Raw genomic sequence first — 68,947 nt, 5'->3', positions numbered from 1 at the left:
TATGTGTATATACATACACAGATAAACACACACACACATACACAAAGGACTTTAGTTATATAGGACTCTTGAAGCTTTTTATTTCTTTTTGAGTTCTAGTGAGTTATATTTTCCTAGGAGGTTTTCTCTTTCATCCAAATGTTCAAAATTGTTGATCTATGATAATTGTTAATACTTTCTTAATATCGTTTTAATCTTTATAATTATGATCCCTTTTCATTTACAATATTGTTTCTTCAAGTTTTCTTTCTGCTTTCTTTGGGGTTCTGTTGTTCTTTTCTAATTTCTTAAGATGAATACTTAACTGTTTTCTCTCTTAATATAAATATTTAAGCCTATAAATTTCCCTCAAAGCACAACTTTTACTTTGTACCCTACAAATTTTAATATATATTATTCCATTATTGCAGAAATTCTCAAAAATGTGATCCAGACCCTGAGGATCTCCAAGACCTTTCAGAGGTCTGCAAAGGAAAATCTGCTTTGATAATAATAGCATGTTATTTGCTTTTTTCACTCTCACCCTCTCACAGTTATACAGTGGGGTGTTCCAGAGGCTGCATGATACCATAAAAGATCGAATGCTGAAGACACGAGAATCCCACTGTTTTCTATGAGGCCAGACGTTGAGGAGATTTGTAAACATATACAAACATGGCCACTTCTTACTAATTTTTCGTGTAACTGTAGTTATTTTCACAAATGTATGTTATGATAACATGCACTTGTTTTTAAATTATTTTTAAATGGCATACTTAAAATTAACATTTTTCAAATTTCTCAGTTTCAATTTCTGTACAGTAAATATTAATAGATATAATGCACATAACAAAAGTTTTTTGGGGTTCTTCAATAATTTTTGAGAATAGGATTCTCAGAAGGGATTTTGAGGCCAAAAGTTTGAGAACCACAGCATTATCATTCAATTCTAGGTTTTTCAAGTCTTTTTTGTTATAAATGCCCAACTAACAACACTGAGGTCAAAATCACACCTTCTGTGATACTTCCTCTTTTGATACTTATTCTGTAAAATATGTTGGTGATCTGGTACTTGATTGTTCACCATGTCCTTGAGAAAAATGTGTGTTCTCTAAATATTTGCAGAACTCTAAATCTCTCTTAGGTCACACTTGCTAATTATGTTGTTTGAATCTTCCTGCTGAATTTTTTTCTACTTAACCTACTCGTAATTGAGAATTGTGTATTGAAATCTCAAAATATGATGAAAAACTGATCAATTTTTATCAATTTTTGCTTCATACATTTTGATATTATTAAATATGTACATATTTTTTATTTCTATGTGTTCATTAGGAATCAAATCTTTATTTTTAAATTGAAGTTTAATTGACATGACATCATTAGTTTCTAGTTTACAGCATAACGTGCAAAATGATCACCACAGTTAAGTCTGGTTAACATCGTTACCACACAGGTAGAAATTTTTTTTCTTGCAAAGAGAACTTTTAAGAACTGCTCTCTTAAAAACTTTCAAATATACAATATGGTGTTATTAACTATAGTCACCATGCTGCACATTACATCCCAGGACTTATTTATTTTATAACCGGAAGTTTGTACCTTTTGACTACTTCATCCATTTTGCCCTCTGGCAACCACCAAATCTGTTCTCTTTATCTAAGAGTTCAGTCTTTTTGTTGTTTGTTTGTTTGTTTATTTGTTTGTTTGGGGGGGTTAAGATTCCACGTATATGTCAGATCATAAAGCATTTTTTTTTCGTCTATTTCAGTCAGCAAAATGCCCTCAAGGGATGAGAGCATGTTGTCACAAATGGCAGTGTTCTGGGGTGCACATGCGTGTGTGCATGTGTGTGTGTGCATGTGTGCGTGTGCATACACTACAATTTCTTTATCCATTTACCCATCAACAGACACTTAGGTTCCTCCTGTCTTGGCTATTGTAAACAGTACTGCAGTGAACGTGGGTTGCAGACATCTCTTTGAGATAGTGTTATCATTTCCTTCACATAAATACCCAGAAGTGAAATTGCTGGGTCATAGGGTGGTTCTAGTTTTCCATAGTGGCTGCACCAATCTACAATCCCACCAACTTGGCATGAGGGTTCCTTTTTTCCACATCTCGCCAACAATTGTTATCTCTTGTCTTTTGGTGCTGGTCATCCTAACAGGTGTGAGGTGATATCTCATTGTGGTTTTAATTTGCATTTCCCTGATGATTAGTGATGTTGAGCATTTTGTCATATGTCTATTGGCCATCTGTATGTCTTCTTTGGAAAAATGTCTATTCAGATCCTCTGCCTGTTTTTTAATCATACCGTATGTTTTTTGCTATTGAGTTGTATGAATTCTTTATGTATTTTGGACATTATGTCTTTATCAAATATATGATTTGCAAATATTTTCTTCTGTTTAGTCGATTGCCTTTTCATTTTGTTGTTGGTTTCCTTTGCTGTGCAGAAGCGTTTAGTTTGATGTAGTCCCACTTGTTTGTTTTTGTTGTTGTTGCCTTTGCTTTTGGTATCAAATCCAAAAAATTATTGACAAAACCAATGTCAGAGAGCTTACCACCTATATTTTCACCTACGAGTTTTATGGTTTCAGGTCTTATGTTCAAATGTTTATTTTAAGTTAATTTTGCTGTATGGTGTAAAATAGTGATTCGGTTTCATTCTTTAGCATGTGACTGTCGAGTTTTCCAGGAATTGAATCTTTTATCATATGGAATGATCTTTTCCATTACTAATAATGATTTTGATCTTAAATTTTACTTTATCTGATATTATAAAGCTACTCCAGCTTTCTTTCGGTTATCATTTACCTAACATATACTTTTCTACCCTCCTACTTTCAGCCTTCGTGTGTGCTCATGCTTTAGGTGTTTCTTTTAACCCTTATATATCTAGAATTTGGCTTTTTGTCCAAACCTATTAAAATTTGATTTTAAAATGACTTTAGACAATTTAAATTTAACATAACTTGATAAAGTTAGGCTTATAAACAAAAACATATTAATTTATAATTTCGGTTCAACATATTTTTCTCTTTTAACCTTTCCTATTTTATTTAAGTATCTGTATTAGAAGTATTTCATACCAAATTATTTTCAATGCAAGACTTTATATTGCAAACCTTTTGACGTCTTGTGTGCCTAAGAATATTTTTATCAAGCCCACATGTTTAAATATTTTAGCTAAATATAAAATCAAGGTCCTAGTTATTTTCCTTAAGTACTTTAAAAAATATTTTCCATTTTTACCTTGCATGCAGTGTTGCTGTTGAAAAAGCTGAAGTCACTGATTCTTTTTTAGTTTGGATATAATTCACATACTATAAAATTTACTCTTTCAGATACAAATTCAATTTCAAATTAAGTACAATTCAGGGATTTTTAGTATACTCCCCAAATTGTGCAACCATCACTACTATCTTAATTCCAGAATATTTTTATCACCCCATACCCATTAGCAGTCACTCTCCATTGCCTTCTCTCTATGAATCCTGACTCCCTAACCTTCTTTCTGTCTTTATGGATTGGCCTCTTTTTGACATTTCATATAAATGGAATTACACAACATGTGACCCTTTGTATCTGGCTTCTGTCATGTGCCACAATGTTTTCAAGGTTTATCTATGTTACTGCATGAATCAGTGCTTCATTCCTTTTTATGGATGAATAGTATCCCATTGTGTCTCTGCCACATTTCATGTATCCATTCTTCAGTTATTGAGCATTTGGATTGTTGCCCTGTCTTGGCTGTTATGAATAATGCTGCAGTGAACATTCACCTACAGGTTTTTGTATAGACATATGTTTTCAGTTCTGTTGAGTGTATACCTATGAGTGGGATTGCTGAGTCATATTACAACTCTAGGATTAACTTTTTGAGGAATAACACTTTCCCAAGCAGCTGTAGCAGTTTACTTGCCCACCAGCAATGTATGAGTTTCTCCATATCCTCACCATCATTTGTTACTTTCTGTTTTATTATCGCTATCCTCGTGAGTGTTAAGTGGTATCTCACTATGATTTGCATTTCCTCTATGGCTAGTGATGTCAAGTATCTTTTCATATCTTTTCATATGGTTATTGACCATATATTTATATATACTGTTTGTAAAAGGTCTAGTCACATCCTGTGCTCATTTTTTAATTGGGTTGTTTTTTTCTGTTGTGTTATAAGAGTTCTTGATATATCCTAGATACTAGATCCTTATCAGATATGATTTGTAAATATTTTCTCCCATTATCTGAGTTGTCTTTCACATTCATGGGTAGAAGCATAGAAGTTTTTAATTTTGGTTAAGTCCAATTTATTTTCTTTTTGGTTGCTTGTGCTTTGAAGTCATTTCTAACAAACTATTGCCTAATCAAAGGTCTTAAGACTTAACCTTTGTTTTCTTCTAAGAGTCTTGTCGTTTTAGTTCTTACCTTTAGGTCTTTGGTAAATTTTGAGCTAATTTTTTGCATATGGCAGGAGGTAGTAGGTAACTTGACTCTTGCATGTAAATACCCAGTTGTCCCAACACCATTTGCTGAAAAGACTATTCTTATTCATTGAATAGTCTTGGCACCCTTGACAAGAATCAATTGACCATAAATGTATGGGTTTTATAGGTTTATTTCTGGACTCTTAGTTCTACTCCATTGATCGAATATCTATCCTTCTGATAGTTGCACACTGTCTAGACTATTATACTTTGTAGTATGTTTTGAAATTAGGAAATATGTGAACATTATTTTGGCTATTCTGGGTCCTCTGCATTTCAATATGAATTTTCAAGATCAACTTGTCAGTTTTTACAAAATGGTAGCTTGGATTTTGATAGGAACTGCATCAAATCCATAGATCAACATGGTATCGCCATCTTAACAATATTAAGCCTTCTAATCCATGAGCATAGCATCTGTCCATTTACGTAGGTCTTTTATTTGATTCAGTGATATTTTATGATTTTCATTGTAAGTCTGGAACTACTTGTGTTAAATTTATTCCTATTTTACCGTTTTTCATGCTTTTGTAAATGGAATTTGCTTAATTTCATTTTCAGATTCTTCATTGCTAGTGTAGAGAAATACAATTGATTTTTGGACATTGGTCTTGCATTGTGCAACCTCACTGAATGCATTTATTATAATAGTTTTTTATGGATTTTTTATAATTTTCTGTGTACAAAATCATACCATCTGTGAATAAAGATAATTTACTTTTTCCTTGCCATTCTGAATGCCTTTTCTTTCTTTTTCTTGACTAATTGGCCTAGAACTTCCAACACAACATCTTGTCATGTTCCTGATCTTAGAGAAAAACATTCAGTCTTTCACTGTTAAATATATTATTATTTGTGAGTTTTCTTTCGTAGATGTGTTTTCTCAGGTTGAACCATATTTTAGTTTTCCAGTGTTCTTTGTTACTTATTTCTGGTTTCATTGATATGGTAGAAGATACTTTGTGATTTCAAGCTTGTTAATACATTAACACTTTTTTTATGGCCTAATGTATACATATATACATGCACTTGAGAAGAGTATTTATTCTGGTGGGATTGTTTAGATTTGGGGATTTTTGTGGGTTTTTTTTTTTAAGTATTCTGTATATGTTAGGTCTAGTTGATTTATAGTGTTGTTCAAAGTCTTCTATTTTCTTGTTGATTTTCTAATTGTTCTCTTATTTAAAATGAGAATGAACTCTCCAACTATTGTTGAATCTTGTATATCTCCTTTCTGTTCTATCAATTTTTGTTTTATATATGTTGGTACTTTGTTAAATGCATACATGTTTGTAACAGTTATATCCTTTTGATAGGTTGACTCTTTTATCATTATAAAATGTTTATGTTGCTAATAATAATTTTAATCTTCAAGTCTTATGTGTCATTAGTACAGCCACACCAGCTCTCTTGATTACTGTTTGCATGGTATTTCTCCACCCTTTGCTTTCAACCTACTTGTCTTTACCAGTGTTCCTTTATTTCTTCATTCATTTCAGCCTAAATAGCATTATTATTTCATGTAAAGTAGATCTGCTAGTGACAGTTTTTCTCACTGCCCTTGGGATTTGAGGGCAGCTCTGCTGGGCATCTGACATGCCCCCTGTCTTCTGGCTCAGTTTGGGGGCAACCCGGTGTCCTGTGCCGTGGGGCTGGCCGTCCTGGATGTCTTGGAGAAGGAGCAGCTGCAGGCCCACGCCGCCCATGTGGGCAGCTTCCTGATGGAGCTCCTGGGGCAGCAGAAAGCCAAACATCCCATCATCGGGGACATCAGGTGAGTCTCAGGGCAGCAGTCACTACCCACTAACCAAGCACCTGCCAGGGGCCTGGCATCGTTTATCTCCTAACCAGCTAGAATAGTGGGGTTTTTCTCCTCCACTCATGAGGGAAGAACTGAAGCACTGGGCAATGGCACTTCTAGAGAGGGAAAGCCAGGGTTAAATTGCTCTGACCCCTAACCTTTCCTCTGCCCACACCAGGGACCCTCCCTTCGCAGTTATTTCTCAGACCTGTTTCACCCCCTCTAAGGGTCCCTGCAGCCCTTGGCCTCCCCAGGCAGAGGTTCAAGCCCTGGTGGAATTTTCGATGGGATTTGCAGAGGCCCAGGCACAGAACACGTGCCAGGCCCTTAGTCCCTCAGTGCTGGCCTCCTGAGATGTCACTTCCTGCTGCAGGGGTTTCGGGCTCTTCATTGGTGTGGATCTGATCAAAGATGAGGCCACGAGGACACCAGCAACCGAAGAGGCTGCCTACTTGGTGTCCAGGTACTTTTTCTTGAAACAAGTTGCCTTTGCCCTGTGTGGAGGGCCCAGATGGGGCAAGCACCCCGCTCTTGCTTCTCCTGTTCTCTCAGGCACTCTGGGCCCACAGAGGGTGGACTAAAGGTGGCATCAGGCTTCTGAGGTGGGAAGGGGTGGCCAGTCTGATCCATGCATCCCCTTGACTGAGGTCCACAGAGGAAGAAAGTGCCTGGCAGCAAAGGTTTCAGCCTGAGCAAGAACACCAGAGCTCCGGGGGCCTCAGACCCTGGCTGCCCAAAGGAAGTGACCTCTCCGGGGCTACACCAAGGACTGTGGCATAACTAGACTCTGGGCTCCCAGACAACAGGTTGGGGGATGGACAGGACCCCTGCTCCTCATTGGGTGAGGTGTGTCTGGACGGATCGGCATCTCAGGAATCCCAGTCCCAAATCACGTTCTTTCATTTGAACCCAGGCAGGGCCTAAGCCTAGGACCCTTCCCCTTCCTGTTTATTCTCTCTCTCCATTCCCCACTCCTGCCCTCTTACCCCACCTCAGAAAACCCTTCTAGTGTTTGATGTGTGTCCTTATTCAGATTGCGAAGTGTGCGCCGTTTAGAATTCACATAAACAGTCCGTAGTGATGTAAATCTTTCTCTCCATGAGGTTTTTTGAGACTGACTCCTCCTAAGTAGCTGTGCAATCCCTGCCTTTTCTCTGCTGGTCAGGTACTCTGCCAACTCACCCACCCCTTTCCCTAGGGAGCCTCCCCGGACTCAGGAACCCAGCATGGTCTTTGGGGAAGGAGTCAGAAACTAGGGGCGGGTAGTCACCCTGCTAGGTGGCAGAGCTGGATTTGAAGTCTTGATCTGTTCTTTCTAGTCATACCAGGAAGAACAGGATGGGAGCCAGAAGGCAGACTGAGGACACCCAGGCTCCTGGCGAGACTTCGAAATAACAAATAACAAAATGAATAGAAAAGAATGGGAGTTGGGAGTCAGAGTATAAATACAATCACACCAGACCCTCTCTCTGTGTCCAAAAATACCTTCCTAGGTTGTGTAAATGTGGAATAGTAAGTGATTCTTAGGTACAGATGAGAATATCGAGAATAGTCATCTTCCTAAAAAGAACTGGAAGTTAAAACCAATACCCTGTCTAGGACTGGAAGGTTACCTGTGTACAGGGAGCAGGGAAGTGACTGAAGCTTAGGTCACCGTGCTGTGTAATGTTTGACATTGACCATATGTATAGAAAAATAAACCACACACATCACACAAATCATACTTAAAATAGAACTGCAGGAACGGGTGATACAAACCCCCTGCTCTGGGAGGCAGCAAGCTCAGGGCCAGGTGCAGGGCACCCAGACAGGGGCCATTGATGCCAGGCCACAAAGGATGAGCAGTTTAGCAGGCGGGGAGCCAGTCCTGTGTTCTGGTGGGATGGCCTGTGGCGGGCTCCAAGAGCAGTTTAGCTGGAGCCCTGGCCACAAGGTGGAGGCAGGCCTCAAAGGCTGGGGGGCAGCAGGGCCCTGTGATGCTTGTCCTCCTATTCTACAGGCTGAAGGACAACTATGTTCTGCTGAGCACTGACGGCCCCGGGAGGAACGTCCTCAAGTTTAAGCCCCCTATGTGCTTCAGCTTGGACAACGCACAACAGGTGGTGGGAAAGCTGGATGCCATCCTGACAGGTGAGCTTGAAGCCCAAAGGACAACTGACCATATCCCTAGAGTCCAATATGGAGCAAGGAGCTGAAGGAGAGGGGTCCTATTGGCCCAGGGCTCCCCATTCCTGCCTGTGCCGGTGAGAGCTGAGCCTCCACCCCCCAGCCTGGGCAGACAGCACCAAGGGGTGCGGGGCAAGGGAGCAGGGCCAGCCCAAAGGCCACTGTGAAATGATCGCAGCTTTGTGCTTGAGGCTAAGGTCACCAAAAGCTGCTGAGCAGCTGAAATGAGATTTACACCCAGGTCTGACAAGAACACAAAATGAAATTCCTCTGCACATTCCCAATCACCCAGGACCATCAAAGCCAGCCCAGGGTCTCCCCTCAACCCACTACTAGAAATCTGTAATTACTGAATTGGATGCTGAATGCAGGATATGCTGTGCCATCAAAAGCTCAGTGGGGTCCCAAAGTAGGCAAAGTCCTATCTTCTGGTAGAAATCAGAGCAGCCCTTCTCTGTCCTCACCTGAGCTTTTTCACTGCTGGCTCCAGGGCTCTGAAGCTGAGGGCCAACCCCTACTGGACATAACTGGAGGTGACACAGGACCTGAGGAGGCAGGGAGGCTGACTGAGCCCAGAACTCCAGTTGAGCCTGAGTCTTGGGAAACCTGAGGGTTGGCTTTGTCCTTTGGGGTAATTGTTACTGCCCCTGTGGCTAGTGATCCATATACATGGGTAAAAGGTGGTAGTAGGGGCCTTCAGCCTTCACCTGAGGTTAACTAATCTCTGGTTTTTTCCCAGACATGGAAGAAAAAGTAAGAAGCTGTGAGACTCTGAGGCCCCAGCCCTGAGGCAGTACTTTCCTTCCCCCCAGGTGAGTGGGCCACAACTATGTTCCTTAATGTTAGCAGTGGCTCCTTCACTCCAGCAACCCAAACCTTTTTGATAAATATGTTGTTCCAATCCAAGTGATGTTCCCTTCTCATAGGTTAGTTTCAACCCTGGGAGGCAGCTCTGGCTGCCCTGGGCCCTCTCCACCCACCAGAGAAAATCTCCAAAATACTTAAGTGTTTGATGCTTGGGGCAAGAGGGCAGAAGCAGGTTTCCTTTTAGAGGGCAGGGAACAAACTCCCATTACCAGACTTTGGTTCACTTAGCACCCCAGCCAGCTGCTGCCATCGGACTTGAGGTGCCCCAATCCAACAGCAAATAGGCGCTGTCAGAGCAGGGTGTTACATGCCAGCCAGGAGGGGTTACCCTTGTCTGTAGGACAGTCTCATTTCCACCGGTATTCCAGAGTACCCACAGAATCCCACTACCCAGTGTACCACCTTCATCCCAATGAACAGCTGCCTTAATCTCTGGGCCATGTCCTTCCTTTAAAGAGGCTCAAGTCCCAATTCATTAAAGGAAACTAAGAGGGTGATGCGGCAACAGGCCACAAGCTCAGAAAGCTCTGGAGCACATGGCCCCACCCCTCTCAGCATATCCCACACACCCAGGCTTGGGGGTTTTTACATTTTTATTTCAAAAGCTTGGATAGCTTCAATATCCAGGTCGTGGCAAAATCAGGACACGTGTAAAATACCTTACAATACATTAGATTCCCAAAAGGTACCAAAAAGTACAGTAAAATTAACACTTCCATTACAGGAAATGTATGACACAAATAATATAAAATTAAAAGGTGAAAAAAGGTGACACTGGTTTTCCTAAGATAGACCTCTTTACAACCAGGGTCCACAGGTCCAGGCTGCAGGGCAGCAGTGGGAAGCAGACCCTCCCATCTGGTTCTGGTCTGACCAGGAATAAAATCAGCCCACAGTGCCGTTCTGGCCTGAGACACCACACGCTGCCTAAAACAACTAGAGCTCTGGAAATAGTAAACAGGAGAGTGATTTCCAGGGGGGAAATTTTAAATAAGATGCACATGGGACAGGCCATAGAAAGGATGCCAAGTTAAATTTGGTACATAATTGTGTTCACTCGATATCCAAACAAAGCGTGTGCAGTTGGTCGGGCACTCCTGCCGAAGCCTCAGTATGGCTTGTAGTTATTCTGATGGCCGCCACGTCGCTGGCTCTTCCCGTAATTCGTACTACCCTGACCTAGGGACAAGAATAACAATGATAGCAGCTGGGCTTACTGAGCACTTACTTACCCCTGTGCCAGGCGCTTGACTCCTCACCAGAGCAAACTCCCCTGGGGCAGGCCACAAAGCCTAGCCCGTCCGACTCCAAAGCCCCTGCTGCCAGTGGCCCCTGCACTGTCTGTCCTGCCTCCCAGGTGGGTGAGTGGATGGGCCTCCCTCTCTCCTACTTACTGTAGTCGTAGCCGGGGCCGTAGCCGTAATAGCCATAGGGCGAGTAGTCGTAGCCGCCATAGCCGGGCCCGTAGCCCTGCTGGTAGCCGTAGCCCTGGTTCCAGTAGTTGCCGTAGCCCTGATTCCAACTCTGACTCTGACCTGTGGGGGGAGCAGGGCACAGGGGCCCATGGACCATTTAGCACACGCAGGAGCTAGGATGGAGGAAATCCTGCCCTTTGGGTGGCGGGGTTACTATGGCAACTCAGAGGTAGAAGCCAAGGGGCTGCTGTCCTAGTACACGGGGCCCTGGGCCCGGCACCTGAGACCCAAGCTGCAGAGCTTAAGACCGGACAGAATGGAACACTAACTTCACTTAGGGCCACAGAGGCAGGAACTCACTCTCACTCTAATCGCCCCCTCCTTCCCTGGCAGCTTGGCCTTAAGAGAGTTCAGGCTTTGGAGTCAGAGGGGCCTGGGATGGAAAGAGCGCGCCTGGCACAGCCCTGCCCTACGTTCTGCCCACCCACCCATGACTTAGGACTCGGACTCAGGACAGCCAGAGCCCAGCAGGCCCCCCGCACCCCTCAGAGTGGGATGTAAATGCCCTGCTGCCCTGGGGCCCCAAGCCGCATGGGAAATAGGGGTGGGGCTCTTCCACTCCAAGCAGCAGCAGCAGCAGCAGCAGCAGCGGCGGCGGCGGCGCCTGGACCCAGGAAAGTCATTCCTGTTCCTGCCCACATTGCCACATCAGAGGCCAGAGTGAGCCCTGGAGACAGGCACCAAAGCTCCATGCAGGCAGGGAAGCCAGACCCATCTTCATCCGGGGTCCACTCACCTCCACTTCCACCACCACCACCGCTGCCTCGGTTCCCTCGGTTTCGGTTTCCGCGGCCCCCAGAACCATACTGCTGCTGTTGATAGACCTCTTTGGGCTGGGCCACCTTGATTTCACACTGAAAACCAAGAAGACAGGAGTCAGGCCACTGAGACAAGTTCTGGGCAGGGACTATGCACAAAGACCACTAACAAACATTCAAATGGCAGATCTCGTCCATCTGCTCAAAAACAAACTACGCTGTGGTGAGAAACCACACGGGGACTAGCAACTCTCAAACCATAACCAAAACAGACAGACCAAAACTTATACTAGGGCCCTGCTGGCTCAAACCTTTCCCCAGAGAAGGTACTGGGGATGGATAGAACCCCAGGTCTGCTGGTGGCCACCCTGGGGCAGCTCCATGTCAAACCAGGAGAGGGACAGCTGAGCCGATGCCAGTCCAGTGAAGCAAAACACACCAGGTGTCAGGCCTGGTGCCACCTTGGTCCTACTGGGCAAGGGGATCAGAGGCTTCCCAAATTTAAGGCCTTAGAATAAAACTTTGACTTTATTTTATTTTACAGAAGAAATGAAGCATCCCACTCAAATTTGTAGTGATGACTCTACCTCCAACTTACAGAGGAAGAAAGCCACTGAGGCTGAAAGCCACATTTCCAGGAGGCCATACTGCTTCCCCTACTCCCCCAATCATTGGTCTGTTGTTGGGACAAGCGAAGCCTATGTCCCCTCAGAGCCAGGACCGAGTCACTTTCCCCTTTGCTCAAAAACCTGCCCACTGTGGGCGGGGGTAGGGTCAGGGACCTGCCACTGCTCCCACTTAAATCGTAAGTGTATTTTTTAAAGAAAAGTCCCCTAACACATACTCTGCCCCCATTAAGAACAGTAAAAAAAAAAATGTTTCATGTAAGATGTCCCCATATAAGCACACTCCCATAAACTGGGAAATGACCCCTACACCAAGTGATGCAATCTGTTTTCTACTCTACTGAAATAATGCTGAATACAACTAAATACACTATTTCAAGACCTACTACCAAGTTTGACTAAATGATGCCCTAACCAATTCTTCCTGCCCACTTCCCATTATAGCACACAGGGAAGGCCTCTCTGTCACTGTCCTCTGGGCTAAGGGATGTCTTACTCAAGGGCCCCTAGGAGCCAATCTCATTTTACAAAATACTTAAAGGCCCAATCCAGTCTTTCCAAATTCCCGGCCTGAATATTGAGGTTTCCAAGAGCCGCACCCAACCTGTCCCACCATATCTGCCTGCCACTCCTGCTGAGAGCCTGCCACGCCCTGCCAGAGTTAAGCTACACCCAACTCCCAACAGCTACCTAGAGAATGACTACTTGAAGCATGAACTACCCTCTCCTAACCCAAGTTCAAAGGCAACAGTTGCACTTCTAACTACATAGAACTGTGCTCATTTGAAGGCAAAATTGGCCCTAGGTACAAGTGGACCAGGACCCTCGGGGGCTCTTTGGGAAGGATCTTGCTGGGGTGGGGATGACAAAACCAGTGTCTTAAAGGGATGGAGCCGCATAAAGATTTGGTGTGGCAGGATAAAACAGGAGAAAAGCTCTGCAGCAGTATCCACAGCAGCAAAGACTTCGCCGAGCAAAGAATTTCTGAATGGCAGAAGTTCTAGTCTTCTCAGAAAGTAACTGGGGCCTTTATATACCTTAAGACTCTAGATCCAGAATGCCTTGACCTCCAGCTTAAAATCAGGAATCCAAGGGCCAGCCCCACTCAGCATGCTTACTCCATCCCAGAGAAGCCAGCCAACCGAACCTCCCCTTCCTCCCACACATCCTGTGTTCATTGCCAGTCCTGCCAGCCTAGGAGCACCTCAAAGGATGGGACCATCTGTCCCAATCAGGCAATGAGGTCCTACTACACTGGAGAGCTCTTGGAGGTAGCCCGACCCAAGCCACAACTGCAAAGACCAGCCAATGGCAAGAGGCCAGGCATGCAGAGCTGGAGATTCCTTACCTTACTTCCACTGATGGTATGGAACTTTTTCTCTAGAACTTTCTTCACAGGTTCCTCTTCTTTAAAGGTGATGAAAACAAAGCCTCGTCTTTTGTTTGACTTTGGATCCACTGGAAGCTCAATGGCCTCAATCTATAAACAGAGGCAAAGCTCAGAACCAGTACCCCCAACCCCGGGGCCCTCAGGGCACTGACAGAAGAAAAGGCCAGAATGAAAAGGCCTCACTGGAGGACTCCAGCCAGCCAAGGATGCCAAGGACGCCAAGGACCAGGACAGCTGGCAGGCAACTCTTGGGGCCACACACTCACCTCCCCAAACTCGCCAAAGTACTCTCTTATCTTCTCCTCAGTGGCTTCAGGATTCAGACCCCCCACAAAAATTTTCTTTACTGGGTCCTTCTTCATGGCCATGGCCTTTTTGGGGTCAATGACACGGCCATCCAGCCTGTGCTCTTTCTGGTCTAAGACCTGTTCCAACAGAAAGGAATCAAGCTCTAACTCAGCGAGATGACCCTGCACAAAGCCCTTCTCTTGGAGATATAAAACTTAAGACACAAGTAAGCAAAATGTGTCTCATCCCCTCCAAACTCTACTTTCAACCTGACCTGCCAACCCAGTCTTCCCCAAACTTCAAGTACAGTTGCTCTCCCTATAAATCAGTCCTCACCACCTCCAGATTTTGCCCATGCTGTACTGTAGCCCCATTTCCCGCCCAAGCAGTCCCAGATTAAGGCCTAACTGCAGAAATAAAGCAGCAGTGATGGAGAGCACAAGCTGGAGCTGGGCTGCTAGAGGTAGATCCCTCACTTCCCTCTCTTAACTGTGTGATCTATTGAGTCTTAGTCTGCTTTCTGAAAAATGGGACTAAAATAACGGGCTTATCTCATAGCAACCTTGGACTCTTCTCTAGTCCTCACAAGATAGTGTTTACAGTATCCAGAATAGGCACAAAAAGATAATACATATCCACTATCGTCTTCTTGGACCACTCCAGCCCACCATACTCACTCCCACACTTAATCTGTATTTTTAATCCCTTCAAAAACAACAAAGTTCACCTCTGCTTTTCCCAAAGTACTCACCCATATGCAAAACAAACTAATCATGCTCTATCAGCAGTGTCCGCCTAGAACACCTCCTAGAACAGTGATATAAAGTAACCCTGCTTACCTTTTCCACACTCGCTGAATCTTTGAAGAGGATAAACCCAAACCCTCTTGACCGGCCAGTGTTGGGATCCATCTTTATTGTACAGTCAACGACCTCTCCAAATTTGGTAAAATAATCCTTTAGGTCTTTTTTGCTGGTATCCCAGCTCAGGCCACCGACGAACATTTTTCTGAAATGGTAGGGTGAGACACATGGCAACAAGCTTTATGAAAAAGCTGAGATTTGAGAAAGACTAGCCCTGACAAAGTTTCCATTGAAAATATTATAAACGAAGCCACCATCTGAAACAAAGTTCTACCCCCTTGAGGGCTCTACCTTCCGAAGATGTTAAACCTCCACAACCCTCCCAAACTCAACCTTAACCCTATCAAAGCTTTAGGAGACTGCACCCCTAGACTACGCGAGGGAAAGGAAAGCCATCCTGGCCAGGGTTACAGGCTCTGAGCACTCGCAACTGTAAGTAATTTGTGTAAACCACCACATATCAAAAGGCTATATCGCCCCTGCTAGTCTCCGCCACCTCGGAGAACTCGCTCTCAAACAACTCGCGGCTTCCGGGTGCTGAGAGCGCCTTCAGATCACGACTCCGCCCTCAACAGGAGGCGGAGAAGGGAGGCCGCGGCCATCGGCGCGCGCCAACTCCGCCCACGCAGCCCCGCGCTGCCTGGACCCGGTCGGCACCGGGCCTCAGCGCACTCCTCTTCCGGCCGGCCGGCCGCCCGGCCCCGGCCCCGACCCCGCGCGAGCGGCCCTGGGGCGGCGCCAAAGTCGACCCAACAAACTCCTGCAAAGTCGAATGCGAGTGGCGGCGCGAGAAGCAGCTGGAGGGCTGGCCCGCGGGCCCGAGCAGGTCCCGGCCACCCGCCCCTCCCCCCGCCGCGTGGCGCCAACAAAAGGCGGCCCGAAACAAAGGCGGCGCCCGGTCGGCCCGCGGCCGCACCTACCCTGCGTCCTCCTCGTTCTTACTGGCGTTGATCTGGTCGCCCTCGGCGCCGTTCTGGTTGCCGGCCGGGGGAGCTACGCTCCCGCCTCCAGTCCCCGCTGCCACCCCGGTGCCGGCCCCAGCAGGCGACTCGCCTTCGGGAGCGGCCTCGTGCCCGTTCTCCGTGGCGCCTGTCGTCTCCATGAGCTGCTCTTCACTCGCTTCCGACATGCTAGGCCGGGGCGCGGCGGCTCCTGCAAAAAGCGGCCACAGCGCATCAAGCCCCGAGCATCTCCCGCCCGCCGCCCGCCGCCCGCCGGCCCAGCTGCTCACCTCGCCGCCGGTGACGCCGCGAGGCCCGCTCGTCCCCACCCGCCGAGAAGGCGCCGCGGGCTTGGCCGCGCTCACACTCGCGCTGCCGAGCTTCCCCTCCGTCCGCCGACGGAGCCGCCGCGACCTCGCGCGCTCCTCTTCGGCCGCCGCCGCACAAAACCCACCGACCAACAGAATCACTCGGGCCCGCGCAGTGCCGCCGCCTGACAATGCCGACTCGTGGCGCTCTTTATAATGCCGGAGCCGGGGCCACCGCGCAACAAGATTCATGCTCATTGGCTGCGCCTTCCCGTCACTCAGCCCTGCGCCTGTATCCCATTGGTTATGTCCGCGTGCGCACGCTAGATCTGGGCGGGCTTTGTCCTCTCTTTAGAACCCGCGCGAGGCCTGGCTCTGCGGCGGGTCGCTGGGCCAAACGGGCCGATCGTCTCGTCTGAGCAGTCGGTGGCCGGGTCTGTAGGCCAAGAGACCAGAGTCGGACCCTCCGCCCTGTGAAGCCGCAGTCTCTCGTCTCGGCGTGCTCCATACCAGCACGTACAGCCTCAGCCACCCCATTTCCCAAAAATAGTAAACTGGGCTCGAGGAAGTCTCGCAAACCAGGGTTGTCCAGCTGGACATGGCAGAACCTAGTTGCCACATTGGGCGCGTAGGGTACCCCAAGGCTCTCTGCATGCTCTCGGAGGGATTTCGACGCAGCCCGCCCTCCCCTTGACCTTGATGCCCTCAAAGCCCTGCGCTCCCGCCCTTTCTGCTGCCTACCCCAGTAGCAAGAAGCGGGCAGGAGGCGGAGTCCTCCGGGGAATCTGGTGCCAACCGTGCTGACCAGGATGTGGTGGGAGAAAGATGGAACCACGGTGTTCCCCAAGGCTGCCTGACACCACTTGACGATTAGCATCGCATTTATACTTTTGATTAAATTTTTTTCATTTAACTTTTGCTGAAATTTAATATTTAATATACCACTAACGTGAAATCATGAGGTTTGGGCGGGAGTTTTCTGAACGAGGAGGACGCAGAAATTCTCTTTTTCTAATATACAACACCCCTTAATATTACCTCCTTGACCACCAAACTTGATTCCTTTTAATCGTATGGTTGATGGGCCCCACATGAACCAGGATTACAACCTCTGAAGCCTGGGGATTACCAATAACAACAGAATACAAGTGGCTGCTGGATTCCTGCAGCCTGGCCCAATGTGGCAGGTTATGCGCATATGTTCTCACCTGGTATCCTAACAGTCACATGAAAGGTGGTATTTTCAATTTATAAACGAGAACACTGAAGTCCAGAGCCTTGGCTCAAGACTTACTTCCCAATCTAGCCAGCCAGCAGAGTTGCTGTAAGAATAAAAAATGTGACAATTTTACATTTCGGAAAAATAATTGACTTCAGAAAATCCGAAGCTTTGGCCGCACAGCACTTCATTCCCCGCAAGGTATCAACTAGAGTTGGGGCACCAACCCCTAGATGAGCAAATGCCCTCTGGTTCAATCCATGGCCCACCTGACCACTTGACTTTCAGGATAGATTCTATAACTGAAATTCACATACATCCATAAAACCATGGTCATGTACTGATCTGGCAGGAAGGCTTGCAGTGAAGTCCCCATCTCCAGCCCAGCCCTCACCTACCTACAGAAATAAAGGCCAGGGATGCGGCTCACAGGAGATGTTGTCCAAGCAATGAAGATAAGTCAGGCGATTAAATTCAAAGTCAAATAGTCTAAGTGCATCCACAGGACACAACGACGGGGGCACCAATTCACTTAATCTCCTGCCCTTGCCAACATGGATTCCTTTAGCACAACTTGGGAAATACTTTCAATGATATGTCAAGTCCAAGGATAACATTTGAACCACACTTCACAGTGTGCAAAATGCTTTCACCAACACTGCTTTATTGGAGCTTTGAAATAATTTTGTGTGTGGTTATCCATAATTTAGACAAGAAAATGCTGAAATCATACAACTAAAACTGTGGCTGCAAAGCCAGGACTTACAATTCTATGTTGCTTCCAGGGCTCCTGCCTACTGTTGGTGGAGGGGTCTCTGAGCTCCTGAGTTTCTTGGTCTAAATTAGGTCTTGTATCAAATTCAATTATTCTGAGGCACAAATGAAGCAATGGCTTAGAAGTTGCAGACCAGCGAGGGTCAGTCACAGCCCAGAATGCTTTTATACTGCATCCAGGGGTGTTTCTGACAGAGGTTGGGCACTGGGATATTGGAAGCAGCCAGAAGTCCCTTTGACGCAAGGCTCTCCGCTCTTGTTATTGGGTCCCATGTACAGATCCTGAGTTGAGGGCCTCTTTCATGACAATGAGGTTCCCAAATCAACAAGGAGCCCACTTACCCCTGAAAGTCCCTTAAGAGGCCCATAGACTATAGAGTACAGTCTTCTGGCTTTGAGGATCCAGGCTGTCTGGCAATATATGTGTAAGAATGTAACAATCGCCAAGTCTATAATAAAGAGGACAGATACAAAATGCATTTTCAAAGTTTTTTTAAATTGCATGAATTAAATTTTCTCTTTTTTTTTTTTTTTTTTTTTTTTGGTTAAGCCTGCAAGATGGCAGTTACACGAGTTAACTGCAAATATGCTGTGACTGCATTGGCCGACTCACACCCAGGCCACTTTCCATCCACAGCTTTCTGGGCTCTAGCTCCCCCACTTCAGGGCTGACTCTGGCTCTAGCTGGAGGAAACTTTCTAAAACACAAGTCGGATCTTGTCACACTCTGTGTGAAAACCCTGGCTGGCTTCCCAGTGCTCTGAGAATGAAATCTTAACCCTGAAGATGGGTGAGAAAAACAGTTGGGGTCACAGAAATCCATAACCCCTCCCCACCAGCCCCCCTTGCTATGTGGTCTGCGAGTGGAAAACCCACTTCTGGTCCTGGGCAGTGGAGGCTGGGGCCTCCCCCAGACCTCTCTCCCCCTAGAGACCATATGTTCTGATGACAGTTATATTATGAAGAAGAGCCATTCAACCCACGTCAGACTTGCCATGAATGAGAAATGATACTGTACCATGTCAAGCCACCGAGGTTGGGGGTTTATCTCGAACTGTGACCTAGCCAAGGCTGATCATTCCACACAACTCATGAGGCCCAGTGTGAGCTCCTCGCCGCACCTCACGCCCCATCCCCACTCCGGATGTGCTCAATTTCTTTTGTTTCCTGGAACTCGCCTGCACTCCTCTGCCTCTGGAGGTGCCTTTGTACCTGCTATTCCCTCTACCTGGAATATTCTCCCCCAAGTTTCACCTGCCTGCTCTACATATCTGTTGTGGGTTGAATTGTGTCCCCTCCTAAATATCATGTTCAAGTCCTACCCATTGGTACTTGTGCATATGACCTTATTTGGAAATAGGGTCTTTGCAGATGTAATCAAGTTAAGATGAGGTCAAACTGGAGTAGGGTGGGCCCATAGCACCAAGGAACACCAAGAATTGCCGGCCACACCAGAAGCTAGGAGAGAGGCATGGAACAGATTCTCCCCTAGAGCTGCAGAGAGAATGGCCCTGCCAACACCTTGATTTTGGACTTTTGGCCTCCAGAACTGTGAGACAATAAATTTCTGTTATTGTATACCACCCAATCTGAGGTGCTTTGTCACAGCAGCCCTAACTAACACATCTATCCGATTCTGCTTCCTCCAAGAAGTGCTCTGTAATGCCCCAAGGAAGGGTCCCTCTTAGAGCACAGACCACACAACATTGACACTGACCATGAGCTCAATGACTTCCTGCACCTGGTCTGTCCCCTTCAGCTGGACACCTCTAGTGGGCACCCTAATACCTGCAGAATGAATAAAAGATTTCTTAACTTAAGGTTATGAACTGGTTCTTTGTGGGCCTCATTTGACTCAGAATCTGACTCCGAATCTGCTTACTTGCCCTGTACAGTGTTTTGAACATCTTAAGGAATGATTTACCAACATTTTCAAAGTTTGATATTTCTACAAAATGTTCTATTTCCAGTTACTTTTGGAAAAGCGTTAGATGAAATCATACTGGGCCACAGTCGTAAGTGTCCACAGGAGCTGAACCCCACTGCCTGCCAGCAGGTAAGGTGGGTGCTGTCATCTTGTTCCTGGGCCCCTACACCCAGTTTCATTGATGGAAGGCAGCTGCGATGTCAGTCCCTAACTGGGCCTCTATGAAGCTCAGCTTCATCTTTCAAACAGGGTTGATAACATTTGCCTCCTAGCACCACTGCAGAGATCAGAGAACGTGTGCTGTGCCAAGTGTTAAACCTGGAAAGTAGTAGGTGGAAATGAGAGCTGCTATGACAGTAACAACAGAAGCATCTAAAGGAAAACACCTCCCCTGCTGAGCTCCCCTACTATGTCTCAAATCCAACACTCCAAACAGACTTGGGGGTTCTGGAGAACTTCTACCAGCTAGTGGCCTCCCCAGAGTCACATTCTTGTGACAGCCACCCATGCCCAGCTTGAGGCTCAGAGGGAGACTTTGCCCACCAGAAGCCAATCAGAGATGCCCAGGACACTCCTCTGGAATCAGACCTCAATGGAACATGTGCTTCCCGTACAGAACTAACCGTCCCAGTCCCCCTGGACCCCATGTCACAATCCCCTTCATAGCTTTTAAAGTTTCACATTTCCAGGCTCCTGGGGCTGTACTCTTACTTTTATAAAGCAGTCCAGGTACTGGGCATTGGGGTAGGGACAAATTGAAGACCCAGTGCTGCAGACCAGGTGAAGGAAAAGCCTATAAAACAAAAACAATGTCTTCCCTCTGAGAGCTGCTTCTCTCTGAAAGGCAGCAGTGTCTCCTGAAAGATCAGCCCTGGAGGGTCTTTTGTTTATGGTTTAGCATGTTTCTGGTTCCCAGACAATCCAGCTATTTACTCACAATCCCCTTGGCTTCAATTGCCACGAACATGCCCATAGCCCTCAGGATAGACACTTTCCTGAACTCTAAACCCTCATGAATAACTATCTCTACTGAACTGTCACCAAGGAACCTCAATCTTAACATGTCCCAAACTGAGCAGATGACGTTCATACCTTTCCCCTGAGCCCAGACCCTCTATCAGCATTCTTGGCCGCAGAGACTGTCTCTACCATCTAGCCACCTGTGTGGGCCAGGAACATAGCTGGGTCATCCTGGACATCTTTCTCTCACTCACCTCCCCCTGTCTGATCCACCATCTAGGCCTGAATGTGCCTTCGTTACTCATCCACTTCCACTCAGGAGTGGACAATGGGAATATCAGTCAGGGTGGGCTATATTATGGTACCAAACACATCTGAACACCATAGAATATTGTTTCTTACAGATGAACAGTCCTGGGTGGGTGTTCAAGCCAGAGAAGCAGCTCTCTTCCACATGGTCACTTAAGGACCAGACCCCTTCCATCTTGTGGCTCTGCCATCCCCTCAGGCCTTGTCATCTGCATGCAACTGTCAGAGGAAATGGGCAGAGAGGGAGTTTTCAAGGTCCAGGCCCGGAAGCAACATACCCCACTTTCACTCACATTTTCACTATTACTCTGTCACGTAGCCTCACCTAACTGCAAGGGACACTGAGAAATGAGCTGAGCTGCTTATATAAGGAAGGCAAGGACCATTCAGGTGTCCAGTCTTCATCACGATAGGTTTTCAACAACCGCATGTTAATGACAAGGAAGGGAGACACCAAAAGCTTTCCTTCAGTCAGCCAGCCTTTCAGGGAACATCACTGAGCACCTGTCCTAGGTAACCTGCTGGCCTCCACCATCAGAGGCCACCCCTGCCCCAGGAGCTGAGCCACCTCACCATATGGTGAGACCAATGCTATATCAGGGAAGCGCAGGAGGACAGGGACATGTGGGAGGCACCAAACCAAGCTAAGGAGGTGGGTGGGAAGGACAAGACTTCCCAGAGGAACAGACTCCCAGGCTGCACCACGAAGATTGAATGAGGGTTCTCCAGGTAGAGATGGAGGAGAAGGAAGTGAGGGCAGAGGAGCCCAAGCCTTGACGAAGCAGACAGTTTGGAGAACTGCAAGTAGCCCCATATGAAAGAAAGGAGTTGAGACTGTGCCATTGGATAAAGTTGGGTGGGGTTTTTACGTACCATGACAGAGTTCCTTTTAACCACAGGAAACAGGAAGTGAGCAAAAGTCCAAGGGAGGGGATAGAAAGGAGGGGCAATAAGAGACATTTAAAAGGGGGTGGGGTAGAACTTTTTGTCTATGTGTGGCTACAACTCCAACTCCATGCATAGGGTGGGATGGGCAGTAAGGCTGGAAAGTTGGATCAGAACCAGCCAGTGGAGGGCCTTGAATGCCGGGCCTGCAAGGAAGACAGTGAGGAAAGACTATCTACCTCTCTCAAGGAGAAAACCATCCCACCACAGGTGACAGCCCCCTCGCTTCCTGCCCCTAGCAGCACAGTCTGCTTTGACCATTTCTTCTAGTACATTAGTCCCTAATGGCTGGCAAAGTGTCGAGATGATCCTTTAAAGATCGAGTCCAAATCCTTCATTAACAAAGAAGGAAACCAAGGTCAGAGAAGGGGAGAGTTTTAGTCCGTTCAAGCTGCTATAACAAAATACTATAAAGACTAGATGGCTTATAAACAAACATTTATTTGTTACAATTCTGGAGCCTGGGAAGTCCAAGATCAAGGCATTGGCAGACTTGGTGTCTGGTGAGAATCTGCTTCCTGGTTCATAGATGGCTGTCTTCTCGCTGTGTCCCCACAGGGTAGAAGGGGCGAGGTAGCTCTCCGGGGTCCGTTTTATAAGGGCATTAATCCTATTCATGAGGGTTCCGGGCTCATCACCTAATCACCTCCCAAAGGCCCCATCTCCTAACACCATTACACTGAGGGTTGGATTTTACCATACAAATTTGGAAGGGGAGGACACACACATTCGGTCTATAGCAGGGAGGAACATGTCCAGCAGTGCCAGGCCTGGGATCTAGGCCTCCCCTGTAGTGTCCTGTTGGTACCTCCAACCCTCTTCCAAGGCACAGGACTTGGAGACAAGAGACAAGAGGCATGCCTGGGTTTTCACCCTCCCACCACAAATACTGAGTATGAAAGAGCACAGATAGGGACGCAGATACCCCGCCTTTCTCCTTCACTGAGAAACAGGAAGCCACAGGCTCCTGGGCATGAACAGCCAGGGTGCATGATTCCAAAAGCTGTCTGTTCCCAGTACAGGGCGGGAGGAGGCAGGTCACCCCAGGCGGGGCCAAGGAGGCTTGTGGCTGAGGAGAGAGGAAAAGTCTCACTCAGTACAGGGGAACAGGACCTTCTCCTGCCATGAAAAGGAAGGATCCTTGAGGTGACTGCCACATCTTCACATTCTCTGTCCGTGTTCTGTCAGTGAACTGGCCAAACCACTTCCCCAAGTCTAGGCTCAGAATGGAGAACGACTGCTCAGTAACCTCTTGCTTCTTGCCACCTGCTTGCCCCACAGCCACTCACAGCTGCCCCCAAAATAGCTCGATCCCACCACTCCCTGAAGACCTACCCCCACCTCGAACCCAGTACTGCTGAAGCTTCCTTGATCTGCATACCCGCTCTCCCTGCCTACCACTTCTCCTTAAGGAGATGCACTGTCCCCACTGTCTCCTTAAGGAGATGCACTGTCCCCACACTCCACTCCTGAATGCCAGGCCGCATGTCCACCCACCTCTTCAACACAAACAGAGTGGTCCTCACACCCCGCAAACACCAGCCTCCCTACCCGAGCAGGGCTGTACAACAGAAATATGATGCAAAGACATGTCTAATTTAACATTTTCTAATAGCCACATTAAAAGATTATTAGACAATTAGTAAAAAGGTAAAAAAAAAAGGTGAAATTAATTTTAATAAAATATTTTATTTAATCCAATCTATCCAAAATATTATAATTTCAACATGTAATCAATAGAAAATTATTTTACTGGGTTTTTGGGACTATCTTTGAAATCCAACGTGGATTTTATACTTATAGTACATCTCAATTCAGACTAGATACTTTCGAAGCTCTCAGTAGCTGCTTGTGGCCAGTGGCCACTGTACTGGCCAGCACAGACCTAGACCAGGAATTGGCAAACTGATAGTATGGATCGGTACCTCAGGCCTGTTACCTGATTGTGTATGACCCTCGAACAAAGAATGGCTTTCATATTTTTAAGTGGTTTTTTAAAAATCAAAGGAATAGTATTTCATGACATAAGTTTTATGAAATTCAAATTTAGTGTCTGCAAATAAAGTTTTTAATTCTGTCAATAAAAATGTATAGAAATGTGTTTTATGTCATCTTATATTAAGTACTTACCTACATAATTCCCTCGATTTTGCCTCTTGGCTTGCACAGCGGAAAATGCTATCTGATCCTGTGCAGAACAAGTTGCCCCCTAAACTCCAATACAGGAGCCCCAGATTTGGCTTTGGAATCAGGAGGCCCAGCTCAAATCCTGGCTGCCCCGTGTACCAACTGTGGGATTTAGAACAAGTCATTTCTCCTCAATTTGAGCCTCAATTTTCTACATTTGAAAATGAGTGTAAAGAGGGTGAAAACCTAGCACAGACCACGAGCTGGTCACTCATTCACTCGTTGACAGTGCCTTGCGCTTCACACCTCCGGCGGCAGCACCTACCCACCAGGCCCCTTCACCTGACTCAGTATCTTCTCCGGTGGCACCCCTTCTGCCAGCATCCTTAGCAATCTCCATCTCCACTGGCCGGAGACCTCCATCGGTGGCTTCTGGATCACTTTGGCAGAGCAAACCTCCATCTGCCTGGAACAGCCTCCTCTCTTCCTCACTAAATCCTGTTTCCTGCAAGATGACACCCTCGCCGCCCCAGCAGCGACTTCGGGTTCACTGCCCTGCAGCATCCACTTCTGACCGCAGCACTTCCGGCACGCCCACCAGGCCATCTGCGCGTGCGCATGGCTCGGGTCCCTCCACATAAGGACCAATTCCTAGGCTGGGGGCCAGCCTTATACTCACGCGGGGCTACCAACAGATACTTCCAAACGGCCTGGCGAGGCATGGGCCAGATTTCCAGGACCATTCCTTCCTTCCCCTTCTACCACCAAGACATAAACCTCATCAATTCCGACGTTCCACACCTTAATCCTCCCTGCTGCCGGATTCAGCAGTGCCTCCACCCAGGCACAGCCCCGCCCACCTTTCCTAGTCCTTCTGCCCCGCGGCGTCTCCCTTTCCAGAATCAGCCCCAGTCATCCTCTCTCCCGGCCCAGGTCAGCCAGGTCACCTGCTGATTTATGTAGGGCGAGTCTAGGCTCTAGCGCCGAGCCTACTCATTTTTCTTTGTCACCTCCTGCCAGTAAATCTTTTCCTCCTGGGGAAGTGTTCCTTCTAAAATCGACCTTCTTTTCTGGCTGCCAGGTTAGTACGCCTAGCAATGAAGAATAATGTACAAGAATTGAAAGAATTGAACTTGTTGCCAAGTACTCTTGTCCCCAATCAATGTTCCTCCACTTTGCCAAAAAAGGTGAGAACTGGCCTCCCACTGGTAAGGCTTTGAGCCCTGACCTGGGGTGGAGAGCTTCCTGCCAGTCACCAGATTCTATTTCTTCATTCTAGCCACTTCGCAGGTTCCGCCCCCCGCCCACACACACATTTTTATTGAGATATAATTGACATACCATAAAATACACCCACTCATAGTGTACAGTTCAGTAGTTTTAGCATAGTCACAGAGTTGTCACTAAATTTAGAACATTTGCATCACCTAAGAAGAAACCCTTACCCGCCAGCAGCCATTCCCATCCTGAACCCTCCCTCCAGCCCCCACAATGACTGATCTACATTCCATTTCTATAGATCTGCCTGTTCTGGACATATTATATAAATGGAATCATGTGGCCTTTTGCGCCCAGCATAATGGGTTCATCCATACAATAGCACGGATCAGTATCTCATTCCTCCTTATTGCCAAATCATTTCCCACTTCTGCTGGTACCTCCTCAGAGGCCAACTAGAACATGTGGAAGCACCCAGGGTTCAGTCTTCTTCTCTTCAACTCTATCCATTCAGTCCCTGGTGATCTCACCCAGTCTCCTGGCACAAAATACCACCTCTATGCAAGAAGCTCACAGATCTCTCTCCCTAGTCTGGCCCTTTCCCATGAGCTCCAGGTGCACAGGTGCTGCAGCCTCCCACACACCTGTGCTCGGAGGACATCTCAGGCATCAGGTTTAACACACCCAGTACAGAAAACCACAGACTGAGCTCAATTGATGCAAGAATGCTTATAAATATAAGCAAACACCATCCAACTGCACATTAATAATAATTTTAAATCATAACCAAACAAGGCTTATTCCAGAAAATCAAGGACGGTTTAATATTAGGAACTCTTAATATAATGCAACATATTAATAGATAAAATAAGAAAAAAAAACAGTCTTATCAATATATACTAACAGGATATTTGATAAATTTCAACATATATATTTTTAGTAAACGCTCTTGACAAAACAGAATAAAATGAACATTTCAAAAAACAACCAGCTCCCTGCCTCTGAGTATCAGGACAAGAAAATTCACTCAGGATCAAGGCCTGGGGGGTTCTTTCCCCATATGCCCTGTGCACCATCTTCATTCTGGACCCTTATCCAGGAGGAGCCCATGGACATGGCCTGCTGACAGAGCTGGAGGTAGGACCATCACCCAGGGACTGACCAGGCCCCCACTGCTCCCACCCTTCTGCTGGCAAGTCTGGCATCTGCAAACCTCAGAGGGAGGGGGCTGTCAGCTAGGCAAAATCCAGAACACTGTCACCATGACAACCAGTCCCAGCCTCCAGACAGGTACAAAGCTGTCTGGCTTAGCCTCATCATGCTGGGTCTGGGGACCCTGCTTCCCCGGAATTTTTTTCAAGACGGCCACTCACAAACTGCCTGGACCAGTCCCAGAATGTGTCCTTGGTCACTGCTAAACTGATCAGGGACATCTAGGCCTTAGCCGCCCCCACAGCGCCCTCTCTAGAGCAGAATTCTCTGAGTGCCATCTTTGACAATGTCATGACCCTGTGTGCCATGTTGCCCCTGCTGCTCTTCACCTGTCTCAACTCCTTTCTGCATCAGAGGACCCCCCAATCTGTTTGGGTCCTGGGAAGCCTTGTGGCTATCCTCCTGGTGTTCCTGATCACTGCTGTCCCACTGAAGGTGCCCCTGGATGCCCTGCCCTTCTTCATCGTCACCAGAATCAAGATCATGCTCATTAATTTGTTCGGTGCCATTCTGCAGGGTGGCCTGATTGGTCTGTCTGGCCTCCTGCCTGCTAACTACACGGTCCCCATCATGAGCATCTAGGGCCTGGCAGGCATCTTTGGCTCAGTTGCCATGATCTATGCCATCACTAGAGGCTCAGAGCTATTAGAAAGTGCCTTTGGCTATTTTATCACAGCCTGTGGGGGCATCAGTCTGACCATCATCTGTTACCTGGGCCGCCCTGGCTGGAATTCTACTGCTACTACCAGCAGCTCAAGCTCAAAGAGCCTGGGGAGTAGAAGACCAAGATGGACCTCATTAGTAAAGATCCTTCCACTACCTGTCATCTCCCAGGAGAGGAGCCAAGAGCAGGCAAAGAGGAGGCTGGATTTTCAGCCCCTAACTCTCAGCCCACCACCAAAAGCCACTCAATCTGAGCCATCCTCAAAAATATCTTAGTCTCAGCTTTCTCTGTCTGCTTCATTTTCACAGTCACCATTGGGGCGTTTCCCGCCATGACTGGTGAGGTCAAATCCAACACTGCAGACGCCAGCACCTGGGAAGACTCCTTCATTCTCATGTCTTGTTTCTTGACTTTCAATGTCTTTGACTTGCTGGACGGGAGCCTCACAGCCGTGTCCATGTGGCCTGGCTGCCAAGCCTGGTGTTGGCCTGGCTGGTGTTCGTGTCTCTGCTGTGGCTCTGCAACATCTAGCCCTGCCAGTGCCGGGCTGCGGTCTTCGAGCACGACTCAGTTCATCATCTTCTTGGCCGCCTTCACTTTCTCCAACGGCTACCTCACCAGTTTCTGCATATGCTTTGGGCCCAAGAAAGTGATGCCGGCTAAGGCAGAGACAGTTGGAACCATGATGGCCTTCTTTCTGTCTCTTGGCCTGGCCCTGGGGGCTGTCTTCTCCTTCCTGTTCCAAGCAATTGTGTGACCAGTGATGAACAGAGGACTGCACCAGCTCCCTGCACCTGACCTTCCCTCTTCAGGGCTGGGCAGGGATGGGCTGGAGGTTTTCTCTTCTAGCTGACTCCTGCTTTCTCATGGCCTGTGCTGGGCCCAGGTGTCCACGCCCCTGAGGAGGGAGCCTCTGGTGGACAGCAGGGACATTGTGGGCCTGAGGATCAGAGTCTAAGGGAAGGGATGCAGTCTCTGCATATGTTTGAAACCTCCCACACTTGGATCTTACTGATCCTTGATTGAGCAGTATAGCAGAGGCCCCTAGGCTCAGAGTGAGTGTGTGAGTGTGTGTGTGCACGCGCGCGCGCGTGTGTGTGTGTCTGTCTGTCTGTCTGTGTGCATATGTTCATCTGCTTGTACCAGGGTGGCCAGGGGCCAGGACTGCCTATTCTAAGATCCAGTCTGATGTTTCCATGCCTCCCTTCTCCCTCTGTGCCTCTTCTCCCAACCTCCCCCGTCCCTCCTCTGCTCCCCTTGCTTTGTTCCTACCCATCATGCACCCCGTACTGTTGCCATTTTACTGCCTTTGTTATAATCAACAGAAACCAGGTGCCTTCGAAGGCTCTCTGACTAAATAAACTTTTTTTCCCTAAAAAAAAAATCGTCTTCCAGAAGCAGTTTCATTAAAGTAAGAAAAAATATAAAGACGCCTTCTTCCATTTATTATTTAACCTTTTCTGGAGGAACCACCAATGCAATTGGACAAGAGAAAAAAATAGAAATATAAAATAGGAAAATAGCAGGTAAAATCATCATTTGCAGATAATATGATTATATACATGGGAAACCCAAAGAGAATTAACCAAAACACTATTCTAAACTATAAGAGAGTCTACGGCCATGCTACCCTGAACAAGCCCGATCTCGTCTGATTTCGGAAGCTAAGTAGGGTTGGGCCTGGTTAGTACTTGAATGCGAGACCACCTAGGAAGACCAAGTGCTATAGGCATAAAAAATAAAAAATAAAAAATAAACTATAAGAGAATTCAGTAAGGTGGCTTTCATATATACCAACAATAATCAGAAGATATAAAAGAAGAAAGAACCTAAAACACCTAGGAATATACTCAACAGGAAATATTCAAGATAAAGAGGAAGAAAATATGAAATACTTAGGCACACAAAAGATCTGAGCAAATGGAAAGGCCTATTGCGTTCCTGACGAGAAAGATTCACCATCATGATGTTAAACTTCCCTAGACATTTAATAAATTAATTTGTTAGTGCTATCTGAATACAAACACCAAAACTGTATAAGGACAGTCTCCTACTGACAAAGCAAGATGCAGAATACTGTGTGTAACATAAAAAGTAGGGTAAATAACATTAGCGTAAATATAGATAGATATAGACTCTGTATGTAGAAAATGAGTCTCATTGGTTGCTTCTACTTAGATAAATGGGTAACGAAAATGGATGGGAGGGAAGTTTTTCACTGTATAACTTTTTGGCATAATTTTGAGTGATATCAGTATATTACTTGTTAAAATTTTTTAAATCTGAAAACAATCATATTACTATTTTTTAAAAATCTCTTAAGGGCTCTGTATCACCAGCAAGTGCTTTAGGCATCTAAGACCTTCCACAACTAGGCTCCAAATAATGGTATTGATGACAATAGGGGAAGCCACCACCACCACCACCATCATCCAAATGTGAATATAAACACCAAAACTGTATAAGGACAGTCTCCTACTGACAAAGCAAGATGCAGAATACTGTGTGTAACATAAAAAGTAGGGTAAATAACATTAGCGTAAATAGTGTGATAGCGTGAACTATCAACTAGTTCAACTACCTAGTCAACCATCAACAACCATGAACTATGGCCCATGGCCAAATGCAACCCTCTGCCTTTTTTATAAATAATTTTTTTTATGGAAACACAGCCATGTCCATCTTTTTATATATTGGCAACAGCTGCTTTTGTGCTATACAACAGAGTTGAATATTTGCAACAGAGATTATATAGCCCACAGCCTCGGATATTTACCATCTGGCCCTTAACAGAAAACGTTTGCCAATCCCTGATCTAAATCAAATTGTAACAAAGAGAAATGTTCAGTCTCTCTGACTTCATCTTGCTGAAGCCCACTTTGTTCCTATGGCCTTCAGGCTAATAGTTTCTGCTTAGTTTTACATACAGACATGCTAATCATTAGAGGAATTCTGCTTGTGGCTTGAGGAGATAAAGGGAAGTATGTATTGTTTATCAGAGATTTGCAGGAACCTTGTGACCGGACTCACATCAACTAGCACAGTCTTCCTTGGACCTCTGCTGGCGCCCAGATGCCTGCAGTAGTCAATCATCTCTCGCCCTTCCCATTTCCCCTTCTCTTGACATAAAAGAAGCCTGAACTCTGTTCTTTTTTAAGATGGATTTGAGGTACACTAGGTCTTCTATCTTCTCGGTTGGCACCTTCTCATTCAATGAAATTTTCCTTACTCAAAACTCTGACGTTTTGAGTTTTGGCCTTTCGAAGCATGAGGCACATAGACTTTCTCTCCTTGGCAGTATTGGGGTCTGTGGAGAAGAAACACAGGACTAGGAGGGGAATGGCCTGCTGCTCCCAGAATCCTGCCTCTCTCCATCCCCAGCTGGAAGCTATGTCTGAATGATGGAGAGAGAGGGAGGGAGGGAGGGGAGGGAGGGAGGGAGGGAGGGAGGGAGGAAAGGAGGGAGGAAAAGGAACCTGGTCCCTGGTTTGTTCTGTGAATGGAGGGTGTCCTTCCCTCTCCAAGCCTCATCATTTCCCTCTGTTATAGGGCAAGGGGGAACAGATGGGCCCTGAATACACTTCCAGTTCTCACATTCTAGGAGTGGGACTGTGACCTCCCTGTCCCCTCCAAAGGCAAAGCAAGAAACCATCTGTCAATAGAGCATAGTCATAAAAAGTTCACAAGACAGAGCTGGCCACAACGGACTCCTATTCATTCCTCCCTGCTCCATAGACAGGGCACACATGCGAGGGAGGAGAGGCTCAAGCTCCGAGGCAGAGAGGGCGAAGACGGGCCTGCTTGACAGAACCCAGCCCCATGGGGTTCAAAGGGGCTTGGGCCATGACAATATCACCTGCTTTCTCCATCCCATCACACCTCATGGAATCCATGACTTTGAGACAGCCTCATTGTCTGTAGGCAAAGGCCCCTCTGCAGATCGGCACCTGCGTCTGGGACCTAAGTGTCCCCGCAGTTTCAGCCATGGCCACAGTGGCCAACATTTATCCAGCACCTACTTTCTATGCATTTGGTCTTTGCCCACTCCAAATCCACCTGGACTTATTTCTTTTCTCTGCTCGCCTTCTGACCCACTGTCCACCTTTGTTTTCAATTCAGTGAATGCATCCAGAAATCAGTGCGGTTGTTTTCTATTGCTGTTATAACATACAACCCTCAGTGCCTTAGAACAGCACCCATATATTCCCTTCCAGGTTGCAGGTTGGAAGTCCAGGGTGAAGTGGCTGGGTTCTCTGCTTGGTGCTTTCCAAGGCTAAAATCAAAGTTTCCTCCTGCTGTGATCTCACCTGGCACTTGGGGTCGTCTTCTGAGCTCATTCCTGTTGGCAGGATTCGGTTCTTCGTGGTTGTAGAACTGGGTCACCCTTACCTGTCAGCCAGGGGTCCTTCTCAGCTTCTTGCTGCTACTCTTTGGTCCTTGCACATGGCTGCCTTCATCTTTAGGTGCCAGATTCAAATTTCTCTGACTCCCCTTCAGGTAACAGCCAGAGGAAGCTCCCCAGACATACTGTCCATTCCCGTTTTCCCACAGCAGCCTGCATAATCTTCCAAAAGCTCAAAGCTAACCAGCTTAACCCCGACTTAAACTCCTGCAGTGCTCCCCAGTTGCCTCAGGATCTAAACAGAACTCCATCAAGTTCATTTGTTCATGTGTTACCTGAGCTATGACTCCCCATCAGGTACCAAGAACCACAGATGGTCTCTACCCTCCTGAAACTTTGTGCTGTGGGACAGAGGGACCCCAAAAGTAAATACAGCTGTGAGTAGCACTGAGGGTAGCCATCTGAGTAGGCCCTGCCACTTGGCCATCTTTAACCCTGCCCTGGCCACCTCCAGGAATTCCCAGCACCCCTCCCTGCCCCTACCCACCAGCCAATCTCAATAGGAAGCAAGTTTTCCCAGATCCCTTCCTAGGTTCCGGTTCTGTATTCTTAGCACTCCTGGTGCTTCCCCATCATACAACGCGGAACCAGAGTTTATAGGCATCCTCCAGGGAGGCAAGGCCTTTCTCTTGTACACCATCACACCCTCCGATGCCAAGCACAATGTTTGACGCACTCCAGGTGCTCATTCCATTCATTTTTGGGATGAACTGGGAGTCCAGTATGTGATGGTTGAGATCCAAACCTCCTCAGCGTTCCCTCTATTCCTGACATTTTACCGACCCACAGACATTGCTGGCAGCAAAAACTCAGGTCTCTCAGAGTTCTAGACCATGAGCGCCACACTGGCATCCTCTGCCCTGATCTTAAGTGTAAATTGAAGCTGGAGCCCCAGGTGTTGCTGCCTAGGGACCAGCCATGTAAGGAATGGAGCTAACTCTACAGAACAAAGTCCAGCAGGCACGCCTATGTCAATTCCAGGAGGCCTAGGAACAAGGAAGAGATTTTCTGAGGAACAAGGAAGAGATTTTCTGGACACAAGAACGGAAAATGTGCCCGTGAAGCCCTTACTCAAGAATCCCGTTAAACAGTGGGAGGCAGCATGGCACCCTGGAGAGGGGGCAGGTTACAACACACACACACACACACACACACACACACACACACACAGGAGAGTCTTCAGCAGAGAGGAGAAATTTCCCTCCAGGGAGCGATAAGAAGGGCAGTGGGAGGGCAAGATGAGGAGTGGGCAAGCGCAGTCCAGGGAGGAGGGCTGCAGGGGGGGGGGGGTGGGGGGACTCTAGGGAAGAGACAGCCAGCACGGCACCCACAAGCCCCCACAAGCCTCAGGACCATGGGAGCAAGAGTCTGCACTGAAACAGCAATGGCACAGGCATCTACCACCAGCCCCAGACAAAAAAGCCATCTGGGAAAAGTACACTTTTGGTAGGAGTTAGTGGCCAGAAAGAGAGCCTGGCCCAGGCTACCACTGGGGATCCAGGGCTAATGAGAGACTCAGTGGCCACCCCAACCCCCCAGCAACTGGAGCCACAGCCCACAGCCCACGGCTTCCCCACAAACCATCCAACCAGAACACAAAGCATCTCATGGCACTGCCTCAGGTTCCCATCTGTTTAATGTCTGGATTAGATGGTCCCTGGGGTCCCTTTGACTTCTGAAAGTCCAGTCCTCCCTTCTAATTTTATCTCCATCAGAAATCAGAGCCCCATGTGACTGCCCACTCCAGGTCACTGGCTGGGAAAGGGGAAGGGAGAGTCAGCACTGACACCACATTAGACACTGCCCAGCCCTCTGCCCCATCACTGCCCACACCTGTCCAGGTGGCCCACAGACTGGCTCAGCCTCACTTGATCCCATGGCCGCACAGGAAGTTCCAGCTCACGCCCTGCTAAGGTCAGAGTTTCCAGTATTGTGGGTTCCCTAAAAAGATCTGTTGAGGGGTGGCTCCATAGTGTAGTGGTTTGCACATCTGCTTTACACGCAGAAGGTCCTGGGTTCATGCCCCAGGTGGAGCGATTGACCATACCCTGAGTGCACCCGGGGCACCAGGCCCAGGGTGAGCCAGGCCCGGGGTGAGCCAGGCCCCACGTGAGCCAGGCCCTGGGTGTGCACTGTGAGCACATGGGAGGAGACGCCCTGCCTTCAGAGATCCAGTTCTTAAGGAGAGACAGCAACGTCTGTAGGTCAGGGGTGGAAGTTGGGGTTGGGGAATCAAAGAGGGGAAAAACATTATCTTTTGAATTCCTAACCCCTGGGACCTGTGCATGTGACCTTATTTGGTAACAGGGTCTTTACAGAGGTCATCAAGTTAAGATGAGGCCATTAGGGTGCTTCTCAATTCAATATGACTGATGTCCTTATAGGAAGAAGAAAAATGCCAATGTGAAGACAGAGACCCACAGAAAGAAAGTCATGTGATGATGGAGGCACATGTTGATGTGTCTGCAAGCCAAGGAACACCACAGACTGCCGGCCACACCAGAAGCCCCCATTGGAGGGCTTCAGGGCAAGAGTACAGATGGAGTCGAGTCCCGACTCCCCTTTTCTATTCCTACCTGCCTCACTATGTACTGTATAGTGAGGGACCCACATGCGCATATATGGATGCCCCAAGCCAAACGTCCATGCTCTGTGCACCATCTACCCACCAACACCTTGGCCACCCTTTATACCTACCTGAAGACCACCCTTCAGACCACCCTTCAGAGGGACAGCTCTCCCTCTGAAGAGCGGATGGGGGAGACAGGCAGGCCATGGGAATTCCTGCACCTGGAGGATTGGGGATGGGGACATGTCCCTTGGTTTTACAGATTTCTTTCCTTCCTTCCTTCCTTCCTTCTTCCCTTCCTTCCTTCCTTCCTTCCTTCCTTCCTTCTTTCCTTCCTTTCTTTCTTTCTTTCTTTTTACAGCAGAAAAGAAAAACTTTATTAGAAGGGAAAGTACACTTCCAGACATGGAAGCGGGCCTGAGCAAGAGAAACGTGGCTCAAAAGGCTTCTTGAGGATTTTTCACTCTGGCCCTCTAAAGCTCAGGCCCAGGGCAGTGCCCCATGGATAGCAGGAAACCTCTGCACCCAGCATGTGCCTATCAGCAGCCAGGCCTTTCCTGCAGCAGCATCTCATTGAATTGCCATCCCATTTTAAAGGTAAAAGAACTGAAGCACAATGAAACCACAGCAATGGTAAAGTGAAGCAATTCAACCAGGCCTCTAAAGCTGATAAACTGGATGTCTGATATCAAATCCTGGTCTGTTTGATCCCCAGACCCTTCCTCTCTCTACTCGCACCCTTTTCCCTAAACTTGGTTTAAACTGGCAAACTGCCAAAGCCCTATTAGATATTAAAAATAGTTAAAAACTGAACAAAGAAACAAATTTTAAAAACCGAACAGTAGAGCCATCAAAGCAATTTAGTACTAGAGAAAGAATAGAGAGGCTGGAAATGTACCCAAACATATTTAAGAATCTAGTACATAACAGAAGCATTTTAAATGAATGGCAGAAAGAGAAAGAATTCAATAAATGGCAGCAGAACAACAGCTAGCTATCTGGAGGAAAGCTAAGCTCACAGTTCGGAGCCCTGGAGCCCTGCCTTGCTCCTGACACTCACCTTAAACCTGATGGATCAAAAAATTTCATGTAAACAGTGAAACCACACAAGCACTGGAAAATTTTCCTTCAAGTACAAAAAGCTTTTCTAAAGTGGTAAGAGACAATCCTATAGAAAAACCGGACAAGAATAAAATAGAGTTAACAAAAAAAGAAATACAAATGACCTATAATAATATGAAATACCCAGCCTCTCTCTGAACTAAAGAAATGCATAGGAAAACAAGAGACCATCTCTTCTTATTGGATCATCACCACCCCTCCACCCCCTAAAAAGGGAGCTGCTAAACCCCAGTCTTAGCAGGCAATGGAGAGACACTACTAGGACAATTGTAAGCTGTACCTCTTTAGAAGACAATTGGATATACTGCATGTGTCAAAATTATAACTGTTAGGAATTTATCTTTGGATAAGCTCACAAAAGTACCAAAGATATTGCACAATATTCATTGCAAACTTATCAAAATAGTAAAAACACTAAAAACAAACTAAAGTCCATCAGGAAGGGCTGGCTAAAGTAATTACGAAAATTCCTATGATGCGATATGACAGAGGCATTAAAAGATTTATCTTTATGGTGGAAACAGAAAATTTTCCCAAGATATATTGATAGGTAGAGATAAATTGCCAGAACAGTATAGTATATTTTTTAATGTATGTAAATAAACATATATATATGTATATACTTGCACATGTATACAAAAAACTTAATAGTGACTACTTCTGGCTTAAATGGGGAGAGCTCAGCATCATTAGCTATCAAGGGAATGCAAATCAAAACCTCTAAGAAATACTACTTTGCAGCCACTAGGATTACTATACAGTAATGAAAAAGTCAGATAACAGGAAATGTTGGTGACAATGTGGAGAATTGGAACCCTTGTCCACTGCTGATAGAAGTGTAAAATGGTGCATCCACCGTTTTACACAGCCTGACAGTTCCCCAAAAAAGTTAAGCATGGAGTTACCATTTGACACAGCAATTCTACTTATAGGTATATATCCAAGAGAATCAAAAACACGTCCACATAAAAACTTGTACATGAATGTTCATAGCAGCACTATTCACAATAGCCAAAAGGTAAAAATAACCCAACTGTCATTAACAGATGAATGGATAAAACATGGTATAAACATACAATGGAATGTTATGTGATAATGGAGCATTGACACAGGCTACAACGTGGTCGAACCTTGAAAACATTATGCTAAGTGAAAGAAGCCACACATAGAAAGCCACATACTATATGATTCCATTTCTATGAAATATCCAGAACAGGGACATCTATAGAGACAAAAAGTAGATTAGTGCTTACTTAGGCCTAGAGAAGATGAGAGGGTCAGAGGGTAATAACTAAAGGGTGTGGGGATTCCTTTTGAAGTAATGAAAATGTCCTAAAATTGATTGTTCTCGCCCTCTCTGCAATGCCTCAACTGAGCTCGAGTGGCCATTTGAACAAAAACCGTAAAATTACATAAACCACCTTGGATCTGGAACAGATCTTTGAGACTAGTGTTAGAAATACATGGTGTGGTTTACTGAGGACATATTTGTTTTTGGCACTTTATTGTCTTATCGCTCAAAAAGCTAACACTTGTGACCTGACAAGGCCGAGGTTCTTACACTTTCACTATCCAGCCATGTTTTGTGACCTTTGAGCTAATGTCTAATGCCAAGTCACAGGGCATGAACAGAGCACAGGCTTGGAGACAAGCAGACCTGGGTTCAAATCCAGCTTTGTAAGCTGGCAGAGCTATCCACCTTTACAAGCCTCAGGAAATAATAAAGGTATTCTTTGTGAGCACTGGGTGAGATATTACATGTCATATGTTTGGCACATAAATGTTATTCCTTCCTCCTTATGTATAGGAACTGAGAGGCCTTCATAACTGAGGCACATTTGCTTAAGTTGGAGAAGAAATTTTGAGTTGAGGGAGAAGATTCCCAGGGAAGAAATTCTCTGCTGGATAGAGTTTGTCATGCCCCATGAACACACCTGGCAGAACTTCTGCCCTTTGCGACCCTGACACATTGTCATCTGTCCTACGATACTGAAAACGTTCACAGGAACACCACCTCTCTGAAAGAGGAACAGAAAAGCATCCTGCGGCAGAACCCTGTCAGCTGTGTGCTCAAAGGGCCAGAACTGCCAGTGCAGGACCCTGGAGGAGGGAGAAGTTGGGGAGGGCTTGGGGTGGACAGTCAGGCAAAGCTGACAGTAATCACCAGCCCTAAAGCTAGTCCTAAAGCGTAGGAAGGGCTATCTTTTCTCAAGAAACTCCACAGTGAACACAATTTAAAAAGTCAATTTTGGGTTATGTTGTATATACGAACTTTGTTTACTTTCAAATTATTTTATATTGTTTATATGTTGTATTTTCATTGTTCAGTTGATATATTTCTCTGTGAAATTAGTTGAGATCTAAGGTTAGGATGAATTGCATCTTAATTTTTCTTATTAAAATACTAAATTCAAAAAATCTATTCTTTTTTTATTTAACAACTGCTTACACGGTTAAAAGGTCAATTTTTATTTTATTTTATTTTGTATTTTCTTTTATTAGTTTCGAGTATACAGTACATTGGTTAGACATTTATATAGTTTATACGATGATCTCTCTAATTACTCTTCCTCTACTCTGGCTCTCCACCTAGCCATTACATTACTGCTAACTGCATTCCCTATGCAGTGCTCGCCATCCCCATGACCATCTATCAACTACTAAATTGTACTTCTTTAACCCTTCACTCCATTCTTCCAGCCTCCCAAGTCCTCCTCCCCTCTGCCCATCCCCTAAAAGATTAGTTTTTTAAAACTTATTATTATTTATGCCTACAGCACTTGGTCTTCCTAGGTGGTCTCCCATCCAAACATCAGACTTGTTCAGGGTGGCATGGCCATAGACCACGGACTATAGCTCTACTGACAATGTGAATCCAGGACCTTCTACGTGTAAAGCAGATGTGCTAACCATTACACTATGGAACCACATCCTAAAAGATGGCTTAACTGACCTGTGGTCCCACCGCCACCTGCAGACTTCTAAAATTCCACTTACTGGCCTGTTCCTCCACCATAGAAATGGCAGACTTTCCACCGCATAATCAAAGACAATTAATTTGCAGCAATTATCTAATCAATATCTATCCAGTGTTCCAAGACAGTGGAAGAAATAAGTCGGAGATAACACCCCAATCTAGGCCTGCTTGCCTGCCCAGCGTCACAGTCCACGAATCCTCTACAATAACTGAACTGTGCGCTTACCCAAGAGCTGTCCCTATGTTATCCCGGAGTGCGGTTCCCCCAGTGTCCACAGCTTTCCTCCTCACCCAACTGTCTCCACTATGCCCTCCGTGTGTTATGCCAGGGCACGGTGGAACTATGAGGCATAAGGGTTAGGGAGGGAGGGGTCAAAGGGACTGCAATTTTAGATAAGGTGGCCATCAGGGGATTCCCCATCCTGTGGGTAACATTTGAACAGATCCCTACGGAAGAGGGACCGGACCGCAAAAAGAAAGCAGTGTAGAAATGGTGCAAGAACAGAGGAAACCGTTAGCAGCGTCGGCTTTACCAGCCAGGACTAGCTCAGGACCCGGGACCTGACCAGGCTGCGGACTGTCCGTCTGAGGGGGCAGATTTTAAGAGGTTTGGAACCGCGCTGGACTACATTCTCCCCGCGCGGGGTCGCAGCTCCATCAGTTTGGCAAGAAACCGCCCCCTCCTTAGACTTGATCACACCCCACAGGTACCGCCTCCTCCCGCTCCTAGTGCGTACTCATGACGCCGAACTCCCACCAGGCCCGGCGGTACCCCTGTCACTTCCCAGCTTCCCTGGCCTCCCGCCAGGCCCCGCCTCCCTCCGGGCTCCGCCCCTCGCCTTAGGTTCCCGCGGGGCCAGCGAGGGCAGCCGGAGCCCCGCCTCTTAGTGGAGAGAGTGGCCACGCCCCTGCGGCCAAGACTCCGCCCCCTAGGTTTTGTATTTAAGGAGCTGATCGTTAACAATTGGTCTGAGTTCGAGATCTCGTTTCCTAATTGGCTGTGGTATTCGGCGGCTTTCCTCCGCGAGGATGACCCGGAAGTGACTCCTGAAGTACGGGCCGCGTGGGTCACCTACTGGGTAATCGTTTCCCGCGGCTGCTGTGATGACCAAAGTAAAGGGAGATCCGGAGGGGCAGGAGGCTCAGGCGGAGGCGAGCTCTGGCGAGCGCACTTACCACGAGCTGCTGGTGAATCTGAACCCCATCGCGCAGCCCCTAGCTTCTCGCCGTCTCACGCGGAAGCTCTACAAATGCATCAAGAAAGGTGAGGCGCGGTGGCCAGAAGGGGCGCGGGTGGCGGGCCGAGAACCCCCGACTGACCCTTCTGTCGTTGCAGCGGTGAAGCAGAAGCAGATTCGGCGCGGGGTAAAGGAGGTTCAGAAGTTTGTCAACAAAGGCGAGAAAGGGTAAGAACTCCCTCCCGCTGGATTTTGCATTTCTAAACGGTAATGAAGGTATCCCTATTTAGTAGGTACTCGGTAAAAATCGGTAAAAGTACTAACTCTATTAGAAGACAATCAAGCAGTCAGTAAATTCCTTTTAATACAGCCAACTGCTACATCATCCCACTTACGTCAGTTCAAAGGGACACCATGGGGAAAGTGAATCCCAGGGGAAGCGAATCGAATAAGCCAACTTGAGTGTCCACTCTTCAGGCACTGTGCTATGGGCAGACAATGACTTTAATCAAATAATGCCACACACAAAGGTTGTGACAGATAACTATGAAGGAAAAGTATAGAGTGCAGTAAGAATGACTTCATTACCATACCTCTTTCTTTTCTGGCATTTATCAGAACCTGAAACTCCTTTGCATTTTTATTCCCTGTATCTCCTACTCAGGCCAGACAGTAAGCTCTTGGAGAATAGGGTAAAGCCTCTCCCTGCTTTATCCCCAGAAGTGTCTGGGACCTTGTAGGTGCTCAAGAGATAAATATTGCTGAGGGGACTTGATGCTCAATGGAGAGTCTGACCTAGTTGGGTATAGCTGAGATCTGAAGATACAGGGATTAGTTTGGGGGAAAGCGGTCCTGCCAGAAGGAAGTAGGTTTCAGGGCAGGAAAAGTTAGTGGTGGGCAGAAATGCTACCTTCTCATGGGGCTTTGTAAGCCATAGTAATTTTTTGAACTGAGAGCTTTGGGAGGACATTGAGGGTTAAAGCCAGGGAGTGACGTAATTATGTTTACACCTTAAGATTTTTCTGGCAACTTTGGAAGGGATCAGAGGCACAAGAGTAGTTGGAGAAATTGAGTTAGGAGGCTGCCGTAGTCTAGAAGAGGCAGTGGCGGAAATGGAGAGAATTAAAGTGAAGGCGTCTGAGAAGACTTTCAGACGTGGTGTAGTAAGTACGGATTCCAGCCAAACGGACAGAGGTGAACAGTGGAGGGGGCTGGATTTCTGTGGGATGATCACGAGTTTGGTTCCAGGCAAGTTTTTGAGGTGCCTTTTAGAATTGTGACCCTTTCTCCCCAGCAGAACTGTCAAATAGGCAGGTGGTTATATGGGCCGCAAGCCTAGAAGAGAGGGGGCCGGGCTGAAGGGAATAGATTTGGGAGTAGTGGGAGTTGTCAGCACATAGATGGCACTTGATGCCATGGCCATGGTTGGGGTCAGCCAGAAGGTACTGAGAGGGCAGCCAAGGAGCAGGCTGTGAGGAGCACCAGCATTTAAAGGCTACTAAAGAGGCAGAGCCTGCAGAGGAGAGCCCAGCCCTCAAAGCAAAAAGGCAAACTGGGAGAGTGTGGACCCAGTGTTTTGAACCAAGAGCTCTCTCCTGGTGTTTGGTGTTTTCACCTTGCCCTTGGAATACAGATTCTTCTGTGTCTTCAAGGCACCTGAGGCCCTTGCTCCAGAGCTCTGACATGTTGCCAGCTAAGCCCTAGCTGAGGATACTCTGGCAAGCCTTCATTGATTCTCTGTCACTTTTGGGACTGAGCCCATGCTTCTTAACCTGGCACTAAAGGCCCTTGGGTATAGCCGCTGCCTATCTCTCTAGGCTTCTTGTCTCCATCCTGGATTCCAAAGCCACCCCAGGCTGCCATCAGCCAGCCTCTGTGTATCTGGTGCCATTCTGATTCTCCTTAAATGTTTTCCCCACCTCCTGCCCCTCCATGGGCTGCCTGGCAGACATTCATCATTCAGCTTTCTGTTCAAGTATGGCCTCCTGATTCCTTTCTTGACTCATCCATGACTCATCTGTCTCAGTGTGACACCACTCATCACACTTGGTGGCATTTATTTGTCGCCAAGAACTAGAGATCACCTCCCCAGAAGAATGCAGTCACCAAACATAAATTTGCACACACTTTCAGAGAGAGGAAGACCCACATTAATAACTGGGCTCCTTGAGGGCAGAGGCCGTCTTATCCATGTCTGTACCCTAAGGCCCAGTCTGGAAATGGTACTTTCGACTAAAAGAAAAAATGAGCAAGTTAGTAATGACTATGTTTCTCTTGGTTCAGGATTATGGTTTTGGCAGGAGACACACTGCCCGTTGAGGTGTACTGCCATCTCCCAGTTATGTGCGAGGACCGGAACTTGCCCTACGTCTATATTCCCTCTAAGACGGTAAGGAGCACTCGAGCCCCAACCTGGGTCACCACAGGAGGTGGGGCTGGGATGGGGCTGTGGTGACAGGCCATAGTGGGAAAGAGCACCCACTTCCGAGTTAAGATGGGCCTGGACGGATTCTTGGCCTTGCTGCTTCCTAGTTGGGGGACTACAGATAAGTTACCTCTCTGCACTTATATTTCCTTTTTGTACAATGGGAATCTCCTCTTCTGTGGCCTGTGGAAATAAAACAGAAAAGTATATGGGGATGTGCTTCATCAACTGAGATACTCTGCCCGAGTCAGTCCTATTGGGTAGGTGCAGTGCTCAGGGGGTGTTTTAGGGACCTGTATCTGACCTCCTTACATAGCAGGAGCCAGGTCAAGGGCACAGGCAATGGGGGATGGCAGGGACCTGGAGAGCATAGACCCCACCTCCCTCCAAGGGGACAGCCCCTCTGGACTGGAGCCCTTTCGCAGTTGCCATGTGGGAATGTAGGCCCAGTGTTGCTGGACCACTTGAAAGTTTGCTGCTGAGTTTAAATGATGGCAACCAATTCGAAATGTTTTTAACCCCTTTCCCGTTTGCTCTGAGATAACTCATGGATTACAGTCCTAACCTTACTCCCAAAGTTTGCCATGAAATATCTTGTTTTATTATTATTTTCGCATTGCTGTAGTATATTGATAGTCTCAGGAAACAACTGACATCATTCTGTTTATCATATTGTTTTTAGTAGTTCGATCGCTGAAAATGTCAAATTAGAAAACGAAGCATTCCTACATGAGCTGCACTTTTTTTTTCTAAACAGAAAAATGGTTAAATATAATGATGACTAGAAAAGCACATGTCTGTGAGCCAGATTGGGCCAGTGGGTCATTGGTTTGTGACTCCCTGGCTTACAAGTTGTGTGGCCTTTTTTCCAAACGGCCCTTCTTTCTCCTCTGTAGGACTTGGGTGCAGCCGCTGGTTCCAAGCGCCCTACCTGCGTGATAATGGTCAAGCCCCACGAGGAATACCAGGAGGCCTATGAAGAATGCTTGGAGGAGGTGCGAGCCCTACCCCTACCCATGTGAGAGGCTTGGGCAACAACCTGGACCTCAGCTCTGGAAGCTGCTGGGTTGGCAGTGGCCCAACCAGCCACACCCCCTGCTGTCTACTCACAGTATCTCCCCAGTCCCTGAGCAGGTATTTTTCCCAAGCAGCTCCAACAGCTATTTCGTGAAGGCAAAGCCAGCATCTTCTCCATCAGTGCTGTTTCCTCTTAAGTTTCCTGGCATTCATTTCCGGGGATGAGTTGTAGGGGAAGTAAATGCTAAGACTAAATGTGATAAGTCTGTGGGTGTTTTTTTCAAGCAGCAGCTGCTGGTGGGGCCAAGGAGCTGGTGGGCAGGAAAGAGCCGAGCAGCCTTTCTCACCAGAGAAGCCAAAAGACTTCAGGGGTGTTCAGTGCTCACGCCTGGCACCAGGGCTGGTGCTAGACTCTTGCTGAGAACAGACTCTGCTGCCTACTCCCAAGTTCTCACCTCCGACTTCCAGAGTAGGTGGGAGCTGATTCCAGACCCACTGTGTGGAAGCCTACAGCCCCTGTGGGGACACCCCATTTCTCGCCTTCCTCCCTGAGCCTTAAGTGCCACTGGGAAGCTTATGGAAGCAATTTGCCCACCCACACAGGACATTTTAAATAGGAATAGGAAGCTAAATACAAAACCCCAGGCTATCTCCTGCTTGGCATGATGGCCCTGGTACCCCAGTTCCTTCAAACATTTCCGACTGAATGTACCTGTCTGCTCTCAAAGGCCCAGCATGGATTCAGCACACGCAGCAGCCAGGCTTAATTGCCGTGGAATAAACTGGAAAGAGCCTGGACTTGAAAGTCATATCTGGTTTAAGCCCCAAGCACTCTCCTTTCCAAGCTTGGAGCCCTGTCATGCAAGTCATTTCATTTCCCCAAGTTCCTCATTCTGATTTCTAATACGTAGGTAGTGAATTCTTCCTCGCTGGGCACTGTGGCTGCCATACTCCCACGAGTAGCTGCAGCCAGACCATGCCCAGTACCTGTGTACAGTGGACATGTAGTAATTCTTTGTCAGTGAAGCTAAAGGCAGACGAAGGAAGAAGAAAGCCTGTGAATATATTTGCTCAACATAAAACGCATTCATTTCTAATCCAGATTATTTACAGTAGACGATAGATACACAGTTGTGTGGCTATACAGAAGGAACGGACACGGTGTTGGCCTGGCAGTCAGACCTGGCTCAGGGATGGAGGACTGCTGCAGCTGCCCAAGTCCCCTGCTCCTCTGTCGGCTGCTACCAAGTCAGTGGCAGATATAAGCAGGAGGACAGAGACCATCGTCTCTCTGCTCTTCCAGCCAAGGAGCTAGCTGCCCGGTCCAGGTTGTTCATCTTCCTCTTTGGCCCCTGCCTGTGGCCGCACTCAGACAATTGCTCAGGAAAGAACCACCATCCACTGAAGACAACCACTCCTGTGAGATAGAGCCAGGCTCACGGGTGAAAACCCTTTTAAATAAAGTTCCTTCCAAGGCAGGAATCAAAATATGATGCATTTCCCATCTGCTATGTTCTGCTCCATGGGACAGGAACACTTGAGCCTGCAAAGGGATGAGAACCAAGAATGTCTCAAGCGCTGGCCAGCAGAAGAGCCAAGCCAAGAAGGAGCAGAGCATGGGGAACTTACTTTCCTCCATTAATGAGCCTGTTGAGTGCATCTCAGGAGATAACATGGCCACAGATGAGCCTGATGGGAGGGTTGAAATCCAAGGTGTGCTGGCAGAGGATGGGGTAAGCGAACACCAAGTGGTACCAGCACTTCATGCCTAGTTCAATATTTGGGGAGGCCAGCTGACAGGTGAGTCTCACTTCGGGCTTTGGCTGTCCTCCCTGGCGCCTTCTGCCCGCCTCCCTTTGCCAGGGCTCACCAGTAACTCATCCTGGTGACTCCAAACCCCTGTGCACTGCCTCTGCTCAATCACGTTTTTGACATTCATCAGCACTGGCAGTGCCACACAGCCAGAGGTGAAGCTGCGGGACAAAGAGCAGGGGCTGGGGTGGCCAGACCAGGACCCCAGCGGACAGACCAAAGGACCAGCACACTGTCATCGGCACGGGACGCAGGACAGGGTTCTAAAGTGGCACACTGCCAAATCGGTCCTAGAAAATTAGGACACATAGTTATATGTGTCCAATTCTAGAGAATCATTCTAATGCACCCTAAAACAATGTATGAGAAAGACAAAGATCAAGGAGGCATGTAACTGCTCATCCAAACCATTGAGAAGTCCTTGGTGTGATAGAGACAGTGATCAGTTTGATCAGCCTGTCTATCCCCGCTGTCATAATGCACCTCTATAAATGGTTATCAACTAGGGCATATCGACTTAGAAATGGGGGGCATATTCAGATCTCACGATGGTTTGTGACTGGTTGGAGCCTCGGGTGTTAAATACAGTAAGTAACTGCACAGGGCAGTCCTGTCTGAGGTGCAGATGGTGTCTTGCTGGGAAACACTGTCCCATAACGAGTCCACCACACTGGGTAGAGCATGAGACTCCACAATCGGTCTGAGTAAAATGCACTGTGACATGATCCACGGTGGTGCAGTGTGCGGCTCTGGGGGCAGGTCCACATGCCCTTTATCCCCTAGGCAAGTTCACTGACACCTCGAACTTCTTGTTTCTTCGTCTATGAGGAGAGGATAATAGTCCCACTAGCTCCTAGGTCACTGAAGTCATGAGAAGGGTGTTACTGTAGGGACTTTCCGAGTGAAAGCTCATGATAGTGTAACTCAGCCACGCAAGTCTCCCCGAGTCCCAGAGGGTCTAGTGCTAGTCCAGCCATAATGAAGTGCAGGCAAGACGGGGATCTCATTCAAGAGACCTCACAAAATAGGAACCTTGACGCTGCCACTAACCTCATGGTGACCCTGGGCCACAGCTCTTCCTAAACTGTTTATCTGCCTGTGAAAACAGGTAATGCCTACCTAAAAGAATGACTGAGAGAGCCAGTTTAGGCTGTGAAGGCACTGAGCACCATCCCTGGCACATAGCAGGGCCTCAACAAATTGTTTCCCTTGAAAGCCTCCCCTTCATGCTGCCTCACACGCTGGCTGTACCTGATGCTGAGGGGCCACTCCATGGAAAACTCCAGCAGGGAACAAGCATCAAAGGTAAAGGTCTCACAGATCTTGGCCCAGTGGCTGTTGTCCAGGAGGTGGCAGTAGGGCGACTTCTTCAGGCCCAGCCACAAGTACACCAGACTGCCCATCATCACCTGGATCTCTACAAGGCAACCAGATGCAGCTCAGGATGCACAGGAGCCCAGGAGGCAGCCTCTCCCTGGGGTTCAGGGTCCAGCCCCGGGGGTGGCAGGGCTGTGGAAGCAGGATGGGGAGCAGGCTGAGCCCCGAGGTTCCCCGGTGCCTGCATGGCCAAGCAGGGCCTGAAATACCCTCAGGTAAAACTGATTTCCCCTAAACTCCAGTGGAGTTGCGTATGTGAGACAAGGACAGGCACCACCATGTGCGTCCGGGAGGCAGGGTCCCAGTTCTCTTCCCATCCCTCTGACTGCATCGGGTTGGCGCTCACGTCTATTCTCCAACACTAGCTAATCTCCCTTTTTAAAAAACTTCCAGGAGATATCTAGCTAAAATTTAATTAAAATTTGATGTATATTTCTCAATAAAACAAGTAATAAATATGAGAGAAGCTAAAGGAAAACATTAGTGGCAGTAGAGTCGTTACTAATGGTGAGACGAAGGCTAAAGTTTGCAGATCCGAGTGTTAAGGAAGAGGGTTCAGGAAGGACGCTACAGAGGGTGCTGAGTGAGTCTGAAAGGGACGAGCGGGGTTCTAGGCAAGAGAGTCAATGCCGAGGCAGAGCAGCATGCAGGCGCGTGTGTCGTAGGCACACACAAGCAGTGCGCTCTGCACGTGGGTGTGCCACGCAGCTGGTGTCGGAGACAAGGAGTGGTCTGAGATAAAATTAGAAGAGTGTGGCAGAGGAGGAAGAGCCTTGAGTTTGGGGTTCACCTAGAGACAGGAAGGAGGGTACAGACGTCTCAGGCCCAGGAGCACTACCCCAGAAACATGCCGATGTCTGCCAGGGCCCAGCAGCATCCAACTAGGAGCCCTGGCCACTTACCATGCTGGTGCAGCCAAGCAAAGGGCTGGAAGTGCTGAGTGCTTGGCAGCTGGAACTCCAGGGGGCTGTTGAGCTCGAGCAGGCACTGCCTATGGGAGACAGCCCACTTGGGAAGAAAGGGGCCAGCTGACTGTGGAGCAGGTGGGGTGACAAGAGGGGCCCTGGGGCAGCTGGGACTGAGTAGTGGGCTCCAGAAACCTGTGTGAGGCCGGGACACAGGGCTGGAGGCACATCAGGTACAATGGATGAGAGAAGACTTGTCCCCTGCTGGCCCACCCCAGGGCCAACTTACTCCAATGCCAGCCCTAGGTCTTGTTCATGCAGAGCTTCCAGGATTCGATTCAACTCCAAGAAAAGCTGCTTGAAATCCAGGCCCTCATTCAGTGTTGATTCCTGTGGAGAGAGCGTGATCCCACCACTGGAGGACTGTATTTCCAAAATCCTCTGCTCCAGAGTAACAAATCCTCATCAACCAGACAGGCTTGAGAGAGCCAGGGTCTGCATGAGAAACCATGGTCCCTGCCAGCCACCTGGCCCCTCTTATTCCCATCTCCATTCCAGGAGGCTGAGTGCCACATGCTGGCCTCCCACAAGGCAGACCACAACTCTCCCGGGGTACTGGAGACAGTCTCAGGGCCCGCATTGAGAAGCATAGTGAGAAATTATTCCTTTTCAATCCTCTCAGTTACTTTAAGAGAAAGAATCTTTACTTTCACTGCCAGTGTGTCTTTAACACCTAACCATGCTACTCTGTCATTTTATAAATCTCCCTTTTAAAAAAAGAAGTATCAGGCCCTCGACTCGGAACCTTGGCTGGCAATCAATTAGCAAGAAATGAGTGACTTCACTTTTAACCACGTATATTTGTAGAGCTACCTTCTACTTTTGGTGGGGGTTACTGCTCCTTTCTAAAATAAATTTATGTCAAGAATAACAGGCATCTACCATAAAGAAAACTACCAAGTAGAAAGCAGAACCGGCAGGTCCCAGGATCTCCCCCGCCGGGCCGTTACTTGGCACAGCTCGTCGGCCACACCGAGCACGCCCTGCTGGTATAAGTGCTCCACAATGGCCACCTGCAGAATCTGCTGCTGCTTCGCTTGCGAGTCCCACACTGCGTCAGAGATGACACGGCAAATCTCACAAAGTTCTGCTGAGGATGAGGGCCCGGTGACTCACATTCGCCACACTTGCTCTCCTGATGAACCTCATGAATGCCAGCTCCAGGCATCACCACCCCTGCCTGGGGCACCCACACGCCCACCCTGTCAATGGCTTTGCCCACTTGGGAGACACTGCTGTGAATGTCCCTGTGGTCTGAAGCCAGTTTCTGTACCATGTCTTTGATCTTCTGGCAGCACTGGGACATCACCAGGGAGAGGGTGGCTGAGAGAGGGGTCCTCTGGAGGGCTGCAGAGAAACACTAGCAGTGAGTCAGAACCCGGGAGCAGACATTGTCCTGCTTCCTCTATCCTGAATGCCGCCTGGGGAACGGGAAGCAGCCCTGGACTCGGGAGTGAAAGACCCAGCTTCTGTTCTAGGTCCTGTCAATTTTTAACTGTGACTCTGAACTGATCAAGAGGACAGCAGTTCATCTCTTGAAGTCTTCATTTCCTCATCTATAAAAGGGGGGGTGATAGCACAGGCCTTGTAGGCTGCTGTAAAATGAAGGTGACCAGGCACTTGCTGTGGGTAAGTGCTTTATTACAGCCCACTTAATCCTCACCACTGTTAGAATCATATCCTGCACCTGAGGAAGATGAGGGAGTAACTTGCCAGGTGACACATCTGGCAGTGACAGATCTCAAGTCCGTGCTCCTCATCACCACATTGGATGGCTCCTTGTTGCCTTGAGTGAGATGCCGTGTGTAAGGTTTTGAACCACAAAGCATTGTCCCCATGTGAATGACTCTCATCAGCCCAGAGGACACCAGGAGGGCTGGGGTAGCCAGGGAAGCTCAGGGACTTCAGGCTCCGGACCCCAAGCTCGTAGTGGTTTCCACCCCCGTGGCTGGGCTGGAGCCAGACTAACCACCAAGAGCACGTGGGGCTTGGAGGAGAGGAAGGCACATAGGGCATCGAACATTTCTTCAGGCCCAGCGTCTCCATCCCTTTTCTAGGTGGCATCACCTCAGCTCAAGGAACAGAATGTGACTCAAGAGGGCCAGGGAACGTCTCAGCTCCACAAAGCCCTGGAAGACAGCCTCATTCTGCCACATTGTTAAACGAAGTATGGACTGGAGCTGCTGTGGCCATCTGAGGGGAGCAGCACCCAGAGAATGAAGCCACAGTAGATTGAGGGGTCACACGGGCACCTGGATCCAGCTGGCCCGGACATTTCCGTTACCTGAGTCCAGAAACCCAGGCAGCTCCACCCCCCCACTTTGTTCGTGTGTTTGTTTAAGCTAGTCTGAGCTGGGTTTCTGCCACTTGTAAGTGAATAAGTCCTGACAAATACAAACAGGAGTTGGTGGCTGGGCCACCCACCTATTCTAGGGCAATGGGGCAAAACCTCACTCCACTCTAAGCACTGGCATGCCCCACCCCAGCCAATCCCAGCCTGCCACTCATTTTCATTCTCTTCTCCACTCCCACCCCACCCCCCACCCCCCATCTGGGGGAGCCACACTGCATATTCCGTGGCCATATCTCCTTTTAGGACAGAGCAACACTCTCAGGAAATGAAAGTCTTTTAACTTAGAATCCCCCGATCTCCACCAACGAAGAACCCTACTAACAACCACCAGCCCCAACAAATCTCCGTCTAAACACACTGCAGCCATAACTACTTGTTTACCAAGAGCATAGACAGTGGAGATGTTTCCAACCAGCAAGAGAAAGCCATTTTTTCCACACAATTAACAGATATCACCAAAGCAAGGAACGCTGGGCATTTTATTACAGCATTGCATAACTATAAAATGGTACAAGAATGAGGTAGAATTCTATGTAGTGATAAAGAACACGCTCCAAGACAGGCTGTGTAGGGAAAAAAGCAAGGTGCAGGAAAGTATGTGCTTTATGCTCCCCTGTATGTACAAAAAGGAGAGAAAATAGACACTTACACGTGACATCTATGTGTGCACACAGATGCTGCCTGGAAGGCATCTGAGAAACTAGGAACAGGAACGGGGAATCGGGGATGAAAGGGAGACTCACTTTTCACTGTAAGCATTTTTGACTTTGAAGTCTTTTCCATGTGCATGCATTCTTAAAAAAATAAAAAGGAAACTACTTTGTAGATTTGTTTTTCTCAGGGTCACTAGGTGTAACAATTCTGAAAATACTTTCTATGTATTGTAGAAATTGAGTAGATGAGAAATGTACTGATGATGCTGGGAGTCAGGCTTCTCAATGTAGGAAAAGAGAGACAGCACTATGGGTGGAGGAGTCTAGGAAGAACCCTATGACATTGGATTAGAATTGGAGGCATGAACGTAAACGCATGGTGTGCAATATATAGGTAAAGATAGATGGACTGACCGACAAGAAGAAATGGAGGGAGGGAAGGAGGGAGGGAGGGGAGGGAGGAGAGAGAGAGAGAGTAAGACCCATGTAAGAAAAAGAAAGAGGGAGGGAGAGATCTAAAGAACCTAAAAACAATGACACTCTAATTACAAGCCAGATCATGGTTTCGAAATACTATTTCCTACTGAAAGAACCATGGCTATTTGCAGAAATTACTGATTCCAGGGAATATCTTATTGTGCCAGAAAATAAAGAAGCGCTAAAAACAATAACAAAGAATAAATAAAAATATAGGCCATGTCAAAAGGACGTAGGCAGAGAAAGAACAGTACTGAGACAATTCATTATCCACATACAAAAGAATGAAGCTGGACCTTATATCATATACGAAAATTAACTCAAAATGGATCAAAGACCAGGTGTTTAAGAACCCAAATTACAAAATGCTTAGACAAAAAGAGGTGTAAATCTTCATGGTCATGGATTAGGCGATGGTTTCTTAGCTATGACAACAAAAGCATAAGCAACCAAAGAAAAAAGAAATTGGACTTCATCAATATGAAAAACTTTTGTGCTCCAAATGACACTATCAAGAAAGTGAAAAGACAACCGATATGATAGAATATATTAGCAAATCTATATCTGGTAAGGGTCTAGTATCAAACTCAACAATAAAAAGACAAATAACCTAATTTAAAAAATGGGTAAAAGATTTAAATAGACATTTCTCCAACAAAGATATATAAGTAGCCCACAAGTACATGAAAAGATGCTCAGTATTATTAGCCATTAGAGAAATGCAAAGCAAAACCACAATAAGCTACCTGCTAGAATGTGGAGAAGCTGCAATCCTCCTACATTGCTGGTGAGCATGTAAAATGTTGCGGCTACTTTTGGAAAACAGTTTGCCAGTTCCTCAAAGAGTTAAACAGAGAGTTACCATATGATCCAGCCCAGAAAGAAGAAGGAAGTACCGATTCATGCTACAATAGGGATGGACTTTGAAAACATTATACTAAGTAAAAGGATAAAAATGGCACATATTATATAATCTATTTATATGAAGTGTCCAGGTGTGTGTATGTCTACTGATATTCATCCTAGAGTTCTGTGATTTAAAAATATAATTACAAAGATATAATAATAAAGAATTATGTTTTTATTTAGGGGAAAAAAAATGTCCTGAGTAGGTAAAGCCACAGAAAGTAGATTCGTGGTTGCCAGGGGCTAGAGGAGAGAAGAAATGGAGTGACTTTCGTTTTGTGGTGATAAAAATGTTCTGAAATTAAATCGTGGTAATGATTATACAACTCTGTAAATACACTAAAGAATATTGAACTGTACACATTAAAATGGTGTTTTTTAATGTGAATCATAGCTCAATTTAAAAAAAAAAAGACATAAGAACCAGGGATTACCTCTGGTCAAATCTAAAATAATTTGAGCATTTAACTATATAACAACAGTAATGGATTACCCATTGAATAAAATAAGAATCTATGAGTGTGAATCGATAATAAATGAATAAATAAGGGAGAGGGGAAAACTTTCTTATAGTTAGTTGAATGCCAAGTAATAAATACATAAGGAATGACAGAGCAGGAAAAAATGACCCTGTCACCAAGTAGCCTCGGGGTATCCTAGGCAGGCCCACAGAGGGGCAGGAGTGGGACTCTCAAGGGGACACCCACCTACCCTGGCCAACTCGGCCTGCAGCTGGCCCACTTGGCCCAGCTCCTCAAGGCTCTGTTCGCAGTGCTCTCCATAGTCAGGAACTTCTGTAGGACCTTGTCCACCTGTCTCTCTACACTGGCACACTGCTCCATGGAGGCCTCTGCCTGGGGGCGGGAGGAGGGTCCACTGTGTCAGGCCCCACCTGGGCCAGTGGGGACACAGTGGAAATTCCCAGCTCAACATATCTGTCCACAGCTCCATCATCGCCACTCAGGGTGCCAAGGGGAGGACAGGTTTTTTGAATCATGGTGAGAAAATTACTGTTTTCATATCTTTTCATTCTACAGTTCATCTCATTTTACTCAGAAGAGAGAGTAGGCCCCACAGAGCCCTGAGCAGACAATACTAACCAGAAACCCATACCTACACTGCCTAGTTTCATATTTTACATATTTTCATATATTCATTGGGGTCACCTGCTCTTCAGTTAGAGGACATGGTTTTCCATGACAGAAGCCATGGCAGCTGGTATTTGGAAACACAGAAAGGCTGGTATTTGGAAACACAACCTAAGGAACAACTGTCGATCATGTCGTCCCTATGGGCCTTGCCCACCGCCCCAGCCTCAGTCTCCACCACTGCTCACCCACAGACGGGCGACTTGTGTTGAGACAGCCAGAACCCTTACTCACTCACAGCTCTAGGCCCTGGTTCATGCTGCTCCCTCTCCCCAGGATGCCCTCCATCACCCCTCACCTCCTCATCCTTCTTGAGGCAGCTCTGAGGTCACCTACTTCAGCAGCTGTCCCTCACCCGCTCCCACCTGACCCCTCCTATTTGTTTTTTTTTTAAAGTATGATTTTTTAATGGTGGTCAAATGTACATAAAATTTACCCTTTTAACCATTTTTAAGTGTCACTGAGTATACCTGCAATTGCCGTGTGACAACCACCACTACCATCCCAGAATTCTGTCATCTCCCCGAACAGCTCTGTCCTATGAAACAATGTGTGATGTCTGGTGAAACAAAATTGTCACTTCATATCTACACTGTCCTCAGGCAGGTTTGGGAGGTCAGGAGTTCTCGCACCCGCCTGCTATCTGTGTCACTCAGATGGCCCATGTTTCTATTCAAACTTTCCCAGGAAAGCTTCATCCACAAGTCATGTGGCCCTCACTCGATGAGGACCCCAGTCAGCCCTCCTATGTCAGTTTTGATCACTGAGTACTGATCTGTTTGAAGCCTTCCTCCCCCACAGGCCAGAACACCTCTCCTTGTAATAAGGGCCTCCTTCCGCTATACCACTGAAAGAAAGCTGACTTTTCTAATCCGTCTTTCCTACCCATAAGGCCCCTTCCTAAGTCCCTCCCACTCCATTTGTTGGTGATAGAGTTCCCTCCCTATCCTTCCAGCCATTGGACTAGAAATAAGGGGGCTGTCAAACACTCAAACCCAGCCAGTTGTCTGTTCTCAAAGAAGGGTACAGAGTAACATTGCAAGAACCCTGTGCCCATGGAGACCATCGGGATTCTCCAGGTCCACCAGACTCTCAGCCCATTCCCGCCAATACCATCAGTCCTGGTCTCATAATCTCGGCCCAGCCAGGGGACAAGTGACAGGAAAACGGCACCCAGAGCCTTGCAATGTGTTTGTGCCATCTCTCCTTATGGTTGATGCTATCACTCTAGTTTGTAATCGTGATGTCCAGAAGACATGCTCAACAAATATAGGCAGACCTCGGAGACATTGTGGATTTTGTTCCAGACCACTGCAATAAAGCGAATATCGCAATAAAGCGAGTCACACAATTTTTTTTCATTTCCCAGTGCATATAAAAGTTATATTTACACTATATAGTAGTCTGTTGAGTGTGCAATAGCATTATGTTTTTTTTAAAAAAACAATATACACACCTTAATTAAAAATCTTTTATTGCTAAAAATGCTAACCAAAATCTGAGCCTTCAGTAAGTTGTGATCTTTTTGCTGATGGAAAGTTTTGCCTCAATGTCAACGAAAATGCAACATCTAGAAGCACAATAAAGTAAAGTGCAATAAAATGAGGTATGCCTGTACCCTATCTCTGGATATGAGCCATTATGGGCAAAATATAACAGGGACTCCTGTCTGCAATAATATGAAAACAATTATTATTATTGTAATTAATCGTTAACATTTCATAGGGGGTTATTATGTGTCAGCACTGTTCTAATGACTTTACATGCATTAACTAATTAATTGTTACAAAAACACTATAAGATAGGTACAATTATTAGAGCAACGTTACAGGTGAGAAAATGAGACACAGAGAGATTAAATAAGTCACCCAATGTCACGCAGCTGGGAAGTAGAGGACCTGGGAAGTGAAGCGGACAGTCTGGCTCCAGAGCCTTCTTTGAAGCGTGTTGCATCCCCGCACTCTCTGGACCAGCCTACCAGGCCACCATTTCACCAGGAAAAGAAAGTGGCCGATGTTTGTGGTTAAAACAAATGTACAGCAACAATGATGACAAGAAGCAGGAAAATTCACCACGAGCCAGTGAGGTGACCAACTAGGAAAGATGGCAGCACAAAAGAATGTTTGCCAAGAGTGTCTGGGAACCAGGATCACAATTTACCAAAAATAAACACAGCTCAAGAAAGGTCAGGACCTCACCACAGTCAAATAAGCTGGCCCTGTCAGACACCAGCTGACACCAGGACTATCAAAGGGAAGCCCAGGTCAGCATCTTGAAATTATAAATAAAGACTGAGGAAGGAGACGGTTACAAGGATTTTTATCCCAGTGCTGTGGCAGGGAGTGGGGATAGTCTTGGGGCCTCATCACTGGGGGAACTGATAAGTCAAAGAAGTAAAGTGTAGGGGGATGCACCTATGGAAACCCGGGTAGCATTTAGAAACCATATTCCAGATATACCATGGCAATGCCAATAACATGGTACTGAAGGGAAAAAAAGAAACAAAATGAACTCTAGGCAGAATAGCATTTATATAAATTAAAAATATATGCATAAAACTAAGGACACTTGCAAATAAAAGAATATACACCAAACATATAAGAGTGGTTTCCTATGGTGGGGGGAAAAGGGAGGAATGGGGATAAAAGGGAATAAATAAATACAAAGGAGAAAAAGGCCCTGCATGGACCAATTCAATGTACAATGAACTGAGAAAACTCAATAAAAATTTAAATAATAAATGAACTGGGAAAACAGAACTGCTTGCAGGTATTCCATCTGAGAAGCACAGGAGGCTAATTCAGCCTGTCCAAGGTAAGCCACTCTGCATGAATCACAGTTGGTCATCTTCACCAGGCTCAAGGATGGATGAGTGTGTGTTTCTCTTTGCCAAACTTCCTTATTTATCCAATGGAATTTCATGCCCATTGCCCAAGCCCTTCTCTCACATGTACCAGGGTGATCCCTCCAAAGCAAAACATCAGATCCTACCATCTCCTTACTTGACACTGCTATGGCTTGACATACAAGCTCTTTGTCACTGTACATTTGCTTCTTTGTACAAGCTGGTCCTATGTCCAGAGCGCCCTCTGCACTTCTCAGTATGAAGAACAAAAGATGCAGTTTAGTCATCAGCTCCCACAAAGTCCTCGATGAAATCTCCCTGCCTCCTTCTCTACTTCACAAACCTCTGTGGAGGATGCCCATACCACATCCTTCTGAGTCCTCAGCACTGTGGCACTGTAATTGCCTGTTCACACATCTGTCTTCCCCCTTAGACTGTGAGCTTCTCAGGCCTGGAATCCAGTTTCTCTTGTGCTTCCTCACTGCTCAATGCCCAGCCCAGGGCCAGGTCAACAGTGGGTGCTCGGTGAGCATTTGCTGATTAAACGGGGCATCTATTTCCTAACCCTTGGGCTAGGGGGCCTGAGCTCAAATCTGCATGGGTGGGCAGGAAGAGAAGTGAGTGAAATATTAAAAGCCCCCAAGGACATGCATTGGGCTTTTGTACCCAGTTTTCAGCATCTTGAAACAGGAGTACCTCTTCTGGGGCAAGGGAGAAGGGAAGTTTATGCAAATCACAGAAAGGTCTCTTTTGCCTGACACAAAATTGGACAGCCTCCACTGACTCCAACTTCTGTACCCCCCACCTCTACCCATTCTCCACCCAACACACCACTCCTCTGCTTAAAAACCAATAAATTCCCAGTGTACTTAGAATAAAAGCAACCCTCCTTTTTTATGGTCTACAAGGCTCTATGTGAGTGAACTCCTAACCAACTCTCCAACCTCATCTCTTACCACTTTCCCCCTCACTCACCATACTCCAACCACACTAGCTTTCTTTCTCATCCTTGACTACATCGACTTTAGACTTTATTTCTGCCTCAGGGCCTTTGCACTAGCTGTTCCCTCTGCCTGGAACACTTTTCCAGATCTTCCCACGGCTGTCTACTTATTAAGGTTTCAATGCAAACTTAGTCTCTTCAGAGAATCTCTCCTAGACCACTCTGTCCTACCCCCACACCAGTCACTACCATATCGCCCTGTTCCTTTTCTTCACTTCACATCTCTATTTGAAGTTTCGATCTTTTGTTATTAACCAAAACTGGAGAGAAGAAAAAGCTCACCATTTTCCCTGGAGAGCAGCCCCTACTGGGAGTTTCATCTGTTTAACGCAAATAACTGTCAAACTCCTACTCATTCTTCAAAAGATCCTGCTCGAATGCCCTGCCTGGCCCCTCGTCCGCACCGAGTTACCTCTGACCCAGCCGGGTCGCACTATGATGGGAAGTCTGAGTTCGGGCGACTCTCTGGCAGAGGCGGCTCTTCGAGGGTCCGTTGAGTTTGTGGGACTCCAGCTCCTGGCCCGGGGCCGACGACTGCGCAAAAAAAACAATCCAAGAGCGGACTGGTGCCGAGGCTTAGTCCGGGTGCTTGGGGAAAACTCGGAGCCTGGGAGCCCGGCGAGCCCACCTCCGCTGCCCCGAAGCGCCCCGCCGTCCTCACCATTCCTCCTGACCTGGAAGCCCACAGCTCCCACCTGTTCCCGCAGCCCCGGCTCTGGCTTCCGGCGCCGCTGTCATCGGAACCGGAAGCCGCAGTTGTCGCTCCGCGGGTCCGCACCCGCCCACTCGCGGCTTCGCGGAGGTATGGTTGTCCCGCAGCCCGCGACTTCCCCTAGGCGCCGAGCCTCACCCTCCCACGCGCCCAAAGTGGAGTCACCCGCAGGAGCGGGCGGTGGCGCGAAGCCGCACCTCCAGCCGTGGGACGCCAAGCCGGGGCTTCCCCGGCGCTGGAAGCTGCTCGCCGCTCCGCAACCCTCCTCGTCTGGGGGAAGGAATCGGACCCGTGAGCTCGGTGCGTGCGCAGCGGACGGGCCCGCTTCCCTTCCGAGTGGAGGAGCCTGGCCCTTCCGCCCCGCACACCGACCACGCCGAGCTTTCAGAAGCCTTAAACCAGAAATGACTATGCCAACCCCGCTTCCCGCCCTGTGCCCTCATTCAAAGTAAAGAAACGAACGGCACAGCGTATGGAAGGACCTGACAGTGAGGCTCTCCCGTGATAGCTCCTTGATGCTCTTTTTGAAACATCAAATGTTTGAAAGAAAAGTCATTTTATTTTCCGCCCCTAAGCCAGTACTTAGACTGCTAGGGGGACCAGCGCCTGCCCCGCCGCCCTCCATTGGTTGCCCTCTTTGACGGGTGCGGTGAGATTCAGTTGCACAACTGCCCTAAAGAGGAAGGGTGAGGGCTTAGGAAGGAGAAGAGGAGACCATGATCCCAAACCTAGGCCAGGGCTGAATTCATGCTCCTCCCAGGCCCCCCTGCTCTGGAGGAGAGAAGCAGAGGAGCACCCCTCTCCTCCACAGGCCTTAGAGACTTGAACCAATCACCCCAAGAGAGAAGGCTGGGCCTCTGTTTTCCTGACTTCCTGCTCCGCATTCGGGCCAGCCTCTTTTCAGGGCATCATCCCCTTCAAAGCTCCGAGCCTCCTCCCCACCCCACCGCCAAACACCTTTGCACAATCTTGTTTTCTGTATAGCACTTGCACAACCCAGGCTTTGATTTCTTTAAAAAGCATTTGGCTTGAAATTGTCTCTGTGTTTATTTGTTTATTCTGTCTTCCAGTCCTCTAACACATGCTCCCTTAGGGATAAAAGCTCCATTGAGGCCAGGACTTTGTACTCAGCACTGCTGTATCCCCAGCATTACGTGCTTGGAACACCTTAGATGCTCAGACAGACACTCTGAGGTGTCCAATATCCTCCAGTGGCTCCAGAACCTTATTCAATTCGCAGGGAAGGGTGCAGTCCAGAGACCCCACCTGGAGCCCGCAAGGCATCGGAGCATCTGGAGAGGCCTGTCTGTGCACCGTGAGCCTGGGTGGTCTTGGCCCACGTGGGGGCGGAGAGTTCAGTGAGCCCTGCCTGAGGCTACCGGCCAAGGTCTAGGCCGCCTCCCAGCGAGCAGGACCGCACAGGCTTTTGGAACGCCGCAGGCTTCCGCACTTCCTCTGGGGGAGTCCTGACCTGCCCCCAGCTGGGTGTGAGCAAAGCCTGACTTCTGCGACTTTGAATGTCGGGCTGACACCTCAGGCAGTTTCACCTTTGTCTGTCATTGTTTTCCCTGGTATGTGGCTCTCCTTAAATCTCGGTTCTGTCACTTTTCAGTGTGCACTAAATTTTACTACAGTTTATTTTGTCAGTCTTTCCTCATTGGGATTGTGTGTTTTTAATTTTTGTTTTCATTGGGGGAGGGGGGCTGCTTCAGAGCAGAAATACTTAGCTATTCTCCACAAACTCAGTAAGTCTGTTTAACCTTTTGCTAGTTTCCTAGAATTTGATTTTAAAAATTTAATTCCTCAGTATTTGTCCATTTTATTTTGCAGGGGACGGCACAAAGTATGACTTATTTTTTCCCACATTTTTGTCCAGTTATTGAAACACCTCTTATTAAACAGTCCTGCCTTACCCTCTCGTTTTGAAGCTGTTCATCGTCCTTTTAGAATTTTCTACAGTATAGAATCCATTCCTGGCTCTTCATTCTTCTCTTTGAAATGTAGTTTTATTTTTCTATCAGTGTCATATTGTTTTACTCATTATTTTGCAATATGTTCTAATATGTGGTGGGATTAAACAAGGTTTACAAAAAGAGGGAATTTGAGGGGGATGATCGAATTATTCTTAATTGTGATTGTACGGTTGGTTATACAACTCCCTGTATTTGTCAAAGCTCTAAAAATTGAACCCTAAAAAAGGGTGAACTTTTTTGTATGTAAATTATACCTTCAAACATGGAGAGAATGGGTGTACAAAGAACACACTAGATAAATCTAAAAGAAAAAAAGTTTCTTGACAGAGATGACAAGCCCTAGAATGCTCTCCTGAAAATACAGCTTTCCTTCTCTCAGAGAGAATCCTAGAAGCCCAGGCTAGGAAAAGATGGAGCCTCCCCTGAGAGCTGATAGGTGGGGGCAGCAGCAGGTGAAGCCACTGTCTGCCTTAGGCAGAACCTGGGATCATAGGGGCTCACTCAGCTCATGGAGCTCAAGTTGCCTGCTCAGGCCCTGTCTCTTCCTTCCACCCTCCTTGTGGTTCCATAAGTCTCCAGAAGCAGCTACATCATTTCCAGGCCTCAGAGTAAAATGAAAATGCACAGCCCCTTCCTAAATATCATTAGGAATTTCAAGATGGTGACAGCAGAACATTGCACCAAGTGTTGGGCCCTTCTGAGCCTAGGGCTCTATGTGACTGCACAAGTCCAAAACACATAGCTAGTCCTGGTTCTGGCCCTTCCCCATGGCTGCCTGAGGGACCTACCCACAGTCGCAGGAAGGGAAGTCCTCCCATGTCAGTTTACCATGCTGTCCAGGATGGCTTGCACCCTCTCACTCACTTCCAGACAGGACCCTCTCTCAGACCTGCCTTCACTCCCATGTCTTAGTCCAGGCCCATCTTGAATGCCCTCATTCCATGCTGCTCCTGAGGAAACCACCCCCAACTCCCTGCCCCAGAGCTGCTTACTCCTGTTAAAGAAAAATATTATTCATGACACTTGTAAAGAGTGGTAAGGAAGACTTTATTCAAGGCAGGCTACTGCAATGGGGACAGAGTGGGCTCAACTCCACACACAAGGAAAAGTCCAATTTATAGCCAAGCAGCAGGGTGGGGGGCAGTGGATGAAAAAATCACTGAGAAAACTTCAGCGGGGAGGGAGGATTCTGGCTAAGTAGACCTCACAGGATTCTCACTGAAGGCAGGCTAGTGATCAGACATCACCTGGGGGATGGTGATGGATGAGGAATCAGATTAAATACAGTGGGGGAATCCAAGATGGAGGATGGGGGATTCTGACCAAACGAACAGCAGGATTCTTGTGAGAACTGAACTGTACAAGAAAAGACACCTTCCAAGTCCGGGCCTAGTCAAGAGAGCTCAGAAGAGCCTATCAAAATTTGGCCAAGCTTTGTCACCCCCATCCCATCACTTGATGGGTAAGTAAGCCAGCTCTTCTCTGAACTCCCAGTGCCTCACCTCCAGTGACCTATTTCACTTGCACATTCTCTTTTCTAAATCCAATACAGAGGGCTAAGCCTCCACCCACTAGAGTGGTGGGTTATCCGATCTGAATTGTGACTGTAGGACCTGTACCCTCTTCGGAGAAAAAAGCCTGCTGGTAAGTATAGCCTAGACCCCAATCTTGGAAAAAGTCACTCTCATGCAGAGGCTTCCTCTGCCTTCTCCAGGCTCTGCTGACCATGTTTACACCCTCTAGATTCTCCTGTCCTTCGTCTCCTGACTGGCCTGCTCACTACGTGGACATGTGTGTTGTCTCCCTCCCCCACCCACAGGGAAGGGATGAGGGCAGAGGCCATGGCTACCTCGCTTTCCTCACCTGGGAACCACACCAGGCCCTGGGGGAGGCAACACATTACTGTACCTGGCTCCTAAGCCTCGACAGACAGGTGAACATTCAGCTGACCCCCAGCTCAAACCCGTGCCAGCTGCAGTAGGGGAGGTCTGGTCTCTCTCAATTCCACAAATTCCCTCATTGCCTTCTAGGGTTAGAGGGGAGCAGCTCTGGGGTTGAAAACAACTCCACTTGGGCAAGGCCCACAGCCCAGTGGAGACAAAAGCAAAGGGACATTTATACAGCATGGACATTTATAAAGAGCTGGTGGAGAGGCATATGGGGGCTGTGGGCACAGGGAAGGGCCTACCTCTGTGAGTTCAGGGAACGCTTCCCAGAGAGGCAAGCCTTGAGCACAGTGAAGGCCAAGGGTTGGGGGGTCAGAAAGGGCACCACTATCAGTGACTCAAGGGGATAGACTGTCAAAGGCTTCGTGTGATAAGCCCAAGGCCCCTGGGAGCAGTTGGAAGGCATAACACTATCTCAGCTGAGCACAGAAGGGAGCTGGTGGTGGGGGCGGGGCAGGGGCGGGGGCTTGCCTCGGTTCTGGAGAGAATGGGTTGCCTAGGCCTAGTCTGCTGGGGGAGGAGGACTGAGGGCAGCTGAGACGGCCTGACAGGGAGGGAAGGTCTGAAACAGGAGCCCCTACAGCACCTGTAATCCTGCTAGCTGAACACCAAGCCAGCTTGGGGACCAGGAACTGGTTTGCCCAGCAGGGATGAGGTAACAGCATCTGGTTCCCTCTGAGAGGCCCCAACGACTCTCTGGAGCCACGCCCCCACCCCCACCCCCCGCCGCATCTGGGCTGGGCCTTGGTTTCTGGCACAGCTGCCAAGTTTTGGTACCACCCACCCAGTCCCTGTCGGTTGTACTGGCTGGCCCAGCTCTCTAATTGTTGGGTGAGGAGCTATTCTGCAGAGCTGGTACACGGAAAAGTGTACACTGCGGGGCACATGGGCACCCAGCCTGACCAGCTCCAGGACTAGGGGAAGGAGTGGCCCAGGCTTCAAGCCAGCACCCAGCCCCCTAGAGGGCCTCTGGCTTAGAGACCTTGGTTTGGAGGGGTCTGTGAAATGGACACTTAAGGCCTGTGGGGAACAGGACTGTCTAACCTTTCTCTCCTCAGGCAGAGGACTCAGGTTAAGGAGTGGGCCTAGATGGGTCTCAGCTAAACTTAAGGGTCTGTCCTGGCCACAGGCTCCACCCAAGCCTGGCAAGCACTAAAGTGGCTGGAGCTGGGGGGGAATAAATGGGCAGAGGGAGCGACAGGAAGCAGCTCTCCTGGCCTCCAACCCAGGAGCTGCAAACACACCCCCCCCCAAACACACCCACCACCCACAGCACATCTACACACACCTGCTACTCACAGGGCCAGACACACCGTCCCTTTGGCAGTCAAATCACACCCCTCTCTGCCCTGAAAAGGTGGGGCACACCAGAGCACAACCCACAGCCCCAGCCATACCCTGGCACAAGACCCACCTTCTGGGGCCAGGGGGGCTGCCAGGTGTGGTCAGGAGGCCGGGGCCATGGCCACAGGGAGCACACTGGGAATCTCTGCTTAGAATCTCAAGGATACACCTGCCCCACCAGGGCAGCACTGAGAGCACAGGCCTGTGTGCTGCCTCCCCTGGGCCAGGAAGCACATCTGTTTCAACCTTGAGTCCCCATACCCCGACCACCCGACAGTGCCTGGCAGCAGTCACAATGAATCATCCCTAAGGACGCCGAGCTTTACCACAGGGCTGGAGAGACGCCACCTGCACAGCCAGACTGGATCTGTGCTCCAGGCCAGCCACCCAGGAGCGAGCAAAAGCCCAGAAGGGAAACCAGATGTCTGAGGCAGGGGTGGGAGGTAAGGGGCTGCTTCCCAAGGTAATTTTTCAGAATACAAATTAGCTCAAAGTCTCACCCCTGCTTAAAAATACCCATGGCCCTCCATGTCTACTGGTAATGTCCACATTCCTTGCCTGTGGCCAACCCAAAGACCCACAAGCTTTGTCTGCCCCATTTCCTGCACCTTCACAGGGCCTCCATTTTTATGGCACTATAGCCAGATAGTAAGATGGGAGGTGGGTTCTGGGAGGGGCAGGACCCTACCAGAGCCTTCAGAAGCTCCAGTGAGCTGGCTTAGACCAACCCTAAACCCAGCAGGAGCCTGGGCACCAGGGTTCAGACTTCCCACCGAGAATGTTTCATGCTCTACCCTACCCATGCCTTGGGTGACTTGCCCTTTTGTTTTTCTGGGTTCCCTAACATTGTTCCATCTGAAAATCCCACTGGTGCTGAAGAACCGAATTTCAGCCCACACAGCAGCTCTGCAACCATGTGGTGCTGGGGCAAGGTTCTTCCACTCACCAGCACGCGTGCCCAGCAGCTGCACACACAGGCACAGAGCACAGCCTCCCATGGATCACAACCAAGGGAGGCACTACAGCCCAGGTCCACAGCCCCAACCTCGATCATCCTCAATCCTCTGACTCAAGCCAGGGATAGGCCTGCCGTTATCACCCAGGGCCTCCTCGTAGAAAACATGGTTTTATTCTGGGCGAGGCCAATGTTCCCATCCCAGCCTCCCTGTCTCAGCCTCCATCTCTGTCTCTTGTGCCTGCCCGTCTGCATCTTGGGCTCCTCATCTCCCAGCCTCCTTTCCCGGGCCACATCTACTCCAGGAGCAAGGATGGGCCCTGCCAGGGTGCTCCTCAGCCAGGAGGGCCTGGCCCTGGCTCCCGCTGTCGGCCCTCTACGCAGCCCACAGCCCCACTGGATCCCTCCTCTTGCCGGCCTCCCCATCCCTGGTTGGCCTCAGCAGATTCTGCACCAGACCACTGTCAGGAAGGAGCTGCCATTCAGGGCAGACTTGCCCAAGCCATCTTGACAGTGCTGCTGCTGTCAACTCCTTCATTGGCCTCAGATCTTGGAGGACTCAAGCCGAGGACTCCAGGGCGCCAGGGGCTCCCGCAGCGCCTGCAGCTCTTGTTCCAGTGCTTGGTTGCGGCGGTACATGTCCATGTAGCCCCCCTGGATCTCCCGCTGGTAGCGCAGCACCCGCTCCTTCTCCTCCTGCCACGTCCGCCGCTCCTGCTCGAAGCGCAGCGCCTGCTCCTGTCCCCGGAGCCGCTCCTGCAGCAGCTCTGCCCGCAGCTGCTTGGCGCCATCTCCAGCCTCACTGCTTCCAGCCTCCCCCAGGAGCCCCCTGCTCTTGCAGTCATCAGTCTCACAGCTGCCTGGGGCTTCCTCCCGAGGGGCCTGCTCCTGCAGGCTCTGCACGGCCTCACGCAGCCGGGCCAGCTCTGCGTCCTGGGCCTGGGCTTGGGCTCGGCTGCCCCGAAGTTGGGTCTTCAGGTTGAAGATCTCAGCCAGCTTCTGCGCCAGCTCAGCCTGGGCCTCCCGCAGCTGCTGCTTCAGGAGGCTGATCTCCGCTGTCTTCTGGCACACCTGAAAGAGGGCAAAGGATGGGCAAGAGCCAAGCAAAGCCAGGGAGAGGAGTCCGGCTGGGGGACGGGAAGAGGATGGGATTATAGCAATAGGGACAGGAAAGTTCCTGAGAGCCTGGCCTCTCACCTCCCATCGGGCTTCCTCCTCTGGTCGCGTCGTGGGGTCGGCCTCTGGGGGCCGAGGCTCAGGGGCCAGGCCCTGCTGTGCCTGCAGCTCCTTGCGCAGGCGCCGCTGCTCTTGCTGAGCCATAAACAGCTGTAGCTGGAGGTTGCGCTCACTGCGTTCGGCCTTGTGGGCCACCTCGTGCAGCCGCTCCATATACAGGCGCTTTAGCTCGGACAGCCACAGCCGCTGGCGCTCCTCCAGCACCTGCCAAAGGGAAGAGGTGCCTGGTGGGGCTGGCGCATCCATAAGCGCTCTGATGCTATAGCCAACATCCTGTGCCCCAACACCATAGGGTGCAGGGCCAAATGCCCTGGCCACACATGTGCCCTACCCTGGGATGCCCTCCAGCGGTGAAGTTTCCCCAACATACAGCCCTCCCAGGGAATCTCTCTTACACGACCCCAGCAAGGACCCCCAGTGACCTGACATCCCACCACGTGAGCTGGGCGGAGAGCAGCCAAATCATCTACTTTCTTACCCTTATTGTCCAATGCCAAGGGAGAGAAGAGGGCCCCAGGACAGAAGCTTCTCTCACCTGTGTGAAGGGATTGGCACCATCCTCATCGCTGAGGCCTCTCTTGAGATCCTCACAGGTGTCAGGCAGCATGGCCACCACCTCCTCGGCAGTGGGGCAGAACTCATAGGGGGGTGGTGGCTCAGGCAGGCAGCTCAGCATGGACAGTGGCCCAGCCTCCTTGGGGCTCCGCGAGGCCCGGTCCAGGGAGCCCCCGAGATGGTTGATGTGGCCCAGGGAGGAGCTGAAGGGGCCAGGGCCAGGGCCAGGACTGCGGCCAAAGCTGCCCCCACTGGAAGAGTCAGACAGGCTGGGCTCGGGTTCAGGGCCACCCTCGTCCAGGCTGAGGGCATGCAGCAGCTGGGCACGGGCCTGTGCCTGGCTGGCCCGGGGCCCCGGACTCAAGGGAGGGTGGCAGGCTAGTGTGTGCAGACTGCCATTGCTGCGCCACAGCTTCTGGCCCTTGTGGGCCGCCAGGCTCTGCATGGACAGGAAGCCTTTCCCGGTGCCTGCCACAGGCTTGAACACAGATGGGCGAATGCGGCACTGCCAGGAAGAGAGAGCAGGTGTGAGGCCCCAGGCTGACTGCGCTACCATCCGATGCTCTCACAGCCCCTGGGGATCCTCTTTCAGACATGGGGCACATGCCACCGAGAGGCAGACCAAGCCTCTAGCTAGCCCATAGCAGAACTTTCAAGTCCCAGCCCTGTCCCAGCATCAGGGTCTCCAGGGAGGCCCCAAGTTCCCCATCCCCACCCTCCCACATGAAGGAGGGGTGTGGGCAGAGGCACACCTTGTCAAAACGACCCCGCTCAGGCAGCGAAGTCTTGCTGAAGTCACTGGCCCGAGGATGTTCCTGGTAGTAGAGGGTGGCATAGTCGGCGGGCTCGTTCCGAGCAACCCGCTTGGTGGTCTTGCCATCCTTCTTGGGGAGGTGCAGGTAGCTGAGGATCTCGCGCTGGCCCAAGCCCTTCCGGAGGAGCCCATCAGGCTGGCGGGAGGCCCGGGACCCTGCGAGTGCTGCCCGTAGCTCCTCAGGGGAGAAGTCCTGCCGTTCCAACAGGCTGCCCACGCTGCCCATGGCAATGCCAGCAGGGTCTGGGACTGTGGCCATGAAGTTTCAACAGGGCACAGGCAGCTGCTTCTGGGGATCAGGATGCTCCATCAGGGGTGGGTGGGCACTTGCAGCCGACCTTCCCTGATGCCCTAAACCCAGATGCTTGTTCTGTGCTGGCTCTCTACCCAGCTCGGGAAAGGCAGATATGGGTCTGGAGAGACTCCAGGACAGGATTTCTAGGCTGGCAAGAAAAAGGGGTACAGGCCCCAAAGCCACCTTCCCGGTGCCCCAGCTCTAGCTACGGGCCAGTGTGTGACTGGGGGGCATGAGGGAAGGCCCTGAAGCAGCAAGACAGGGCACCTCCCAGGATGGGGCCAGCTGAGGATGCAGCCAGCTGAGGATGCAGGCTCCATCTGACCACCTTGCTCACTCTCCTGCTAGGCTCCCCATCCAATCTGGGAGGTGGACAGAGGACACAAGGAACCAGCCAGCAGCCTCAGACTCTCCATGCCTCCTTCCTCCCTTGGGATGCGGGATTCAGTTCAGCTCTCCTGCAGAGAGTCAGCTCCCCAAGGGAAGCACCTGGAGGGTGGGGTTACAAGGAGGAGGGATACAAACAGGAAGGGCCCCAGGGGAGGAAGGATGGTGGAAACAATGGCCACAGTTTCCGGAACAGGTGTTGGTAGGAGGCAGAGGGAAGGGGCAGCCAGAGCCCCTGCCACCCGCTATACACACTGCTACTCTAGAGCTCACCACCAGGAAAGGGGCACCCTAAATCCTGGCCCAGCATGGAGCCAGTCAGTGTGCGGGGCCTGGCTTCCTCATCCAGACAATGGCCATGACAACTCTTATCAGGAATGTTAGGAGAATGGGATAACAGGACAAAGCACCCAGTCCAGGGCCCAGCCGACAGCCAGGATCAATGCAGGCTGGCCAAACCTGAGCTTAGGTGGTCAGACACACAATGATGTTGACGGGAGGCCGAGGGGCCAGGCTATCTCCCACCTGTGCTGAGATCACACAGTGGATAGCGAGGCCCCGCTGGATGCCCTGTGTTATGCCCAGTTTGGCACACAGCAGGTGCTCAGAAAAGAACTGCCGGATGAACCAATGCCACCTTCTCTGACTCCCACCCAACTGCTCCAATTCTCGGGCAGACACCCAACAGGCACACTGTAGCTATGTGTCCCCCACCACCCATCCAGTATGCTTCCGGGACACCCACCCCCACCCCAAACAATGGTCTTTAGGAGGTTCCATCTTCCTCAACCATTTCCAGGTTTTGTTTGTGGAAGACAAAGCTCTCCAGGAGTAAAAGGGAGGGAGGGTACAGCCTTGCCCCAAAACCCTGTGGCCTTCAACCTTAACCCTGGCAAAAGCAACCTTCTCAACCCTTTCCTCCCTGCCCCCAGCTCGCTCAAACCCTCTGGAGGTGTCACAGGCCACGCAGGGTCAGGGGACTCATTAAGTAAGGAATCACAGGCGATACAGCGACACAGTCCTATACAGGGGATCTCGGAGTCCTGTGATACACTCCAGTTTTTTAGTTAAGGGCACTGGAGCTCTGAAAGGTGGTTTGCCCAAAGTCACAGAGCTAGTCAGAGTGAGGACACCTGTGATCCCAGCACACGGCTGCCGAATGTCAAGTGGGAACCCAAGATGTCATACACAGCCCAAAAAGTTGGAATTCAAGTCTCTGCTTCCCAATTTGACAGCCCCTCACACCCAGCCACAGACAACACTCTGAGAACACACTGAACTCCTGTCGCTCCTGTTGGGGAGGTGGACAGCAGAGAACCTGGTCTCCTGCCCTGCCCTCACACGATATATCGCTCAGTGGGACACCTCCCTTCACCGTGCCCCCGTTTCCCCACCTCTGAAGCGGGAAACTCTGCCTGCCCTGCCTTCCTTACAAGGTTGCTGTGACAGTCACAGAGACAATGGAAGTAAAAGGTCTTGTGAACTGTAAGCCCAGTATGAGCACAGGTGCAGGGATGGTGAAAGTGGTGCCAAATACGCCCACTTCATCCCAAACACACGTCTCACCCTCCCCTGAGCAGGTCCTCGCTTTCTGTCTTAAGTGCCAGAGCTATAACTGACACACCCCTGTGCCCCACAAAGGGTCTCAGGTCCAGGGTAGGAGAAGCCATGGGCCATGACAGCATGCACACCACACACTGCAGTGCCACCAGCATCAGAAGCTCCTCTGTTAGAGGATACAGCGCAGACAATTATATCCAACAGCAGACAGAGTCATGCTCAAGGTCACCCACAGCACTGAGCATGCCACCCTCTCAGACACATATACATAACACAGGTATCCTCAAAGAAAGATCTAGGGTCCTCCCCAGCCCCAAAACTAGATGCAGGTGTGTATGTGGGTGTGTGTGCACATGTGCGCGTGCACGTGTACAAAAGACGGTGCTAAGAGGGTCATGGGACTGACTTTTCTCCACATGTGACTTGTACAAATAAAAACAGCTATGGAGCTGGAGGAAGGGGAATAGACAGTCCCTTTCCTTTGTCTTTCCTAAAGCCCCCGCCCTCTACTCCTCCTAGGTAACTTCTTTGGCTGCATTTTCAGCTTTCAGTAGGCTCCGCCCCGCCTAGATCTCAGTCTGGAGACAGTCCCTTTTCCTACAGGGGTCCATCCAACACCTCCCCTGCCTCCCCC

The 68,947-nt window shown here is 48.7% G+C and overlaps 5 protein-coding genes, 2 long non-coding RNA genes and 2 pseudogenes across 11 annotated transcripts in view; 4 read left to right on the top strand and 5 right to left on the bottom strand.

Moving 5' to 3' along the window:
* Window positions 1–12,548, top strand: part of PHYKPL (5-phosphohydroxy-L-lysine phospho-lyase) — a 22,982-nt gene extending 10,434 nt beyond the window's left edge. Inside the window, exons 9-13 of one of the 3 annotated variants that reach the window (XM_039880154.1) lie at window positions 6,089–6,243; window positions 6,644–6,733; window positions 8,270–8,400; window positions 9,176–9,248; window positions 12,081–12,548. In XM_039880154.1, the coding sequence (XP_039736088.1) occupies window positions 6,089–6,243; window positions 6,644–6,733; window positions 8,270–8,400; window positions 9,176–9,225 (426 nt within the window). In that variant the 3' untranslated portion in view covers window positions 9,226–9,248; window positions 12,081–12,548. Of the gene's footprint in view, window positions 1–6,088; window positions 6,244–6,643; window positions 6,734–8,269 lie in introns of all 3 variants that reach the window. The other 2 variants (XM_039880155.1, XM_039880153.1) reach the window with 2 other exon arrangements.
* On the bottom strand, window positions 9,879–16,160 carry HNRNPAB (heterogeneous nuclear ribonucleoprotein A/B). 2 transcript variants are annotated; one of them, XM_039880157.1, is made up of 8 exons: window positions 15,935–16,160; window positions 15,624–15,855; window positions 14,680–14,848; window positions 13,819–13,977; window positions 13,511–13,642; window positions 11,515–11,632; window positions 10,698–10,838; window positions 9,879–10,482 (listed from the first exon to the last, which is right to left on the bottom strand). In XM_039880157.1, the coding sequence occupies exons 2-8, from the start codon at window positions 15,830–15,832 to the stop codon at window positions 10,412–10,414; spliced, it is 999 nt and encodes a 332-aa protein (XP_039736091.1). In that variant the 5' UTR covers window positions 15,833–15,855; window positions 15,935–16,160; the 3' UTR covers window positions 9,879–10,411. The 2 variants fall into 2 exon arrangements, with proteins under 2 accessions (XP_039736091.1, XP_039736092.1); XM_039880158.1 differs by lacking the exon at window positions 10,698–10,838 and having other exon boundaries at window positions 15,935–16,157.
* Window positions 16,161–22,509: 6,349 nt separating this feature from the next.
* On the bottom strand, window positions 22,510–25,006 carry LOC120616586 (uncharacterized). 2 transcript variants are annotated; one of them, XR_005656624.1, is made up of 2 exons: window positions 24,556–25,006; window positions 22,510–23,301 (listed from the first exon to the last, which is right to left on the bottom strand). It is a non-coding gene; the product is annotated as an uncharacterized LOC120616586 (long non-coding RNA). The 2 variants fall into 2 exon arrangements; XR_005656625.1 differs by having other exon boundaries at window positions 22,510–23,155.
* Window positions 25,007–25,375: 369 nt separating this feature from the next.
* LOC120616663 (equilibrative nucleoside transporter 1-like) lies at window positions 25,376–28,064 on the top strand (annotated as a pseudogene).
* Window positions 28,065–28,920: 856 nt separating this feature from the next.
* On the top strand, window positions 28,921–29,039 carry LOC120616742 (uncharacterized; annotated as a pseudogene).
* A 10,310-nt stretch (window positions 29,040–39,349) lies between these two features.
* NHP2 (NHP2 ribonucleoprotein) lies at window positions 39,350–43,252 on the top strand. The gene is made up of 4 exons (XM_039880159.1): window positions 39,350–39,641; window positions 39,714–39,783; window positions 41,839–41,944; window positions 42,877–43,252. Exons 1-4 carry the CDS (start codon window positions 39,482–39,484, stop codon window positions 43,000–43,002), a joined length of 462 nt encoding a protein of 153 aa, XP_039736093.1. The 5' UTR covers window positions 39,350–39,481; the 3' UTR covers window positions 43,003–43,252.
* On the bottom strand, window positions 41,596–42,166 carry LOC120616588 (uncharacterized). Its single transcript, XR_005656627.1, has 2 exons — window positions 42,111–42,166; window positions 41,596–41,787 (listed from the first exon to the last, which is right to left on the bottom strand). It is a non-coding gene; the product is annotated as an uncharacterized LOC120616588 (long non-coding RNA).
* A 788-nt stretch (window positions 43,253–44,040) lies between the features above and the next one.
* On the bottom strand, window positions 44,041–54,105 carry RMND5B (required for meiotic nuclear division 5 homolog B). The gene is given in 10 exon segments (XM_039880160.1): window positions 44,041–44,540; window positions 44,627–44,790; window positions 44,868–44,970; window positions 46,061–46,226; window positions 47,089–47,177; window positions 47,381–47,481; window positions 48,102–48,238; window positions 48,349–48,498; window positions 52,248–52,325; window positions 52,328–54,105. Coding segments are annotated over 10 exon segments (1,104 nt in total). The 5' UTR covers window positions 52,383–54,105; the 3' UTR covers window positions 44,041–44,479.
* Window positions 54,106–63,617: 9,512 nt separating this feature from the next.
* On the bottom strand, window positions 63,618–67,461 carry N4BP3 (NEDD4 binding protein 3). Its single transcript, XM_039880129.1, has 4 exons — window positions 66,010–67,461; window positions 65,238–65,762; window positions 64,664–64,906; window positions 63,618–64,537 (listed from the first exon to the last, which is right to left on the bottom strand). Exons 1-4 carry the CDS (start codon window positions 66,328–66,330, stop codon window positions 64,010–64,012), a joined length of 1,617 nt encoding a protein of 538 aa, XP_039736063.1. The 5' UTR covers window positions 66,331–67,461; the 3' UTR covers window positions 63,618–64,009.
* Between the last annotated feature and the right edge of the window lie 1,486 nt (window positions 67,462–68,947).

Source organism: Pteropus medius, unplaced genomic scaffold (assembly GCF_902729225.1).
Source record: "Pteropus medius unplaced genomic scaffold, Ma_sr-lr_union100, whole genome shotgun sequence".
Taxonomy (NCBI): Eukaryota; Metazoa; Chordata; class Mammalia; order Chiroptera; family Pteropodidae; genus Pteropus; species Pteropus medius.
This window is presented reverse-complemented; position numbering and strand designations above follow the sequence as displayed.

Bases quoted from the DNA above. Each gene is read 5' to 3' on its own strand.
- HNRNPAB (XM_039880157.1), bottom strand. From the start codon at position 15,832: ATGTCGGAAGCGAGTGAAGAGCAGCTCATGGAGACGACAGGCGCCACG. The intron at 13,643-13,818 runs GTGAGTGTGTGG...CTCTGTTTATAG, and splicing joins ACTTTGGCGAGTTTGGGGAG to ATTGAGGCCATTGAGCTTCC. The intron at 10,483-10,697 runs GTAAGTAGGAGA...TCTTGTCCCTAG, and splicing joins CGGCCCCGGCTACGACTACA to GTCAGGGTAGTACGAATTAC.
- NHP2 (XM_039880159.1), top strand. From the start codon at position 39,482: ATGACCAAAGTAAAGGGAGATCCGGAGGGGCAGGAGGCTCAGGCGGAG. The intron at 39,642-39,713 runs GTGAGGCGCGGT...CTGTCGTTGCAG, and splicing joins CTACAAATGCATCAAGAAAG to CGGTGAAGCAGAAGCAGATT. The intron at 39,784-41,838 runs GTAAGAACTCCC...CTCTTGGTTCAG, and splicing joins GTCAACAAAGGCGAGAAAGG to GATTATGGTTTTGGCAGGAG.
- N4BP3 (XM_039880129.1), bottom strand. From the start codon at position 66,330: ATGGCCACAGTCCCAGACCCTGCTGGCATTGCCATGGGCAGCGTGGGC. The intron at 65,763-66,009 runs GTGTGCCTCTGC...TCTTCCTGGCAG, and splicing joins AGCGGGGTCGTTTTGACAAG to TGCCGCATTCGCCCATCTGT. The intron at 64,907-65,237 runs GTGAGAGAAGCT...TCCCTTTGGCAG, and splicing joins GTGCCAATCCCTTCACACAG to GTGCTGGAGGAGCGCCAGCG.